Source organism: Scophthalmus maximus, chromosome 7 (genome assembly GCF_022379125.1).
Source record: "Scophthalmus maximus strain ysfricsl-2021 chromosome 7, ASM2237912v1, whole genome shotgun sequence".
NCBI lineage: Eukaryota > Metazoa > Chordata > Actinopteri > Pleuronectiformes > Scophthalmidae > Scophthalmus > Scophthalmus maximus.
The window spans coordinates 16,170,229-16,242,317 of record NC_061521.1 but is presented as its reverse complement, the minus strand read 5'-3'; the positions used below and the strand labels follow the sequence as shown (position 1 = coordinate 16,242,317).

The 72,089-nt window shown below is 43.2% G+C and overlaps 1 protein-coding gene across 1 annotated transcript; it reads right to left on the bottom strand.

The window, feature by feature from the left end:
* Positions 1-17,455: 17,455 nt before the first annotated feature.
* On the bottom strand, positions 17,456-47,125 carry sema3d (sema domain, immunoglobulin domain (Ig), short basic domain, secreted, (semaphorin) 3D). The gene is made up of 18 exons (XM_047333369.1): positions 46,851-47,125; positions 38,700-38,957; positions 34,432-34,592; positions 32,396-32,458; positions 32,157-32,276; positions 31,954-32,047; positions 31,240-31,368; positions 29,139-29,275; positions 27,182-27,296; positions 26,845-26,914; positions 26,603-26,747; positions 26,032-26,254; positions 25,673-25,761; positions 25,470-25,511; positions 24,363-24,520; positions 23,002-23,066; positions 22,688-22,827; positions 17,456-18,482 (listed from the first exon to the last, which is right to left on the bottom strand). Exons 2-18 carry the CDS (start codon positions 38,905-38,907, stop codon positions 18,027-18,029), a joined length of 2,415 nt encoding a protein of 804 aa, XP_047189325.1. The 5' UTR covers positions 38,908-38,957; positions 46,851-47,125; the 3' UTR covers positions 17,456-18,026.
* Positions 47,126-72,089: the final 24,964 nt, after the last annotated feature.

Sequence of the window (72,089 nt, the reverse complement as noted above, 5' to 3'; positions counted from 1 at the left end):
TTGATCATTGGTTGATCATTTCTTAATTTATTCTCAACAACCTGAAGATTAGATTGCATGCTGAGAACTATGACAGGCAGATTATTATCTGACGTGGTAGATCGCTGGCAAATTCCTGTATAGAGTCTATCCTCCCAACAAGTCTACCCAGACATATCAAAGGCCTGGTCAAGCTTTAGCATATCAAATAGCCAGGATGGAGAGAGGGTACGTCCTGTAGTTGACTAAAGTGAGTGGAACCATCTGCAGGGCATTACAGCTTCAGTATGCAGCCCTTGTCTTCAGCTGTATGAAAATACACATGGTCTCTCTAAATTGACCTGCCCAGGTCTGACTATTTATTATTCCAACCTGAGACGGAAATGTTTGGTAACTGGACCTGCACTGGACTGACGGCTGTGTAGCTGACTGTAGAAGATGAGGAGCTTTAGATAGGCGTGTCCAGGAACATGCTAGCAATTATGGATCCCTCGAAAACGGTGCATTCTGAGCCCTGAGCAGGGATTCAGACGGAAAACAGCCCTGTGGTGTCGGGGGCATGTTGCTTCAGCTACTGGTAAGAGGTGAAACGTGACCCGAGAAATCCAGTTTGAGAAACACTTCCATGAGTTTGAAGGATTATCAAATGACAAAACACTGCACAGTGTTACAAGTCTGTAAAGGTGTGACAGTAGCACGTATCGCTTGATGCAAAAACATTTGAGATAAACTATAGAATTGTGGTGATAACGTGATCTAAGAAACTCCGGAGAAATTCTGGAGCATCTTTGCGGACATTTGTGATCTCACATACAGCCCCTCCGAAGAAGTTCAGGACAATGTCCGGACTTCGGTGCATGTATTTAAGTGGTGGTACATATTAGGAAAAACTGTATGAGAGAGTGTGTCTTTGATTTGTTATAGTGCTAACAAGGCCATGTCCAAAAGCCTGTCACTTGTTTTGCTCTTCCATCCAGGGACGTTGGAACAGCGTAGGCAAAGCAGGCAATTGCTTGGAGCAACAAACTGACAGGGGGCTCAAATTTTGTGGGAACCTCCTTTAATTCCATGAATGCTATCTATGACTACAAGGACACTTTGGTCAGAAATCCCCAAACGAGGTACCCGGTTCTTCCACAGTGAATAATCTGAGATCACTGGTCCTCCATCATTTTCACCCTTAGGTTTTTCTCTCAACCTTCTTGACCTTTTTTTGTTTCAAGGGTGGCTGGGAAGCAGCTGTTTGTGACACCGCTGACTGGTGTCTGCAAGTGTGTGTTTGTCAGTATCTCAGGGATATGGAAAGTGTGCGAGTGGAAAGTGTCTCCTGGTGCTGTTGTTGTTGTACAAGGGACATTCACAGACAGCTGTAGTCCCTCTCTCTTTCTTTCTCCCTCTGGTGCTATTTTTTAGTTTTTCATTTTACTCCACCGGTTTCCTTTCTCAAGGCGATGTGTCACAGGTGGCCACGGTCTGTGTGTTAATTTACACACACACACACACACACACACACACACACACACACACAGCAGGGGCTCAATATGGTAACCTGGACCAAGAAATAGCAATAAAAACACCACCGTCTCTCCTTTCTGCAGAGAATGTGAGAGAAAGAGAAGGGGAGGGTCATGAACTCAATAAAGATTGAGAATTAAATTGCGTAAACATTTTCTCAGGACAGGAGGCGGGGGGGGGGGGGGTCAGTGGGAATCTTGGGATACACAAACTCATGCTCACCTTTTTTGCCCTTTCATAAATTGTGCAATATTAATGACAAGTAGAGCTATTGTGTTAATGCAAATTTTATAGTTTACCACCATTATTACTAAAGTACTCTATTGCCAGAAACTAAATGTCAACTAAATATTTATTTTGCCGTTATTAACAGCTCGCCCATTAACAGTAAAATGGTCAAAGGAGCATGTGTGAAAGAGTTTAGACGTGCGCGCGCACACACACACACACACACACACACACACACACACACACGAACACACACACACACAGAGGGGACTCATTGCAGGTCACGCTGGCTCCTAGTAGGTCATTTGTCCAGCCTGAGCACCTGGTCAGTGAGAGGAAGTAAGTGGTCAGCTTGTCTCAGAACAATGGCCACAGTGTTCATCCCGCTCAGACGTCTCACACACTCCCAGCCAGAACACAGAAAACACAACACCATGGGAGGCCTCCACCAGTTGCATAGTGCACTGGCCTCTGCGACACTGTCCATACATCCTGTTGCTGTCAGCACTCTCTCTCTCTCTCTCTCTCTCTCTCTCTCTCTCTCTCTCTCTCTCTCTCTCTCTCTCTCTCTCTCTCTCTCTCTCTCTCTCTCTCTCTCTCTCTCTCTCTCTCTCTCTCCTCGCTCTCTGTCTCTCTCTCTAATTCTACCAGTACAAACAAGCCAGAGCAATGACAAACCATTATAATGGGAATAATTAATCTCAATGATCCATCTATGTTCACTTCAGCATATCTTGCACCATGGACGCTGAGATTCAGTGTATATACTGAAGCCTTTTCCTGATGGTATCAATAAAACTACTAACCCACCTGCACCAGATTTGCACCAGATATTTTAGAATGAATACTATATCCCTATAATATAATAATCTCTGTCAACATCACTATTTTCTATTCGCATACTGTAGAATATCATTGTAGCACAATTATTAGGGAACAATATCCAGATGCAGCCTGTGTGTAACTTTCTGCTACGAAAGTAAATCAAAAGGGAGAAATACATTTTTGTGTTTGTGCATACACTCCAAATGGAGGCAAGAATCCCGACAGGGAGTAAAGTGATATGCTACATCAACCGCTATCCCACAAGAACGCTTTTTGGGATTTTTACTTTATCTTGAAGTAGTACTGCTCTAATCTGCCGAACCACAAACTCAAAACAACAGATGTAAGTGAAAAATGGGCAGAGGAGGCGGAGAGGCTGCTCTGAAAACGGGTCATGTTAGCTTTAGAGCATTTGTGTACAGCCCATTCACCTCCGGAGCAGGGCGGGGTTAACATGCTCTATATATAACTGCAGTGAGGGTGCTTTGGTGTGGCAGCTCATCTCCCTGCCATATAACTGACTTCATCTATAGAGACAAAGGAACTGAAGTCTAACCACAGCTCAACTTCAACAGTGACGGGGAGCTCCTCTCACTTTTCAGACTTATTCCAAAATCCTTGTAATGTTCCTTTTTTGTACTCTATAACAAAGTACATAGTCATATAAAACCACGCGGTTTAGATATATGACATTCTCTCTGCTGCGCTTGTCCCAGCACTTCATTGAATGTGCATCATATTTAGTGGAAAATTCATGTCCAAGACACGATATTTTACAGCTGCACTTTTATGTTAAATGGGAACTTCTTTTGCACTGTGCAACATAATATGAAGAAGTAGACATCGAACTTCCAAGATTGAACCACAACCTCAGCTTTCCTGAATGGGGGCAAATGGCAGAGAAGCGGAGGCAGTACTTCAGTCTGGAGCCTTGTCTGTGATTAATGGGTGTGAATGTGACCCTAAACCTAATGGAGGACCTTTGTACACCGGGGGCCCACGTACAGAAACCAGTAAAGCGCACACCTAACCCAAACCCCATTCACACACATACAGAAACTGTCTGAAATAAATAGCTCATGTGTGACATTGCTGAGTGTTTACAGCCTCCATTGGAAAAAATAGAGACCACATTGCTAGAAAATTACTTGCCACTGGTTCGGTGTAGGTTTGGTATTTAGGGATATTTCCTAGATACAGTTTGCTCATCAGAAATATACATACCTACAAAGGGACGTTGTGTGTATATAAATGTCCAATAATCAGACATCTTGTGTTGAACAGCCCATCCAGGAGCAGGAGACACACTGTCTGCAAGACTTACACCATGTCCCACACTACAACCCCTGTCCCTCTTTACCCTTTTACCAATGTCAAATTCTTTTTTTCCCCTATCTTGTATCAATGCATCACTCCTCTCTCCTTTCATCCTGCTAGCTCTCTACCTATCCTTAGTTCTGCCTTATCTCCCTGGCTCTGGGCTCTTGTACTTCTTTCCCCCCCCCCAGGTGCCATCACTCTTTCCCTCCCTCCCACAGGCTGCATGGGCAGTAAAACAGGAACAGGCTCATGGGAGGCCATTAACCACCAGAAACGTGGCATTAGAGTTTTGCTGCAGAGTGAACGACTGCAGACTCTTGCACAACTGCTGAACCAAGTATGGTAGATCAACTTTGCGCAACAAATGGAATTTCTCGTCGTGTAGTTTTGAACTGTGATCAGCCATTGGACAGCACATGTTCATTTATACAACAGTGCTGATTACAGAGACAAAAAATTTATTTTTATTTGCTTGTTGATCACACAACACAGACAAACATTAGGCCTCTCAGTTTAACATTTGCATTTGCAGTTTTAACATTATCACGTGAACAAAAGGAATCAATGAAAACAATGACGAGAAAATAAAACTACCAAAATTACAGTAATTAGATATTGAAAATTGTCGTTGCGCTTTAGTCCTCTATGGTTGTTTGCGCCTGTATCTTGCAGCCACCATTGTGCTTGACACCGTTGAGTGTGGAACTTCTGAATCAGTGTGATTTAAGTCTGTTGCTGGGTTTTTTGGCTTAGATGAAGGAGCTGGGCAGGGCATGGGTGGACAATCATAGCTCCTTAATGTTGGGATCCAGGGCATCCTCCATTACCAAACACCTGGGGAGCAGATTTTTGCAAGACCTTTTTTTTTTTGGGGGGGGGGGGGGGGGGGGGGGTGCAGTGATTGAATTAAGAGCTTTCAAGGATACTGCTGGGTTGTGGCAAAGTTGAGTCTATTGCACAGATTTATTAGATAAAGCTAAGGTAATTGATTAATTTCTTATATCCAGAGAAAACCCAATGATGTGATGAGTGATGAGGAATTTTGGTGAATAAATTCATCACTAAAAAGATGTTGTTGAATCTAAAATGGCAGTGAGGCCCAATCTGAAATGTTTTAGAAAGATCTTTCATTTGGACCTGTAGCACAGAGAAGTCCAGTGTTTGTGACAGGGTGGTCACGAGTGCAGAATTGTTCGGCCCTCACCACGGTCAGGACAGCTGCACCGAGGGCTCAACCAGAACTTGGTCCTCCTGTCCCTTCCCTTGCCGCACACTGACACATTGACAGGATTTTCTACCCTCTGCGAGGCTTTAGTTGGGTGCCGACCCTGCGTGTGGTCTGTAAGGCAATGCCCTTGTTATGAAGTGCTACGTGCTCGAGACGCTTACCTCAGGATATACATGAGAGAGAGAGTCGTCTCGACTGCTGTCCTGATCCAGCCATGTGTACCCACACACGCACGCTCACAACTGCCACCCGATGCCAGGTGGTAAACTGTCTCACTTACCAACACAGGCAGGCGTATTCTCACGTAGCGTGTGACAGGAGTAATACATTTGTCACAGAGAGTATATTAGAGCCACACACATCGTGTCTAATAGGTAGATTGTGTTACCAGGAGCAAGCTATCAAGGGGAGGCTAGAATTATCATGACTGAAAAGAAGACTGACAGTCAACAGCGGTCATATGCAGCCACAATGATTTTAAAATGACAAAATTTGAAATGAACAGTAGTTAAAACATTACTGTCAGCTTCCTGCCCAGTAAAACCATACCAATGGGATTTCAAATACAGTGAATAAACACTGCTTCTCTTTGGATAGTATCAGGGGTTGAGGCCGTCATCAGTAGCATGTCGATTACTGGCAGCCTGCTGAAGCAACCCAATCTGCATGCCACTCAATTAATTGAGTTTTCACTTGTGGGGGAACATGATCTCATACTTAAAGGCCTGCTCTTCAAATTGGTTTCAGCGTTACAGTGCTTAATAAGGATCAAATAGAGATGTCTCATGACACCTGTGTGTGTGTGTGTGTGTGTGTGTGTGTGTGTGTGTGTGTGTGTGTGTGTGTGTGTGTGTGTGTGTGTGTGTGTGTGTGTGTGTGTGTGTGTGTGTGTGTGTGTGTGTGTGTGTGTGTGTGTGTGTGTGTGTGTGACAAAGACCCCTCGACTCCTCCCCAGAGACAGGCTTGACACAGTAGCTAAGAATAGCCCCGGCTGTATTACCACCATTTGGGGGGGGGTGGGAGGGAGTTACTGGGGGGCGGGTGACACGATGCCTTAGAGGAGATGACGAGTAGACACAGGAGCCTTTGTCCTTCATTGGACATCTCTTTTACCTAGCATAGACATATACACATGACCTGACTTATGACCCCTCCAACCTCTCAGAGTCAAACATACACACACACACACACACACACAAATACACCACTGCTGCCACTTCTTAGATGTCAGGCATGCGCGGGTTACAGGGTTTGGAACCTAACCTCTTATTTTTAGACTGGGTAAACAGTGGTCTGTGCTTGAGATGTCCATCATCACTGGGTGTGATGCCATGAATTGTAGGGAGGTGGGTGGAGAAGTTGAAGAGGAGGGGAAGGGGAAGAGCAGGCGGCAGGAGGAGGGAACAGAAGGAGGAGGTGGATAATCATCAGGAAGTAGGATTGCCCGAGTGCTTAGGCACATTCTTGGCTTTAGATTCATGAATACCTAGGGCTACTACCACTGATTAAAGGACATGGATGCAATCTGTAAAACGGTTTGGTTACTGCTGTCATTTCAAAAGGAGCCCAACAGAGCTCTTTTTACTTATTCATCTTAGTTTAGATCAGCCCGAGTTTAAGGACATGTGCATAGACAGGGACATGCACATGTCAAAACAGCATATCAGTTGGTGTTGGACAGCGTGACGTGCGACTCGCATGTCGCGCAGCAGACACACAAACAGTCTTCTCACATGACAGGTGAGAGGTTGTGACCCTGCACTAACAGCTCAATTTCCTTTGCCGTTGAACACAAGCGATTCCTCCAGGATCCCCGAATGGTTAAGAAAGAAAACCCTGAACTCTGAACAAGCTGAGTCCAACGGCTAAATGTATGCGTATGGGTTTGAACGTGTGCCCCTGCTGTCAGTCAGAAAATGGAGAGCTTTATTCAGGCCAGCAAGAGTAACTACTCTAGGGGCGATGCTGCAACAGTATTGGCGATGATGTCCGATAATCACCTATCATTTGAGATAATTGGGTAATAGGGATGATGGGCTTTACTGTGGTCCTCTGAACTCGTCATAACAAACAGGTAGAGACTGCTATATTTATGCCATTAACACCAGCTGTCCAACAGCATAATAGGATGAGCCAGTGATAATTGGCTGCTGGCTGTATTTTTATTTTGGGTTTGAATAAAAAGACAAACAGAGACAGGAAGACAATGACAAAACCAGAATATTGAAAATAAGAGCGAAAAACACTGAGATATATGTATGAAAAAATAAACAAGAGAGTGACTGAGAGATTCTGCCAGGTGAACAGATGTTCAGGGTTGTTCAATATAGGGAGAGAGAGCGAGCACATTACGATGGCAGCCTAACATTAAGGTCTCACTGCCATTATAGATTTAATGACATGCTGGGTGGTGTCCAACTACATTTAACCTGTTCATCTGCATAATAATGCTTCCTTTACAACAGCCACAGGGGAGTAATACATCTCTGTGATCAATCTCCCTCACATATCTCTCTCTCTTGCACTGTTACACACACACAAACACACACACACACACACACACACACACACACACACACACACACGGTCACACACATGGTCACACTGAAGAACAAATAAACATTAGCATACACTTTGCATAAATGAAGCTTGCGGGTAAAAAAAAAGGGCACTGAGGACATTTGTGCATGTAAAATATGATCAAGACAAATTACTAGTTGTTAAAAATTATCATCAATAGTTTGTCTTTTATAGAACATATTAATGTAATGGGCGTTTATCCTTCAACATTACCCCGTACACTATTGCTGCCGAAAATGCATATCGTTTAGATTTTATTGTTGAAAAATGCAAAACTGTACAGAGTGTTAACACTGATCAAATAATACAAGTTTCTATTAATGGGGAAGAAAAGAACAGTAGAATGAGGTTCAAGTTCAGGGTCTTTTAAACTGTCTAGCACTCCACAGTTAGATATGAGACTGCATTGACAGCAATAGTTGAGTCTTCAATCCAGTGAGCAGAGCTGAACAGCTGGAAGGACTGAGACTCGTGAATCTTATAAAATGACACTTTCCACCGAGAATGTTGCACCATTCATCAAGTTGATTGTGACTTTTATTTCATCTCTCCCTCTTTCATTCTCCCTCCCTTTCTCCCTGGGTGAAACACATACACGAGCACACGCAGTCATATGCGTATAGTGAGAAGGAATCCGAGCCACCATAAAATCCATCGCAGGTTGGATGTGACCTCCATGTCTAGTTTGAAATATATTCTCTGCTTATTCTGTCACATATTTCAACTTTAAGCGTGGCTGAAGGAGCCATAAAATGGCATTCAGTGCGGTCATCCGTCACCTGCAGAAGGCTACCGAGCATCCACTGCCCTGATGAGAGCGGTGCCCTTCACGCATGCCAAATCTGGCGGCTGTGTGCCTCTCACTATGCAAGCATTGTGCTGCAAAGTTGTATGGAATTGAAAATACAATAGTTGTGAGAAAGAGGTTGGTGAAAACACACTAACGTGGCACAGGACTCATATAGTTTTAACATTAATTTACAAAGAGGGATGTCATATGTTTTGCAGATCTATGAAGACATCATACTGTTTCATGCCTATGCCAATATGCCATGCAAGTGACATATGGCATAATCCATTTTGATTTGACACACTGAGCATGAGTGCATCTGTGAGTTGGGACACCCTCACCCTGGAAGTCAGGAATGTGGCTGCCATGAAACAACATGACAACCAACATGCACATGGATTTGGGAAAGACATCAAAGACTGCGCCATATGGGCGAAGTTACCAACACCACAGGAAGGAAGAAGGAAGGGAGAACGCAAGAAAGAAAGCAAGCAAGAACGGAAGAAGCTACATCAATATGGAAAAAATAGTCCATTTTACCAGTCTACCATATATAATAATCATAATAGACCACCCTGTGTCTGGTGACGATTAAGGAAAGTAATTAGCCAGCAATGAGAGTAGAAAGAGCTCATTAAGATAAATGCGAGGAGATGGGGGCTTATCACAGTCAAAGAAGCGCAGGCAGCTTCTCCTTTATTGAAAGGACTGAATCATCCATCATGCGAGTCTGTTCAAAAAAAACCTGCAGCGATCACCAGGCCAAGACATCGGTTTTGTGAAAGATGAAGCAACGTATGCGATGTGGAGGCCCGGATGTCATTTTTCATTTCCAGCTGTACACAACAGGCCTTGCGAACTGGACTGTTTTCTCCCCCGATGGCTGGTATTCATTACTGGGGCATATGAATGGCCCCGAATTTGAAAAGGAATTTCACTAAATAGGAGCATGGCTGTTCCATTTGTCGGTGCAACTCAAACTGAGGTTGCCAATACTCTCTGCTTTTGCACTGCTGCACTTGTATCTCACTGGGGATGCCAACTCTGAATCTTGTTAGCAATGGTGAATAGAAATGTGACACGTCAGATGGACGTCTATATATATCTCGGTCTTGCTATGATACTTTTCATGTGGTGTGGTCAGTAGCGCTTAAGGTCACGACAAAGCGGCCCGCTGAGTTTTAATAGTTTCAGTCCTGGATGATTACCCCTGTCACTGCAGCTTTCCATTTTATTGCTTCTTCTGGAATTGTCCAGATTATGCAATGTTGTTGTGAATTTGGCCAAGCATCTGGGGACCTATACTCAAACACCCTTTCGCCCCAATAAAACAACTCTGTTTGGAACTTGTCCACAGTGAAACAGAGAGGAACATTGTACATATTGTTGCAAAAGAACAACTGATTGTTTGCAAAACAACTTGTGTGGACATTGTAAAATGGACGTGACGAACCCAACTAAGCATGCAGAAATGTCTTAACAACTTCGCCTGCGAATGTTTCGAGTAAAAGAAGACCAAGTCTGCCATTGCTTGTTCTTTCAACAGGGACTTCAGCGGCTTCAGATGACACTGCGCTCAACAGTACCGAGTGGAAATCCACAGCGCTGCAGCTGTTACAGTGTCAAACATTTCATCTAAGCTTTTGATCTCACGCTGCTGGCAACACATCGCCGTTCACACCTCTAGAAAAATACTTAAGCGTGAGCGTGCACACACACGGATACACATATACAGTCTTAAAAGCACTCATGGGTCTCCACTTTGCCTTGTTTGTTAATGTGTTGAACAGGAATCTTTCCTTGAGCTAATGAGCCTAAGTCCCCGTTATGTGCGCATGTAACCGTTTAATATGATTTGTTATGATAATATTTCTCCTTTTTTAGAAATGTGAAGATCTCTTCATCTCATTACCACTGTCAGGACAGATAAATGTGGAGGTTTAGCAAATGTTTTTAACTGAGACTGTTGGAAAGGGAAACATCAACAAAGCCCAGACTCATTGAAAGTGATTAACACAATCAATACCATGACTTTCGACACTATGGACAGGTATCCATATGTTTCATTCAACGAAAACCTTTGGATTTAAAACACGTTAAGCCAGCGTTATTATAGGATTATGATACTATAAATATGTAGGTGCACATGGTCAGTATCAATATAATTTTGTATTTCATTTCACTTCAGGTGAACGGAAAATAGACATTTGTACACACTGTATATGTGCGTGCGTGCGTGCGTGCGTGTGTGCGTCTGCGTGTGTGTGCGTGCGTGCGTGCGTGCGTGCGTGCGTGCGTGTGCGTGTGTGTGTATTAATACATATAAAGTATCTATATAATTTATTTGTTTACTTTTGTATTATAACCTCCTTCATAATGAATGTAGAAAGGGAAAAAAAATTATAGTTGGTAACTTATCAACCAGGCAAGTCACAGACACACGCATTCATCTATACACTGCCAGCACAGCTGTCAGGGGCAAATTAGGGTTAAGTGTCTTGCCCAAGGACACTTTGCCACGCGGACTGGAGGAGCCAGGGATCGAACCCTTGACCCTCATGGTAAGTGGATGACCCGCTCCATCTCCCGGGCTACAGCCCCCTACATCAGAGGATGCATTTATGATCCCAGCTCCTCACCTCATTCATAAACACACAGCAAAGTTGCACGCTGCTGCCACATGTCATTGTATCACATAGACATTCATTTTGTGAATGAGTATCTTAAGAAATTGTAATTAAAACATGTAAGAAGTAAATGAAGTACAAGTGGTTAAGAATACAAGTAAACAAAAGCGCTGTGGGGGAGAAAAACACAGAAAAGTCAGTGCTGACAGAGATAATTCTGACAAAAGTGAGGTAGACTGCATCATCCAGGCTAGGTTACATCACCGTGCCCATGTGAGCAAGTGAGTTAGTGACCTCAACAGACACAAAATGCTACTTTTACAACAACAGTTATTGGTTGTGAGTATGGTTTCAAATGGACAAGGCATTATTTTTCTTACCTTGGAGTCAACCAGAGGGAGTCGAGCCTGAAGGCAGCCCCGCAGGGTGTTTGGTTTCAGCTGCCAAATCCTCAGTGGTATGATGTGATGTGGTATGACTGAAGAAGGAGGAGATGCCATCAGGCTGTAGATGGATACTAATCCCATTCAAGTATATAGTAACCTCTCTCTCCTGCACTTCTGCCTGCTCCCGCTCCCGCTCCCTCTCCCTCTCCTCACCCCCCAACATCTGATAGCCCCGACCGCTTGCCAGGTATCTAATTCAGTCTCTAAGCTCAATATGATGAAAATATTTCACTCTTTGTCCCCATCTTATCCTCTACTGTTCTGTGAGTGGGCCCTGCCTCTGTTAGATAGGGGACCAGGAAATAACTTCATCTGCATAAATCACAGTAAATTTGGTTGGTGGGTGAGCTGAGAGATGGGGGGGAGAGATAAATGCTCCCGACGGGTTAATCTGTTTCCTGTTGCTCAACTATCAGGACTACTAACAAAGTGTCCAATGGTGTCAGAAGTAAGGTTAAAAAAAAAAATAGTGATAGAAGGATGGTATTCATTGCAAACATGAATGTCTATAAATAGACTGAAACACTAAGCGCGTCCGCACCTCATTTCCTTACAGCTGATATCCATCACACAAATCGGCGAAATATTTTCCAAATGACATTAGTGTAGTCCATGTGGCCGCAGAGCAAAGCAAGGATAAAGTAAAGATATGTGACCAATTGGAAAAACCGACCGAAAGGCTAAAGGTCAATGAGGTGTGGCATCGAACTGTATTGAAAGCCATATCCATTTCACGGATATCTGCACCGTGCTCGCCCCTGGGCTCTGAGGATGCTGGCAGCAATATGAGACACACACAGACATGCAAATACACACATACGTACAGAACCACATGCAGATAGGAATGTGGTTCTACTCTGGTGCTGCATGCGTACACACCCTAATGCAATCATATTAACGCTGATGCACACATTTAACTCAATATCCCAATACACTAAGTACAAATTAACACAAAAATTTGAAAGTGATGCCTGCAGATCTAGAGTGTGGCTCAGTCTGTATAGGACACATACATGTACATGTACAGCCTTCAATACATGATACATATTTATAAATTTACATGTTCATCTGCCCATATCTATACCAACCCCCTCTTGGAAGCTGAAGGTGATTACCCCGTCATATGTCATCATGTAAATCATAAGTCTATAAAACCTATTATTACAGTAAGTACTACTTTATCACTGCCATTAAAGGGTGTGACTATCACGGGAGTACGATTGCATGATGCAGGTGAAACGATCAGAGCAATGTGATGCTAATTTGTTAGATAAATGTAACCCACAATGTGTGGTGGTGATTGTACGAATAGTTTGACTTGTGTAATGAAGTGAAGATACTTAACTGCCTTTGAAACCAAGCTACTGACCTGTGAACGGATTTAAAAACCTGTCGGCCTCTTTTATACTTTGCATATTCTTAATATTTATGTTCTTTTTGTTACGATTGTTTGAGCATTCTTTATTGTATTTGTTGACAATCAAATGAGATCTGACAGTGACAGGATTTTGCTTTGCCTTTAAAAAAAGGAATCCCCCCCCCCCCGTGACTTAGCTGCACATATATGTACAAGTATGTCTAGTGTAAAAAACTGAAAGCCGATACTTGAATAAATAGACAAAACCTTGACTTTGAGGAACGATTCCTGATTCTCATCCACTCAAAGATCCAGTTAATTCCAACATCAACCTGACAAAATCCTCACGATTATTTTGAGACCGATACATGAAATGACAATTTCGCTTGTAGTTAATCCTCTATATTTTCACACCTCAGTGTGAACCTTGTTGGTCAAAGTTAGGCCACCTAAGCATTACAGTACACCGCAACATAATGCAGGAATGTGTTAATGTATATACGGAGAAATTGCCAAGAATCTGAGTCAGTACAAACATATGCTTTCTTTGATTAGCTGAATTCTTCACATTGAGAACATGCCTGGAAGTTTAGCAAACCCCGAAGCTATTTGAAAGGGATATTTTCAGAAAACATTTGCATGATGTTCTGTAAAATTGAGCTTGAAATTTGAGTGCTTTATTCACATCGAGGCATGTGAACAAGCTGAAAATCCTCCCTGTCCCACAATGTTCTGGAAGATTTCCATGTTTACTCACCTCATTAGCCTTCACGGCTGAAGGTACTCTCTTGTGGGTTTGGATTTCCATAAGACAGGGCAGACCTGGGACAGCCACATGGGTTCTTGCTAATCATGAACTGTAATGAACTTCACTCGTTTTTCTTTTTCACTTTCTCTTACCGCTCATCGGCTTTTACCCCTTCACCAAGAAAACCAAAGCATTTATGACACTCCCATGCCTTAGAAATAATGCTAATTATGTTATAAATTAATTCTAGAAACGTGATCACTGCTATGAGGAGTGGAAGTAACAAAAGTTAACTGATAAAAATGGAGATGATGAAAATGCATGTGAAGTGAAGAATTCAGCGGTTTTAAAATGGGTGTGAAATTGACTGATTCATTGTCAAGCGATTTGATTCATTCAAAGTTGATTTGATTTAACAGTTGTGATATGATGAAAACAGAACCATGTTTCATCATCTTCCAAGTCTTTAGAGTTCATCAGTCACCCTTCACAGGATCCGAGCACTAAATTGCAATTTATCGTTTAAGGAAAGTAGCCTCAAGGGTGGAAGTCACAAAAAATAATTTGGCCTCTCTTCTGCTCTTGTGACCCCTGACCTCTTCCAAAGAAGAACATGGGTGTGATCAAACCTATATGAAAGCGGATATGCACAAGGCCAAATAACACTAAGTATCCAAATAGCAATGATGATCCCATAACTGATGCAGGAGAACCTGCATCCTGTGTCAGAAAGCAGCCCGTTTGTCTGCAGACACACTGTATGTGGCAGGACCTTTATGGACCTTTTGTGGAGAACCTTTTTCTGTATCAAACCACACCACAATGTTTCCCTAACATGAGTGCTTAAAGGGAACCATAAAAAGTATAGTAATGCTTTAGTGTACCCTGCAGGTTGAAAATGTGACGCGCAATGTTTACCCAGTGAGTTTGAAAAAAATGACGCTAAAGGGTCCTGCTCATATCTGACAAGTTGGGAGTGAGAAAGTGTGGGTCATGCTTTCACATCCTGAAGTAAGGAGAGATCACGAACTTCCATAAATTAGGCAGAAGGGAGCACAGGTAGTCATTACTCTAAGAGGAACAACTGTTTCTAGCTCATACACACATACCTCTAGCCTTCCAATACCCCGGGGCTGCCATCAATACCACCCAGCCTGACAGCTCCCATACAACACCTGACTGTCTCCACCCAGGCCCAGAAGTTCACTGTCAACACCTGACAAACACACACATCTGCACAGCTGTGAATGCCCTGTAATATAGGACCAGATACACCTCTGTGGTTTGACATCTCCTTCTCAATCTGCGCTCTTCCTCTCGTCTTGCTGTCATGGCGTTTGATATCTTGATTCTGGCGTGGCGCTGAGGAAGCTCGCTGGGGGACAGCGTTTTTTAGACAACACCGTTGCTCTGAATTCTCGCACCTGGGAGCATTTGCATAAAAAATGACACAGGCATGAATCACAGAATGACGGATTTAGGGCAACAGATATTGCATTCTGTAACGTCATTTGTAAGAACCAGATAACACTGGGCAGTGACACTTGGTAATTGTTTTTTTTAAAGGCATACTTTGAAGTGTAAGTCTCGCTTTAAATGACACCTTTAAATCATGGGAGGTACATATATGTGTCCCAACTAAACTGACCCAGAAGAACATGTTTGTTTTATTTTTGCTAAAAGAAAAGAAAAAACTCACTGAAATGTACGTGCAGCTCACAATTTACAGGCTAATTTCATTGTATGAATAAGGTACTAAGAAAATACTTTATTCCAATATTTACTTTGAATATGTCATAAGGTCCTTGAATAAGGATGAGGTAAAAAATAGGACTATATTTTAGAAATGTTGCTGCTACCAGGCATGTCAGGTTCACAAAGTAGAAACAAAGTGCACAGCTATGGAATTATGTTGTCAAATGTTACCAGAACTAAATTAGGGATTTGGGAATTAAGGAAATAAATCTTTCTAAATAAACCACTTTAAAATAATTTCTAAATCAGAGCTAGCCACTGAAGTCTATCTAGAGTGCACACAGAGTTTTTTTCTTCCAACCTGTGACAAATACTGGGAGGACTCTAGTCCCGTGCACCGTGCCTGATCTTGGTTTGAGTTGTCGGCGTGGGTCACCGGACACGGGCAAGCACTGTCTACAAATGTCTATGTGCAAGTGCTCTTGTCTGTGAGTAAGTACCCTGGGAGGCCACAACAGGAGTCCTCACTCATTACGCCGATCACATCAAGTTAAGCACTTCCTTCCGTAAAAACCCGGTTTCTTTCCTTGAATTCCTGCACAACCCCTGCTGCTTCTGTCTGCCTGTCTATCGCAGCAAGTCATCTTCACTCATACGTTCTTCTCCAGCCAAATGTGAAGGTCAAGATAACTGCGAACACAGTCGTGTACGGAGCCTGACGCACAACTATGTGCACACGAGCCACAAGCCACAAGCTTCTTAGGCGAGACAGTATCAGACAATGGACCTCTTATGCAGGGCAGGACAGTTACTTCAGCGCCCGCATGCAAATAAGAGATTCCTGAAAAAAAAACAAAAAAACAGGTAGAATAATTTGCACAGCATTTCCCCCCAGTCTCATTCTGAAATTTTTGTTTTCTTCCCTCACCTTTGTCTGGAAAATCATTATAGAAGAATGTGTGTTATAAGCAAACATTCAGAAGGCAGAACAGACGAGAGTTTTTGCACAAAGATGATTCAAATGGACAGTTTTTGCTTCTGTGCTTCTCCAACAAATGTATGTTGTTATAATGTACAAGTCTTTGTTTTATGGAAACACTGTTTTAAAGGCCTGTTCTTGTCCCTGATGTCCCTTTGCTGTTTCCTTTTTTTGGGGGGAGATGTTTGCTCTTTGTAGACAACTGCTGAATTAACAATAGACAAGGAGGAAGTATTTGAAATATTTATTGTCTTTGTTACAAGAAACAAAGAGAAATCACTGTGGAGAAACACAAAATGGGAGATGAATGTCGTCTCTATGGTCCATATGTACGTAGTTGAAGGTTCCTGTGAGAGTTAAGGAAACATAATGCCAATCATTTCACTATTGGGTCAGTACGAGTTGTGTGTGTTGATGCAGACCTGTGATACAATGATAGAATCAAAAAATAAAGATGGATAAGGATTTTTTTTTCTTCGTTTTACCTGCAGTACTTAAGCAGCTCGCCCAAAATCAAATTCTGGAGATTAATAAGATATGTCTGTCAAAACAGAGGGGCTCCCATGACCGTGACAATGATCTGTCACCGAAAGATCCTGTGTGTGTGTGTGTGTGTGTGTGTGTGTGTGTGTACAGTATGTATATAGATAGATAGTGTAGATATAGTATCATTCAGGTCAGGCGCATTGGGTTGTGTAACGCTTGCCTTTTACGCAGATGCCACTGATGTTGGTGCCTTTATGGCTACATCAGTTTAGAAACCTGTAGGTTGCTCACATGCTTTCATATGGCTTCTCCTGAAAGATGTTCTCTCTCTCTCTCTCTCACACACACACACACACACACACACACACACACACACACACACACACACACACACACACACACACACACACACACACACACACACACAAAGACTTTCATTAAACACGAGACCAGCTGGTCCTGCATCATTATGACATCTGCATGCAGAGTGTACCGGGACTTGTGCTGCTATATCGGGAGCGCCTCAGCTGAACTAACCCTAAGCGATGTTCGACCCGTCTGCGGTGTGCCTGTGACTGCCTGTGACTGCACCTTTGATAATTTTCTCGCGCATTGCTTTTCATCTCTTCACAGAAATCAAGTACGCAAGAAATCAGAAAACAAGAGCCTCAGCGACAAATTTATTTAAATAATTGAAGGGGGGAAAAAGAGCATTAATGAAAACATCTATTCAACCTACATATTTTAAATGTTTGTACAAAATACGGTATTTCTAAACGTGATTATCATTGTAGTTATACAGATCAGTAATAAGACTACACTGAGCATGCCATATCTCCTGTACATGTTATACAAATATTTACAGTCATTCAACATGAATGCATTGTCATCGCCGTGAGCAAACTTGTGATTTTTGTTTTCATACTACTACTGTTGATATATGAGATATTTTCCTCTGACACGACTGAAAAGTTCTTACATTGTTAACACATGAAGAAATTACATATTCTCAAACTAATACTACTTAAAGTTTGTAGTTCAAATTAATATATTCATTTTGGACTATTTCAGCGGTTCATGCCCCTTCAACTTAGAGTTAGATTTAGTTCGCCCACGGATTGATCTGTCATTGCAATTTTCCAGTTCTGTCATGTTTGCTTCATCACTCAATGAGTGAATATACACAGCTAAATCCTGGATGTGTTTTTATTTTACCTCACCCCTCATTGTTGTGCTGTCCTCACCACCCTGCCTCTTCCTCCCTCTTCCTCCCTCTCCCTGTTGTGTCTCCTGTTCCTGCTCTTCTTCATTTCCTGGATGTGTTTCCATTTGGCGACACCCAAGCCTCGTCCTCGTGCCCTTGGTGGCCTCTTCTCCAACCAGAGTGAATCGCAGTACTCCTCCAGAGAGCCAATGGGAGAGCTCATCACTCTCAGGTAGTCTTTGTACCGCTGACGGGCCTCTCCGCCATGTCGTAGCTCTGCCACGGGGTCTTCGCTGGGCTTGGTCTTCCCGTCCAGTTGGCCATGTGTAACGAGTTGCAGCGTGAGACGGAGGAGAGTGTGGGTGAAGCGAGTGTGCTCTTGAGCTACGCAGATATACACGCCAGCATCCGAGACACGGAGGGAGAGAATCAGGAGGCCTCGATCAGTGTGAACGACACGATCGTCCAACCTGACCTGGAGAAAATGCAAATAAAGAGCGTAAACAGCTTTATCATGAAGAACAAGGTCATACAAATGCATCTGCCTGAGGCTACGATGACCAGATAATAAACATCAAAAGAACTTTTCTTAGTATTCCTTTCTGAATTTAAAAAAGCCTTACAACAAAAAAAAGCAAGAAATGTGTGTCTCTGTGGCCCCAAATAATCAATCAAGCTGGCTGCACATCACAGAACACATGCTTGGTACCTCCCACCCTGTTTACACACATACATTGTCATGCCTGATTTGTACCCAAAGTGCATTACACATGGTAATGACCCCTGAAACAGGAAGCATATTGAATTGGGTGTGGTGAGAGGTCATTATGTGGTGTGGAGAGAAGCTTAGATGTATGATGAGTGCAAGCAGTCAGCAAAGACAAAGAAAGGTGTGTGTGCGCGTGTGCGTGTGTGTGTGTGTGTGTGTGTGTCCTTTTGAGAATTAGTTTGAGTTTTAGACCATTGGAGTGTGGACATATCTCTACACATTGAATGGAAATCGATGCGATCTTTGTGTGTGCGTATGTTATGGTGTAAGGGTGATGTTTATGGTCCTACATGATTCATCAGGTGCATGGCCGCTGTCAGGACCTAAAACAACACAGCTGTGTTCAGAAGACAGTCAGAGAGATTGAGAATGTCTCCAGTGTGTGTGTGTGTGTATGTGTGTGTGTTGAGGCTTCAAAAGCATACTTTGCTCAGCCCTGCTCCAACTGCCCAGAGGTGATAACACAGCTACAGAAAGAGGCCAAGACAAAAACTTGTAGAAAACTATGAATATTTGCGCGTGTGTGTGGTGGTTTCCAGGTCTGACACTGATGATGTGTTGTCCAAGCAGAGGTATGCCCACAGGCCTCAGAATCTCTTTTCACCTTGACCCTTAATCACATCAGACTTCCTGGTTTGTCTCCTATCGCATTCTTGTTTGCTGACACACCTGATGGATCCACCCCCCAAGAAAAAAAAAGTGTATATATATATATATATATATCAGTATTTAGGCGATAACGTGTGTGCATGTGAAGCAGTCTCACCTCTGACATCCACAGGAGAGGCCTCTGTGACTAAACAGCAATGCTAAACATTTATACTCAGCCAGAGTGTGTGTGCGTGCGTGCGTGCGTGCGTGCGCGCTCTGTTTGAAGCGTATTGTACAGATGACTGTGTTTGATTTGTATATGTAAGAGCAAGCATGCATGTGGAGCAAGACAATTTTCTTGATAGAATCACAAGTGTGAATAGGTATTTTTCTATGCTTTTGCATCAGATTCAGAGCTCCCCATGCTTTCCGGAAGGCATCACTTTGTTCTAATGAACACTGCATGAAATTCAGCATCATCCATGCTTTTCTTATTACAAATTTTCTAACGGGCCAGCATTCCGGGCTCCAGGAGGCGAATTCACACACTGTAACAGACACACAAACACATGCTGTGAGAAAGACATAGAAATCTCCTTCGGCTCACATCTTTATGAGCTGATTTTTTACAAGGGGATAAGAGAAGTGTTTGTGTGAATGAGGAGATTTGTTTTGGAGTAGGCTGCAGGTGCTGCTGGCAGCTGGTCGAGGACGCCCTTCCTCAAAACCCATCAGGAGGCAGCAAGTGTGGAGAGAAACATTTAAGGGAAGAGACTTGGAAGTCGTGGAGGCCACTTGGAAAAGTATGAGCAAACAAAGTAGACGGAGTAAGGAGCGTGAAGGCAGCAAGTGAGGAGAGATTAAGGTGGCGCTGATATGGGGGGTTGAAGGACAGGAGTGGAGATGGGATGACAGACAGGAGGAAGCAGTGGGTAGAAAGGCACAGGGAGTCAGAGGTTGAAATGATCACGACTCCTCTGACATCACCTGCTCCAACATCACATGCCCAGCTGTGAGAGCGGGAGGACCACATCTAATGCAGCAAGGAAACGTTAAATCCCCCAGACCAGCAGCAGCAGCAAATGAGTGAACTCAATAAAGTGGCACGTAAATTGCACGTATTCATCTATTCATTTATCCATTCAAGCAAAGTCTGATCTTCTATTAAGCTTCACATTTGAATGTGTTTCCCCTCAAGTCATAATGTTCCATCTGTTTTTCAGTCATTATATGGACACTTCAAACAACACAGCAGCAATTTTTAAGTTGCACATCATGATAAATCTCAACATTGGTCAGTATAACAAACTTTTGCAAAGGGTTTTGCTCTGAGATCTCACCTTAGTCATAATTATTATTGAAAAAATGCATAAGAAAGATAGTGACCAAATAGTGCATTTAGCTGCCGATAAGTCCAAGTGGTAGCTCGCTCCACTTTTACATTGGCAGGCAGAGAGATACAATTTCAGTTGTATAAAACATTATCGACATCACTGAACTTCCCATCGATTCACTAAACGCTGCACATTTTTCCAGCTTCTGTGTCTATCACATGACAATCCTGAGGGAGGAAGACCTCCTGCGTTCACTCCTTCATCACTTTGTCTAGAGGACAATAGGTCACGTTGCATCGCATGCCTATACACACAAACACAGAAAACACCCCATTGTCTTCATTACCCAGGAACACATGGCTGTCCCTAGGGAGCGCTCTGTTATGATTTCCGCTGTAGGGGATCATAAAGAAACACACACATGCATGCACACAGGCACACATGTATCCACACACAGAGCCCCACGAAGCACAGGGCTTTCTGCTGCGCAGGCCTGTAAAGGAACACATGGGTCTTTAGTGGCCCCTGCACCTGTCAATGTGTTTACATTCGCCCCTGAGAGCGAGGACAGCGGACCATTTGTGGGAGTAAATGCGCGCAGTGGGGCGCAGTGGATGACGAGGAGTGAGCGGGCCGAGTGGCAAACAGGCCGCTCACAATGGGCGGAGGAAGGTTTGTGTGTTTGGACAGCGGAGGGAAGGGCACCGAGGTGCTGAGTAAGCAGGTCTAGGTTGTCTGGTTCAGGAGACAAGTGTCATCCTCAATGAGTCCTTTTCCACACCTAAAATATAAACACATTATCTCTCTCTCTCTCTCTCTCCTACAACTTTCTCTGCATACTATCCTGTCTCCCAGCAACACTTTGTAAAGTCATTTTTGATCCTTTGTAATGGCAAGTAGTTAAATAAATGTATTATGTGAATTTGTACCAAATTAAGAACTTGTATCGACTGACAACTCAGCTGTTAGAATTCATCCAGAAGGCCCATTTTCTGCACTCTACTGGTCCACTGCATGTTGAATTTTAAGCTATACGACTATTTTTATCTTTTAGATTTCTATAAAGACATGTGTGTTATAAGCAGAGCCTGACCAGTATGCATTTTTGGGGGCTGATTCCAATATTAGGGAATATTTCCTGCATTTTGTAATCTGTAAAACTCAACTTTTCACATCAGTGCACATCGGCAAACATTAACGCAGAGCCAGACCCGCCTGATTTATGGGTCTGGCTCTAGTAATTAGTTGTTTTCTGTTGCAACACCTCATTTTTCTGCCCAGAACACAATAGACATATTCTCTAGTCTCCCCTGAATAACCTACGGTGGCCAACAAGGAAAAGCAGTTGCATTCCAGCATTAATACTTGGCTACTATTTGAGAAAATGAAAAAAATGTGGATAATGCAGGATAAGAACATCTTCCTTTTTTTCTTTTTTTCCCCCCATATGAGATAGATGATGTCCCATCTCCATCTCCTTGGATGGGTCTGGTTTAAGTCATTCCTCACCTTCCTCAGAAACAGAGGATCTGCAGAAAATTTCAAAAAGCCCTAGACACTCATAAACATCCATAATGACCCTATTCAAGGAACTAGTGAGACCCCGGGTTGCTCCCTTAATAGCTATAATTCCACAACGTCTGTGACTTTTGGGTTTTCAACCCTGCATATACGCTGTGAATGGTCTCGCCATGGTCCAAGCCCGGCTTTTTATCGTCCCTGAGATAAGCAGGAGCTGCAGTGCAGTGATTTGTGGCACAAACAGTGGTTAATGGGCTCAAGCGGATGCTTTGAAGTAGTTGTGTTAGAAACTTTCCCTGTTTTTTGACCTGGTATCACTAAAACGTGACCCCTCGGGTACGCTATACTAAAGAAAAGCAAAAACAAGGCGCACCATGGCGTAAAAGGAAAATAATGTCAGGGGGTGAAAATGATTCGTGCATCGGTGTTTGGGTGGCGTGTGTGTACACGCGTGCACTCACTAACCTCCTCCCTGCGTTCAGATCCAGGTCTCTGTATGTACCACCGGATCTGGGCCTGTTGAGATTTGGGGATGCACTCGAGGAAGGTGGAGTTGCTTTGCACCCCAAAGAGAAGCTTCTCCTCCACTTGTCCCCCACTAAGACCTGAAGAAAACACAACTGTTAATGATCCAAGGGTCTTTTCTGTGGTTTATTAAAAAAAAAGGTATGTCATGCAGGTTTCCACTGAGAGCTGGAGAAGTTTAACATCTATCTGTTGACAAAGACAAAATGGCTTTCTTACGAAGACAGGTATAAGATGAACTAAAGTCCACATACTGTCTTCTGTGTCCCAACACTGACTGGCAGGGTCCCCGTGCTTGATGTCCTGTCTCCTGGCTCGCCTGGAGATTTCATTTAGTTTAATTTAACAAGGTCATCTGTACAGTATTTCGGTTTCATTAAATTATGAATCTAATTGAATATTTAGATATCAAGCAAAAGACAGCCAAAGACAACAAACAACACCGAACAAAGAGGAACCTCTCATACATCTGGGGTATGTTTTTTTTTGGAAGTGGAGATATTTGGAAAAGAAATAGGCTGTGGTGAGCATGTGGAGAATTTGGTTCACTTTTGGCTCTGGCAACAATTTTTCACAACAACCTACAACGTGATTTATATGGTGGCCGAGAGAGAGAGAGCTCATCCCTTTGCAACTCAAGAAAACACATGCAAATCGACAGAACACAAGCAAATTAATCAATTTGACAACACATGCGCTGCAAATACTCACAACACAACCTAGGAGACAAAGTATTTGCAGGTCGTTTGTCTAGATTTTAGATGACCTCTGTTTACTTTTAGCTCTTAGTGGGGTTTTTTTTTACCAATTTCAAGCACATAGTCTAAAGTGCATGATGCGAGTGCCTTTAGGGCATGTCCACATCCACCCTCGCTAGTTACCAGCAGAAAAGGGCAGAAGGGCACAACTATGAACTCCACACACACACAAACATGGGGACGCAGGGCAACAAAGGATTAGTTTAAAGCAGTTTATGAAAGTAGTGTTTTAATTTTCTGTTTTTTTTCTTTTCTTTTATTACTACAAATCGCACAAGATCAAATCAGGATATTCAAAAAAGATTCCCATGGCACAGAGACGTCACTGTGCATCACCTCCTCATACATGATAGAGTGAGTCCATTTAAAAGTTTCTACATTTTGAATTTGCATTATGTGTGCATGTTTTTGTTCAGGTTACAAATGGTTTCAATTTGGTCGTTTTACATTATTGTCCTTATAAGTGATTCTACTCTGTGTGGGGAAAACAGAAATTGGATGATGTGAAGTAATGTGGATAGGCATAGTATAAATATCGTCAAATGTAAAAATTTAGTTTACTAATTCAAGGATTCAGGATTTTTAATGGATATTTTATCATGTTGTGTGTCAGAGTGTGGTCTTGCTGACAATGTCACTGCTGTGAAGGTTCATCTTTTCATTTCAGTAAATAACCTTTTGCGAGTTTCCTGTTCTATCCTGATTTTCATATCATTTTAAAGAGTTTGTTAGAGATGTTGGCATGTCTACCAAAACTCTGATCCTGCTACAGACCCTGAATAAACATATACACTAAAAAAAAATCAATTTTCTTTTAATAAAGGGCAATAGTAAGAAGTGTGACATATATACAGCACCTTTTGGATGCAGGGATGTATCGAGAGCACGTGTGTCCATCCCAGGCACAGTAGGGATCTCGCGCCAGACAGCATTCAGCACAGGCTTGTCCGTACAGGTGACATCTACTGAGTGAAACCTGCGCTAGGCCCTCGCCTGATCCCACGTAGAGCTGTTGCTATAGCAAAGAAAAAGCACACCACACTCCTCCTTAGGAAAGGTAGAAATGTAAGCTTTTCAGAGTTTGCCATTCACATAGTGAAGAGCGCAGCAGGAGATTGTCCGAGTCGGACGCGTTAACAACAGAACATTCAGGCGAGGAAATTTTACTCGGGGGGGTTGGCAGGTAAAGTCAGAACTTAAGTGGATTTGACAGCAGGTTTATTCTGATGAAAAATTAAGCTTTTTGTCGTAAGATTTGTTTGACAGTGACCCCCCCCCCCCCTTATAGATGTTTTCTACATTCTGGAAATTCAGGCAAATGTCCTCAGGTTTCCTACAGTGTAATTCATGTATAACTAGGAGTCAATGCATCATCACAAAAAGACTTTCACTAGTGTCTGACTTTAAATAGACACCTGAAATGAGCAGTTTTTACAAATGGGACTCCAAGACCTCTAACTCATCTGAAGTTAAGGAGATTCCCGAACAGAAATTCCAAACAACAACTGAAAACACGAGCACACACACACACACACACACACTCACACACACACACACACACACACACACACACACACACACACACACACACACACACACACACACACACACACACACACACACACACACACACACACACACACACACACACACACACACACACACACACACACACAGGTCAAAGACTGCTGGAGATTAATGTTGGCTGTGATTGGGGTTGAAGCGTCTACTGACACCCCTGACCCTTAGATAATGAGGAAGAATGGGAGGGAGGGAGGGGACTGCGCTTTAAGGAAATAGTGAATGCTATAGTGAGAGCGCGAAATTGTGTTACAATAATTAGTTGGGGATTACAGTAAAAACAGTATGTCAATGTGCCACATAAGACGTGTGCATGAATGAAGGCAGAGAGCAGAGAAGATATGCAGAAATAGTAAAGAGCTTTGGACGGAATCGGGTCGAACCTGTTTAGAAGATATCTTCATACTGAGGATGGGAGTGGGAACCTGCAAAAGGTTTGACAAACAAATTTTTGATAAGCATATATTGCTGGAGCACTGTCAACGCAAATACAACAAATAAGTTGTTGATTTAAAGCTCAGCAGAAATCCCTCAGTGTTGCAGAGTTTGCGGATTTGTGTGTGTGTAGATGTGTTGTTCAGAAAACCTGGAAGACTTGAAGTTCTTCGAGCACCACTTCCTCTGTTGACCAGTTGTCTTGAGTGATGCTCACCACCTTCAGAACGGAGCCGGCATCTATGACAGGAAGGTGAAAATCAAAAACCATGAGAGCATCAGCAGAACCTGTCTGAGGACAACACATTGTCATCTAGTGCCCTCTGCTGGTGATGTATAGAATTGCAGGAGACAACTGGTGTGTGTGTGTGTGTGTGTGTGTGTGTGTGTGTGTGTGTGTGTGTGTGTGTGTGTGTGTGTGTGTGTGTGTGTGTGTGTGTGTGTGTGTGTGTGTGTGTGTGTGTGTGTGTGTGTGTGTGTGTGTGTGTGTGTGTGTGCGCGCGTCCTAACCTGTTCCCAGGAACATGACCTCATATGGTCCATCCTCTGCTAAAACTCTGTCCACCACAATCTTGGTCAAGGTGTAGTCCACTCGCACACGTGTGAACACAGGCCGTCCAGTCAGAGGGTAGACAGACCGATACATCAGAGGGTGGAATCGAATGAAACTGACCACCTCATCTGGGAAGTCTTTGGTGGTCTTGATCCTTGGATCATATGTCTTGCTGGGACACTGAAGTGCAAAAAAATACAAGTTCATGTAAAACTAAGTTTCAACTGACAGCTCTCTTCACTGATTTATAGTTTCACATCCCCCTCTAGTGGTCAAATAGAAAACTGTAAGAGGCAAAGCAAATCTGGTACATCTGTGACATGTACACCACCACCACCACCACCCAGCCCCCTCGCCCATTTCCCCCTTGAATCAAATGAGGCCATCTTTAGCATCTTGTGATTAGCAAGAAAGGCTGATTTTCATTATCTAATATCTAATAAGAGGTGGGAAAAGAAATCTGCAGCTGTATACGTGATCAAGTATGAGAATTCTATGTGTCGCCCAGCCCCTTAGTGGGCAACGCACCGTTCCAGGACGTGGGTATGGTATCCTGCCCTCGTATTCGACCCATCGGTGGTCAGGCCCCTCCTTGTGAGCATACGGTCCGTTAAACGCGGCCCTTATGTCCGCCATGCTGTACACGCACACTGCTGAGCCGCGGAAAATGGAGCTGGAAAGGGAGTCGAAGCAAGAGACTATTAAAAGATGAAAAGAGAAGGAGAGGGCACGCGCAGTATTGATGATGATGTGATGATTACTGAACTCACCTGGAGGTGGTGAAGACTGCGTACACTACGGGGTTTTTGTCATCTCTGGTAGGGAGCAGAAATATGTCCTCTTCAAAACAGAGAGGGAGGCGACACAGGTCATTTTGATTTCATTACCATTTTCTGCACAGAAAAGACAGCTACATTTCCATCTCTATTTTTATGTACAGGGAGCAGCTACAACTATGGCTTCTGAAAAGGCTTCACTGCTGGTACATTTGGAAATTCATTACCTTTGTTTGTTTTTTTAAAACATTCACTCTGAACATAGTTTCTGGAGTATAAAACGCAGTTCGTTGGCCTAGATTCCTCACATGCTGCTCCCTAGGTCACTTACGGAGCTCGTCAAAGTGTGTGTCCACTCCGTCTGGTCCAGGGATAGAACACACAAGACGGGCCTTGAGGAAGGTGGTCCATTTATTGGTCAGACTCCTCAGGCCACCCACATCATTCTGAAACACAACCAAACGCAGAGCAGCTAAAACCACAGTCAGCGTAGTGCGGCCGGCCAACGTGGCCCAAAGACAACTGCAGTCAAAGAGATACACTTTGTACTCAACCACAGTCTGACTGTAATCTCTCTAATGGTCTTACGCACAGAACGGCAGCCGGACTCGGGGTTTCCTGCGCTAATTAGGAAAATAAACAGGTGAACTACTGCTCGTTTCACTTGCACAAAGGAGTCCTTCTTGTGAGTGTAATGACACTCAGGTGCAACTGAACAGAGAGGAGAAACAAAGAGAGAGGAGAAAGCGTAGAATGAGAAGAGAAACAAATGAAAGTGCAGCACATGTGAAGTGCAAAACACAAGGAAGTGCAAAAAATCAAGAAGAGGCAGCAGGTCAAGGGTGCAGATTTTATCTTAGCATGTGAAATACTGTTTGGAACAGCCACCTTTGACCGAGCGATGTTAAGAGCGTTCAAGTGCACCTCTTTCAAATGCATGAAAAAACTTGAGAGAACCTCCCTATTAAACCTGGTCGGGGCTCCAACTAAGTGGTATAGAAAAAGGCCGTTGTGTTTCAACACACTCAAAAACACACGTTTGTTTAAGACCAAAAAAAGAAAGAAAATGTAAAATGTAAGCACTTAATGAGGATTTCACAATGGTGATAATCTTCAAAGAGGATTGGAGTGAGGTGCCCTCAACTTTTACATGCAGGGGAGAAAAAAAAAACCCTGCACTTATGGATAATGAAAGAAAAGAACAAATACAAAGACCCAGAGAGAGGGATCCCCGAGACGGGAAAGAAAAGGAGAGGTCTTGTAATCCAGAGGAATCTCCTTCCAGTCTGCCTTACAGCTTACTCTCAAGTCATAAATACGCTGGAGGCTTTTCTGAGAATGTAGCAATAGACCTCCGAATACAAATAGCAAACTGCTGCTGGAGCTGGTCCCATTTTTAATGACTACTGGCACACGCTGTGGCAGACGATGGTTCCCAATCATGAATCTGACCGGCCTCTGTCCTCAGTCAGCTGTGCAGTGTCCTTCCAAGCTTACAGTTGTTTTGACAAGCTGTCAAATAGAACATAATGGGCACTGAAAAACGATATGCTCCTCTAATGCCCTGGAGCATCTAACAACCGCAACAGAGAGCTTTATTGCTTAATTTCCTCAGTTTAGACATGAATTTGAAGTTTGTGCAAACCGTGCACATTAAATTTCTATGAAGCCAAAATATGTCTCCGGGATGACAACATAGTAAACACTTGTCACCGCTTCATCCTTTCGGGTAGCAAACGCTGACAATGAAGTGGTGCAGAGATCTTTCAGCTGCAAATCGATTTCAGGGACAATCTAGGCAGCAGCGCTTTGGACGCCGCGGAGCACAAAGGGGTTTAAAAACATGATTTACTGCCCCTGACAGCAGCAGCCGACGACTCTTTCGGACGAACAGAAAAGAAGAATTTATCAGCGAGATCTGCTCCTACGGGACGTAGAACACGTCTACGAGCCGACTAAGAGATCCTTCAGTCAGACCGCAGTGGAGTTATGACTACCACACGCACTGTAAGAGATCATGTTTTTATACTCTCCCTTCTAGTCCCACTACATCTCACCCTTCTCTAAACTCTAGCACTATCTTCCAAGCACAGATTTCTCTCATAATCAACTGATCCATGTTCAGTATCTTGGTTGGGACTTTGTCTTTTCCATCTCTCTCTCTCTCTCTCTCTCTCTCTCTCTCTCTCTCTCTCTCTTCCCCGCCAACTTTCCACCCGCGGCCTCACGTCACCGCCGTGCCTCTGAGTGCCTCCCGCTTTCCTCACCTTCCTTCAGTAATATCTCACCTTGCACACACGAGCCACTCGGGTCAGGATGCTCTTGTCGTTGCCCTCCCACGACACCTCGCGGAAGAAAAAGTAAATCTTATCATCATCGGGGTTGTAGGTGTCCGCAATGGGATGAGCAGATATAAACCTGCCCTCTGAAGACGCAGAGAGGGGAAAAAAAAAAGAGAGGGGAGATTGTTAAACATGTCTTTTGCCACGCTACGCACACATGATGTGGCACTAACACAACACTTAGCGTCTGTTTATTTATAGTCTCGCTGTCGAAGGGCAGCGGGATCTGATTTATTACACTTTATATTTACTACGCTAAACGTGGGGCAGCCCATGAATCCTCAACTTGTTGTACAGTTTGCGACATGGACTAATAAACTGATAACCAGGATATTAAGGTTACTTTAAAAGTGGCGCTGTTTACTTTTCTATGATTTTCAGCAGCCGTATGGCAAAGAGATCGTCCTTTGGATGGAACACCCACGCTCAAACATTCACCCTAATCACATGTCCACATTGTTTTAAACAGATCCTTTCATTAAACACAGAACCACAATGCAAATACTTTATTTCAAGTAGAATGCCTGCATTGGCAACCTAATTTAAAGACGTATTGATTGATTACCATTGGTTATAACCTTACTTGAACAGTTCAATTGAACAGACATAGCAGATATAATAACATCATTTAGAGTTTCCAGTTGAATGAAAGAGCATATTCGCTCTTATTCTTTTTTGCTCGACACCAACTGCAGAAAGACAAACATGCTCCACTCTGCTCACCAGCTAGTTGGTAACTTCTGTGTGTCGTTTGGTGATGTTAATGTAGCGTGTAGTTGGGTTTATACAACAGATGCCTACTGTGGCAAGAAGCAGGGTGGATTAGAATGGTTTACATGGAACCAAATCAGTAAAGTTGCAAAACCAAGATCTAAGACTTAAGTGGTATGACATAGTATCGTATTTTATAAGATGACCATACGTTAAATCTTAATCTGAAAAGCGTTGATACGTTTTGCTGTCGAACAAATAATAAATAAATGTAGTGAAGAAAATAGAACAGTATTTGCCTCCGACATGTAGTAAAGCAGAAGTAAGTTTCAATGTTTTCAATAACGTCAAAGGTTTCTAGACTGATTGTATACAACTTCACAAATGCCAAGTATTAATATGTTGTGAATAAATATTATTCACATTATGATTTTTTTTTTGTTTTTAAGATAGTTTCAGAACAAGGACATTAAAAAGTGACATCATGTAGTTAATAGTAGTGGGGGGTAAAGGAGACAACAGCATGTTGACGTCAGTGTCCTGATTCAGGGGGAACTAGTCCAAAGTCTTGGAGTGTTGCAGTAACATTACATCAACATGAGCTCAACCCCGAGGAGCCGAGCCAAACAGAAGAGGGTGATTTTCCCCAGCGGAGCAGCTTAATGTACGACTCCTAGCACACTCGACAGGAGATCATTGTTAGTCATGCACCACTGGAAAGAGATCCACAGATTCACAGGAACAGGAACGATGTGCTCTCTCTCTATCTGCACGTCCGGCTCCAACACATGCTGTGTACAGTACACAGAGAGAAGGAAGGAGACGTACTTCCTCCAAACATCTCTGGCTGTGTGGTTGTGAAATGTGGAGACCAAGTGTAAGGATTTAGATCCTGGTGAAAAATGTTGCTACACGGCAGCAACCCATCAGTTGCTGCAGCCCACTCGTGTGTGTGTGTGTGTGTGTGTGTGTGTGTGTGTGTGTGTGTGTGTGTGTGTGTGTGTGTGTGTGTGTGTGTGTGTGTGTGTGTGTGTGTGTGTGTGTGTGTGTGTGTGTGTGTGTGTGTGTGTGTGTGTGTGTGTGTGTGTGTGTGTGTGTGTGTGTGTGTGGCTATGCCATAGTGTGACTAAGTCCTTGAACTCTGTGGCACACTGTAAATTCCCCTCTAGGTGTGGTCCGTGTTCAGCTATGGCATTCGTATAAAGGTCCCAGCTAGATGAATACGTGTGTTGTTTCCTCTGTGCAGGAATGCCAATAACCATCCGAAAGGCACAGAGAGGCTCTGTGCATCAGTGGAGAGGCTGGAAGTTTGAAGGAAAAGCAATAACATGAGTACCATTGATCCAGTAGTCTTCGGAGATGTCTGTGCGTATGTAGTGCTGGTCAGGTGGAGGGCCGAGGGAGCGTGTGAACGTCGTGTCCTTGCCCAGGAAGTCCGAAGATGTGCCCGCATACAGGTACTGATCTGGACCAAGCACACAGACAGGTCGACCCAAATATTTCAGAAAACATGAACTGTACGTATGTGATTAAATGTACAGCATACAACTGTAATTGAGACTTGATATTTGGATTGTTTAACCATGAACTTCATTTGAAATAAATGAAAAGAAAACACAAAAGGAACCAAATATGTAGAGCTTAAAACGTTGTTTTTTTTTACGTAAAATGTAAACATAATGTACTTCTTTCTACCTAGTTTTTTTTTCTGTAAAATAATAGTTTTCATTTCAGCAAACATAAATTCCAACACTTATATAGGGCTCATATCGGCAGACCGAGGACAGTTTCCAGAAAAAAAAAAACAAACATAGAGAGAGTCAAGGTTCGAAAAAACCAACTTTCTTTAGAACTCTCTGCCAAGTTACTGTGTTGCTGCCTGAAAAATGTCCGCTTGCCACTTTGTTAGCAAAATAATTTGGAGTCAAAATTCTGGGAAACATCCCCTTCCCGGGGATGTGGTGCTGTGCATTAGTAAAATCCTGGTGCTCGACAGATAAGGCAGGCAGGGGACTGCCACGGTGCACAATTGTGTGCTGGCTCGTTTTACCTGTGAGGACTGAGGTGAATGGCTGCAATGGATCAAAAGGACACTTCAACCTGCCAGACTCCACTGTACTGGACAGCAGCTGGAACACACCATCCTGAGAGGAAAGGGAAAGTAGTATTACATTTTCAAACATTTCAAATCCAATCCTGAACTCCTGCAAAAGCGATTCTGACTAAGTAGACTCACTTAAGTGTACACTTTACCTCTCTGCGCCCAGTGATTTCAATGAAAGCACAGTTTGGGTGGAAGGCTCCGGTCCCGCAGGCGTAGACGTGTGTTCGATTGTAGTTGTGGAGCACCCTGACAAAGTTTGCACACTCCAGCTGGATGAGCGGGGACGGAAAAAAAGAGCAGCGGCGAATTATGACGGAAGGCCCTGTTGAACAGGTACAGTATATTTCGTATCGCAACGCACAGTGGTGAGCCGATTTTGTGCACTTACGTTCGCATTTTTGCCAGCCAGTTTGCACATTTCCACTCTGTCCCGGGGAGCAGGCCAGTGGAACTAATGACAGATGGATGAAAAGAAAAAAATATTTCACGTCTCATTGTGTTGCCTCCAACCTCAGATCTACGATTTATGTGCAACTTTTATTCAAGATTTTAATGCTTGAGCTTTTAAATATACAGAGTCCTAGGAAACTGATTTACAGACTATTGCAGTGACTTCTCAAAGTAATTGAAAATATAATACATATTCCTCCTGTTATTGGATATCTACATTGGCCATTGCTTTTGCATTTTAGGGTAGAATATAAGGTTTCATAGTTCACTGTACTACTAAGTAACCCCCACCCCCCAAAAAAACAAAGATCCCTCTTTTTTTGGTTTGTTTTGCGATTCTGCTTTATAATTTGTTCAATTTAGCTTTTTTATACATTCATCTTTAAACAATGACCAACACCTCTGGGTGCTGGTACGAGAGTGCAATGGACGTTTAAGATCCAGTGTCCCTTCAATATACCCCGGCATGTTCACACGTGTGTTATAACAGGCTTATGTGCTTTGACCCTAAATCCTACCAAGTAGCGCTATCGCCAAACATGTTCATGGCTCGACAGACCTTTGATACGCATGCAGACACGCCGGTCGAAAATATGAATATATCTCATGATTCCAAATCATTGCATGCCGCTGAGGAATTCAAACAGAAAACCAGTGTGAAGTTTTGACTGAGTGCAGTGTGCAGGGCCTCTGTAAGGCCTTACACAAGTTTTGAAACCCAGTGTATAAAATAATCTGTGGCCGAGTTTTACCATCTACAGTAATTTAAGATGGTCACCAAGGATCTGGAGAGGTCAGTTGAATCCGGTATGGAGATGGTATCAGTTGAAGCAGACGGTATATTTTCGCTACAGGAAGAACAAACCACGGGTCAATGGGTCGTCCTTTCACATCTTTCGGTCGCTCTGTGCTACGTCACACGTTTGATGCTCTGGCTGGTTCACCGTCTGCTTTACGACTGTTGATAATGGCCCCCTGGAAAAAATAGTGAGGGGTTCCAGTCCCGGTCACAAATGCAAATTGTTTCCGCCAATGCCAGGATAGCTGTCTCCTGATAATCCAGGTAGATGCTTGCTCGTTGTTAGTGCCCTTTTTCTGGGTATTGCCACTCCTTTAGCTAATAAACTGCATGTTCGAATTTCCAGGTCACACTCACTGTGAGGGGCTGGTCCCAGAAGTCAGAGAATTAAGGGTTTTGTTTCGGTGCCTATCTCCCATCAGTATCAATTACTTGAGAGGCAACCAAAAGGCAACACTCTGAGAGCACGACTAAGAGTTATAACAAATAGATAACGATCAAATAAACACACTGCCGTCCCCATCTTGTCATCAACCTCAGCTGCATAAACACACACTCACATCTACAAACATTAACATATGGCATCCGTCCGAGTGTGTTTGTGTAAATGTGCAAGTGCGAGCGTGCGTGCGCCAGAAATGTGTACACGCTCTGTGTGTGCGGTTGTGTCTGTGTTTGCGCGCGCCCTCCGACATGATGACCCTGAACCTCACCAGACACTTCCAGTCCGCGACTGACTGAAAGGTGAGCTCTTCTCTAGAACAATATACGGCTGAGAGCATTCCGACCGTGATGGGAAAATAATACCTCACATCGCCCCACTTAATCGCAAGGCAGGTATAAGTGTCATGAGCTCAGGCTAAAGTACTGTCTCCATAATAATGAACTGTTCACAGTGAATAACAGAGGTTATCAGGATGTCTCGGGTGACTCCAAGCATGATTTTGCATGTCTGGGGATTGGGTCAGCGTGCGGAGGAGATCTCCTGCTCAGACTTGACTTCCTTCCAGGACTGTCCTTTAGCAGAGGGTGTGGAGACTCTCAAAACTTATTTAAATTACCTCTCAAGTATAGCGAATGACCTGAAAAGCCACAGAAACTAGTTTCATTCTATACCCTTCCATATATAATCTGGACATTCCCTATTCTGTCTGTCCTTCTCCAGCATCACGTACCTTTCTGGGGGCTCTGGCCAGATTGTCAGGGTCGAGCAGATAGATGTGATCCCTGGCTCCGAACAGAAGGCGACCCCTCTCCTCATCCAACAGCAGCGAGTGGGAGTGGAGGCCATCGGAAGGGCCCAAAAACAGAGACACGCTGCCAGTTTGCAGCAGTTCTGGCCCAGAGAGAGAGAGAGACAGACATACAGACAGAGAGATTAATAAAATCGCATTACGGACTATGCTCATCCAACTAACTTCAATGTATAATGCGTCATCCAGCATTGAAAAAAAACAAACATATTTCAACAAGATTACACTGTCAAGCTTAAGTTATTCTCTGCACCAAAAATTCCAAAGAAAAGTACGGGGGTTACCTGTCAAAAAACATATTAAAAACATGTCTTGACTTGATTCGGCGCTGCCTAATCCTCTGGGGTTCAACACCTTATAGCCACACACACTGACAGAGAAGAGGCACAGTAGCAAAGACTTCAACAACACATTGCTTCAGCCGTGGATATTTTTAAAAGGTACATCATTAATCATGACGATATCGCTCAGATGGAGGTTTATTTATTTCATCTGCCTCATTTGCAAATGACTATACGAGCCTGGGGACATGTCTGTCGTGGGCAATTTGACGACAGATCACGGTGACAGCAGCTGTAATACCTGTTGCTCACAGTTTGCAGTTTTATAACGGCCACACTTGAAAATATATTGCATCAAAATAGTTAAATATTATGTATTTCGGCAGTGTTCCGTTAGTATTGGTTGGTACGTTGGGCTCCTGGCTTCCAAAGCCCACCAAGAGACTTTTCTGGGAGCTGAAAAACTATATTCTCAGCTCAGCACTGCGACCTTGATCTCCCTGATCTGAGGAAATCTCTTCTATCAGCGGGCTCTTTTCATTGCGCCAGTATAGCAACATGCCTTGAATAAACACCGGCTCAATGCGGGGGGAGTCCTGTGGGAGTCACTCTGAAAGGATTGACATTGCGATTAGCCTCTTGGTGTGAAGGACTGAAGAGGTTACCAGCCTCCAATATTTGAACATCTCGGACCCCTCCACACCACGGCATCATGCTTAGACCTCCTAATACCTCCTCCTATACACGGGCTCACACTCACACACAGCACCCCCACATGCTCCTATCTTTCACCCCTACACACACACCATGCCAAAGCAGCAACAGACTAAACCTCACAGAGAGATTAGGCCAGCTAGCCTTTGGCTAATCTGTTCTATAAACACAATTCACTATGGGTCCATAGAAGCCGCCTTCTATGCCGCGGCTGCTGTTCAGCGTATAGTGCTCCGTGCCCCTTCCTCCAAATAAGAGCCCTCAGTCCCATCAGCGGCTCTCCATTTAGCTCCTCCACGGGAGTTTGTATTACGGAAACCGAGCGGGCTGGGTTTTTCTAGACACACAAATGTGCGGACCCAGTTTCCAGGAGATTGGCGTTCACGCATGACGAGCGCAGGCGATTGCCCAAGTCCACTCGCTCGCCGTGAATCTTCCTGAGATTTTCCGGCTGTATTGTCACCATTGGCTCACTCTGGCCTTTTTTCAGAAATTTTACACGGGGGGGGGGGGGGGGGGCTGGCAGGAAAAGTTCTGGAAAAAATGTCTGGAGCAACATTTGCGTCCTCACATACAGCCCCACCGGAAAAGTTCACGAAAATATGCACGCTTCAGTGCATGTCTGAAAGCAAATTTAGGCTTTTCTGATAAACTACGCTCTATAATAGTATATATACTATTACTATATATATATATTTGTGTGTATATATACATATATATATACATACATATATACACATATATATGTATATATACATATACTGTATATTTCTGTAATATACTGTATTCTTTATCATGAACATTGTTGCCTTTTGTCTGATAATATGAATCGAGAGCATGACACAGGAAACACACATTGCTGTGATTATGCTCCACATGAATCGGCCATATGCACTGGGACAAGAGTCACATAGCTTCGGCATGACTTGGCACAGTGTTCATTAGTAGTAACGTACTGATCATTGTTGCTTCTTTTAAGCTAGCTGAAATGAGGCCACAGTTTTCATGCTGCATGATCACAGCCTCAGACGGCCACTAATATGCAGTGTAGGACGTTCCGCCCGTGGTTTCAGAAAACAGAGGGTAACGTCAAAGCCAGAATTATATGATAGGTCAAGAAGTAATCTTGATAAGAAGCTAATACATGTGAGCTCATGAACAGCCAGATTTAATTCACTGTTGGGATTTGCTGTTATTAATCTTTTTTTTTGTTGCTTGGTTAGTTATTGAGTTAAAACTGTCAAAAAAAGTAAATGATGATAAATATGCTTTTGTACTCTACTGTATAAACTGCTGCATATTTGTGTTAATCCATCCTCTCGGTCGCACATTAATAACAACAGTTTGAGTTAACATCGTATTTAAGATATTTGAATCATGACCAGATTTGACTTTTCGTTTGGCAGAGGGCCACGTTGTCTATGCTGTGGCTCTGGATGAAACTTGAACTTAAGCCTCAAGATTTGTTTTTCAGACTTAGGGACAGATGAGTTACTCAAGTTTAGAGATGAGCGCAGTAGTTTGGAGGTGTTCACTCAAACAGGGATGATTTAACTTTGATCGTTTCACCCTTCAATCACTGAAGCTGTGCTTTCACGGGGCGGGGGCGGAGGGGCGGGGGGGCGGGGGGGATGTTTGAAGAGTGATCACTGCTGGGTGCTGTTGCCTTCGAGCAGTGTGCACTGATGAGATGTTGACAAGCTGTGTGCATGATGTGTGCGCTGGGTGATTCTGCTTTTGATAGATTCCTCTTTGCTTCGGTCATTCTGACTTTGAGAGCCATACATGGACATTGTTCTACTGTTGTTACTCTGAGGTCCAAAGGAAACTGCTGGTGTTTCTCTTGAATGAACCGTGAAGTTTGGTCAGCCGTGCTCAAAGTCGAGACGGAGAAACAAAGCACACATTCTGACAGAATATGAAAAAAAACCCCAGCCGTCTGAAATGTCCTGGCCCAAGAAAATCCAATTGTATATGAAAGAATGAGCTCCGTTTCATCGACTGGTTGGTTTGGAACATACATGAAATAAAACAAATTGTGGCGCTAAACACCAGACTACTGTAACTGCTGCATAAACACTGTCCCGAGCAATCATTATTCCTGCAGCTACTTACGTATATTTACTTTGGACACTCAGGCCATACATGTGTATCTATTTCCAGCCATACTGGTTTAGAACGCCTCTGACCAGTTTGGAAGTTGAAGTTTACTTTTAGGTCACAGTGGGGATTTAGTTTTATGGAGCAAGACTGAAGTTCATTTGTGTGGTTGTGTGCAGTCGATACTTAGCATGAGAGATGGAGACTTTGAAGTAAAGTTTGCACCTAAGTCTGGGGTGAATTTCAAGGGGAGCAATAATTTAGCTTTCCCTTGGTGGCACAAAACAAACAGACTCAGATGAAGCAAAACTAAACACTTGGACACACTGCACATTGCCGAGACCGGCTAATATACACAGAGCAGATTGAACGACACTGTCCCATGCACCAGGAGCATCAAGATGATTTGTAGTTCCTGCATGTGACTTAGACTTATAGGACTGGACAGCAATAAAAGTGTATTTTATAAAAAACAAACATTGTGTCATTACAATTATAAATATTCAAAATATAAATCTGACTGCAGGATTTATGTTGATGGAAGGATTAAGAGACTGTGTTAGTGTTTCACCAGGAAGGTCGCCAGAACACATTTTTGTGCTCACAAAAATGACAAAACAGGGAATTACGATGTGGGCTAATGGATCGGTAAGTGGATGTTAAATCTCTCATTATACTTAAACAGTGTGACTTAGTGTGAAACTCTGTCTTTTCACTTTTCTTCTTGGCTGTGTGCACAAAATCACAAGAGAGAGAGAGAGAAAGGCAGGAGCAAAATGTTACCTAGAAATATAGACAAAGCTAAACATGGCCTAGGAGGATGCACACTGATTGAGCCAAACGCTAATCCAAAAACCATTTGAAAAAGACGAAAACGCAAGTGAATCAAAGGCGTGATTGAGGGTCATTTAACTTGTTCGGTGCTTTAACTTCAGCTGAGCACAAGTGCAATGATGAGGCGAGTTTGCATGAGACAAAATATGCGAAATGACCTAAACTTAACCAAAGTTAATTACAAAGTAAAACAATACCAACGCATTTAAGTAAAAGTTACAATAAAATAAACAGATGAATCGACAGTATTTCAGTTCTTACCTCTCTGGCTGAGTTTGACCCTGGGGACACTCTGTTTGACGCCTGCTCCAAAAGGGAGGGTGGCCAAAAGCATCAGTCCCACTAATGGAACCCCAGGATGGGATAGTACCTTAGTCCTCTTCCCTTGGCCGTCATAATCACTGCCAGGCACGGAGAACAGAGCCCGGACTTGATTCAGACTCTGACTGCCAGGGTTGTCTTTCTTCATCGTGTGTGGAGTGGTCTCGCTCCGTTGTCCCTCTGTCCTTCTCTGCAGCCCTGGAGGGAAACGGGTGTGAAGAGTCAAGCCAGGGAGGAGCAATCATAAGTTTGTGTGTGTGTGTGCGTGTGCGTGTGTGTGTGCGTGTGTGTGCGTGTGCGTGTGTGTGTGTGTGTGTGTGTGTGTGTGTGCGTGTTTCATTCACGCAGGATACGTACACATGTTTCTGTCGTGACTATTCATCTGCTTCACCATGGAGCCCTACAGGCATGTCCCCTCTCTTTACCCGTCCCACATCAGCTGTTGCCCGTCACTGGCTTACCTTTTGTGTCGCCTTTAAAGCTGTTTGCCCGAAACAAAGGTCAAGCCAACAAAGCCGCCACATTCTGCTATCTTTCACCCTGCCGTGTCCCTTTCAGTTGCTCCCTCTCCACCATCTCATGGATAGCTCATTAATTTCTTTACCTGAATGATACTTGCCAATAGTTTGAGCATTGGCCGATGACCCTGTCAGCACCTCTTTTATGTGCTGTAAAAAAAAATGGTCCATGTCCTATGTAGGACTTCACAGTGCATTAAAGAGGCATGAAGAAAAGACATAAATTCAAACTGTGAAAAGTGAGCTGTATGATTGAGCCGTCATGGGAACACTCCCTGGCCTTTCTGTCGCTAATAAGCAAGGAGAACTTGAGCGATGTGCAGTAACTGAACACAGAATGAAGAAGTAACACTCTAGTACAAACTGGACTATTCTTTTGTTTATGTTCTGAAAGGAATTAGGAACATTTAAGCAGTGGAAACTGTCTCAATCTTACCCGACAAATAATCCCCGTGATTGAACAGTTGTCCATTTAAATACACTTGTGGTTTGGATTTAATGTGTAAGGTGTTACTCTTTCAGATGCTGATGTTCAATAACCTTGCACATATAGTATGTCCATAGCCTTCAAAGAGGTATTGTTGGAGAGCTAAGTTTGCAGGGAGGACTTTCCTTGTTTTTTGGCAAAGGTTCATCAGTGTTTGTAGTTAAATCAGTGTTTTCAAAGATGATTGAAATTATTTAAATCAAGATACTATGACAAGGGATCTATTTATATGCCTTTAAATTACTTGCTTAATTCATTAATTTAGGTAATTTCCTGATTTGGGTGCAAATCATTACAGTTAAGTGCATATGAGTAGTATATTTGTGCCACCACGCAAAAGTGATGCATCATACATAGATACTATGTTACTTGGCCTGCATCTGTGCACTTCCCACAGCCATATAGCAAATAATTAACCAGACAATTAAGGATGAAATCAAAAGAATGCCTCCCCCCTCAGACCTTATTGCTAAATCTCCCTCATTACTCTCCTTCCACCCACATTTCAGATAACACGCGTCATTTTGACTTGTGACAACAAAAACAATGTCCACCTAAATGAATAGATCCACTGTGGCAAACACGCTCACATTTCTCAAACACTAAAACCGAGCATGATGCTTCCACTTGGAAGATTTCGACACACAGGCTGGAGAAGACACAATCACCCTTTGGGCAAAATATGATCCATGCAGTGCCCAGTTAGTTATAAAAAGTCCCATTCTGAGCACATACATTCATTTACGCCTACGCACTCAGATCTGCATTCCATGATAATATGTACAATGGCATGCTGGCAGATAGCTACAAGCGTTAAAAGTATTCCATTTCATCCATCATTTCACTTTATTTATTTGTCCTGTCCAGTTTTGTCGTCTGGAGTTTTAAACTTGAGCTCATTGCGGAGGATCGGGGCAGAGTGGCAGCCGTCCAAGAGCCCCGTGGCTTTAAACTGGAGAGGATTAGACGCTGATAAACAGACTGCTGTTTATCTAAGATGACAAATTGAGGCACCTTCACACCTTCAGGGTTAGAAATACAGATATAGAGTGTGTGTGTGACGGATGGGCCATCAGCGAGGAGAGTGAGACAGTGAGAAGGCCTCAATCTGTGCAGTCTTTGCACACTTTGTCAGCGACAGTGATAGTGCTGGAGGTGGGGCTCGTCCTCCCAACAGTATCCTCGGGGGAGCAGTGACGCAATTTCACCAACCATTCAAGTAATGTATCTCTATTCGGCGCTTGAGTGCCCACATCTATCAGCAGTACAGGCCTGTTGGCATCTCTCGAGGAGAACGGCCCCCAAACAAAGGAGAAAGCTCATGTGTTGAAAGGGGAGCAAAAAAAAAAAACAGTTTTCTTGAGGTAAGGATGACAGGACATCGACACACACTACAGCATGGAAAGATGTAGTATATGCCGCCGGTCAGTTATACTGCAGAATAAAGCCCCTTTCACACTGGCCAAAAAACCTGTTTAAACCCGCTCACACCCGGCATTTTCTGCAGTTTGCAAACGTTTAATCGGCATTCAGCCCCGGGTCCAATGACTCTGCAATAGACCTGGGTAATGATCGTCTTCACATCCGATCGGCATCGATGTGAATGTCACACCCGGGTGAACACGCTAATTTGCGCGATGACGGAGGCAACAAAGGTAAATGCGATGAGTTTGTATACTTTGAAAGAGTGACAAAAGTACAACATACAAGGTAACGTTGGCCACCGTCTCACTGGCTTCCATACTGTCCTTCTACTTTGTTTTATGGCGCGCGCCGCTCTTTACCGCCACCTATGTGAACAGAAAAATCCTGAAAATGCCCGGACCTAATTTTCCGGCTGTGGCTCAGGAGGTAGAGCTGGTCGTCCACTAGCCTGAGGGTCGGCGGTTCAATCCCTGCTTCCCCCCAGTCCTCATGCCCATGTGTCCTAGGGCAAGACCCTTAACCCTAAATTGTCTCTGACGGCTCTTCCGCCAGTGTATGAATGTGACAGAAAAAGCGCTGTAAACAGCAGCGCCGTATGAATAGGTGAATATGACTATGAGTGGTCAATAAGACTAGAAAAGCGCTATATAAATACAGTCCATTTACCATTTCATGTCTGAAAAATGTCTGAAAACATTTTACTGTAATAGAGATGAAAAGCGAGAGAGAGAGGTGAGGAGAAATAGCTTGTGCCATGTAGGTTAAGCTAATACCCCTGTTTCCTGCCCACGGCGAGAGGTCCCTGTTGTCTTTGGCAGCATGGCCGGCACACGGTGCAGGGGGTTGTGGAAAACAATTCTGATAGCGGTGGTGACAGATTTAAAGCTAGCAGTCAGTATGGTGATGCTCATGCCCGACATACAGTACAGCATCTGGTCTGAGTCATATCCTTTTTTTTGCGGTGTGGCCCCAACATCAAACCAATAGTGTCTATGTGCCGTGATGCGACTATTCACCAGCAGCCATCAGACAACAGCGGTGCAAAATCAAGAAATTGGGGATGCGATGTAAAGAATGTAAAGTAGCAGAACTTTATAAAGTATTCCCATTAGACGCTGTCACGAAGAAGGAGCAGATGGGGAAAGAGTGCTCTGGCCGTAGGCATTTTCACACTGAGACCACCCCCAGTGAGGCATTTAGCAACACCCAGGTGCCCTGTAGAGTACACTATTATCAACCCCCCCATCTCCACGGGACAGAGTGCATTAGCACAGCTATTTGTCTTTATTCCCTGACCACAGGCACTGACCTGGCACAACAATATAGGTAATTGTTACTAGCTCTCGAGACATTTGTTGTTTTTTTTGGCAACAGTCAATCATCTTCTTTTCTTTCTTTTTTTTGCCTTGCATTTAAGCAAGCATGTAACTCCCCCGTGAGTCTGTGTAAGTTCATGTCTCGGAGGGAAAATACAGGACTTCCACCAGGCCACACTGTTTGTGTTTTCACTGAACACAAACTATAAAACAGACACAAGGAGCATTAAATGTTAAAGTTGTTCTTTTAGCTATAACTCCAGTTATACATGTCAGTAAAGACATTAACACAACACAGTTCAAGTACAGACAAGCGCCACTTTTACTCTTTATGTCTTGGGTATTAGACACTGTATATATTTAAGGGGACATTGTTTCACTAACTATGAAACAAGCTTTATGTTTTTTAGAAACAAAGTAAAATAGCGCTATCAGATCTATGCCCAAATGCAACTAGTAAAAATTCGTATCAATCACATTAATCTGAAGGGTGTAACATCTTCGAACTCCTGTCTAAACTATTTCCCCTTAACAATGTTAACACACACTTGGTGTTTCACGGTGTGCCAAGAATTAACTGTTGCCAGAGGACAAGTAAATATGAAACATGTGATTGTTGCGGCAATGTAAGATTATACTGGATTGAGATCAAAAACCTCAACCTACATACTACAGTATAGGCTCCTTGGCAACTTTTATTGTATCTTTTACTAATGTTTCCGTAATTTGTTAGCTCAAGTCGTAAAGTAAACATCAGGGCGGCAATCTGCGTTTCATTTTAAGATTTAAACCAAAAACATTTACCACACCTTATCTGAGTGGAACACTTATCCTTCAGCACAGCATGCTCATCTCTTGGGGAAATTACATATCGCTGCAAAAAGTGAGTGCAAAATCTCCCCTTACATGAAAAAAATTCCATCATCCAAACATGGTGACCGGGGCAAAGATGGGCTTTGAAGTTTAAAATGCTGCCGTAAATTATTCCTCAATAATAAATGACTGCAAAGGACGACAGGTTAGGTAAGGACATTTAATACCTCTCCATGGACTAGAACGGGGATCATTTGATCCCTTTCCATTAGCACAGTCTGTATTTCCTGCAGCCGTTTACCTCCTAATAAATCTTACAAACAGATATCCACATGCAGCCTGATTACAGAATGCCCCTCTCACACGGTGGAGTCCCGACAGTTAACTCCGCTGCCCGGGGAAAAGAGTTTACGTTAGGGTTTTTCAGAGCAAATCCTTCAGGCCCCGGTTTGGAATTATAAACGAATCAAGTACATTCACAACACTACATTAAACATAACAGATTTAACATGAAATATCACACTTTGCTCACAACCTGTAAGCATGAAATCAGTGAACGGTTATGCCCAGACCAGAGGACATTCCAGCGGAATTCCTTCCGTTTTGGAAATCAAGAGTTTGTCTGTAGGGAACAACCAAAGGAGATGGATAAAATTCCAGCCCTGAGGTCGTGTCTGTCCACATGTTGTCCCTCCCTGAGCTGTTATCTGAAAACAGTGGTAAGAGAATACTCTGCACAACTGCCGGTATGGTAACCAAACACACCACAGCCAGATAATAGTGCTTATGCTGCTTTTGTTATAAAGACCTCGCTTTACGGTAATGTTGCAGCTTAATTCACCAATCGTTGCAGAACAGACGACAGATCCCACAGCTCCTCAGATCAGACATGTGCAATTGAGACAGTGCCAGCTCATGTCTACTGTCACACTGAGGGTGAATGGAAGGGTGGGAGAGCGGTGGGCGGGAGGTGATACTGGATCTGTGGTTTAACTCTTCTCTATAGAGAACATGGAAATGGGGGGGGACATGGTGGAAACAAAGTCAAGAGGCTGTTCAAAACAAAGAGCAAACCATGTAACCAAGACAACGCCATAAACATGAATGTGCCAATTGGTTTGTTGATAAGGAAAACATGTACGTGTATGTGTGTGTGTAAGCTAATACCAACCTGGAGTAGGCAGATGTGTGCAATAGGGCATAGTGACGGACAGTTGAAAGTGCTTACACTTGTCTCCTGATGGCCCGAGGATACAAGGTTACACCCATGTATGCTATGCAACAACCCTTCTCAAGTGCATTACTGTCTCCTACAAATGTGGGGAAGTGAATCTATTGTTCTTTCTCAATCCTGGGAAGGCTTTGGTTGCGCGGCTGTCTCCGCACCAGCCCAGATACAGTTCACTGCAGACGAGGGAAACACAAAGGCCGCGGAGCTGCAGGGCAGGCGAACTCAGCCAGGCCGTCTGTCTGCAGGTCATTGGCACCTAGATGCTGTAGACTCTCTAAACGCACTAACATCGCCACTGCGGTAAAGGTGCCCTACAGCAGCTGTCTCTCTGTCTTCACTGAAGAATTCTGGAAACGTGACCTTATAAGGCTAGGCTGCTGTGCAGCACAAGTATGTTTCAATAACAGTCTTGAATCCAAACCTGTTCAGTTTAGAGAATGCACTCTTTCGGCTTTTGTTTTTCATCACCGTCCAGGAAAAAGCCCCTGCACGAAACAGCATAACGCCGTCACAGGCCGCAGGAATGGTGCCGCGGGCCATTCAAAACACAGCTGAGTATTGATGCTGTGATTTTTATTTAGTTTTTACAGCAATGTTTGATCACTCCAGGCACGCCGCCACGGAACAGGGGTGGATGTAAGTACACAAGGCTGTATTGTTTTAAACGTTTTGATATATTTCACAAAAGAAGCCACATAAGCCAACCACAGCCTTTCATTTCAGCTGCTTTCAGACGTGCAATGAAGTCCGGATATTTTCCGGAACTATTCCTGCCAGGCGCTCAGTAAAATGTATCCATCAACTTTGCTTTTGGTCAGGATAATGAGCCCATATGAGAAAACCGCAGAAAAATGGCACTCTGGACCAAATTTTCCAGACATTTTCCGGAGTTCATGTGTGAAAACAGACAGACTGTCACACAATAACTTCTTATCAAATCCACTCTCCCAATCATACAAGAGCTCTCACAAAAATCATATTGGTGTTCTGTTTCTGCCATGAAGTGCGTTGTCACCTTGCAAGTCCCTTCACAGTCCTCAGAGGTCACAAGCGGACATTACCCGACTGATTTTAGCAGCAGTCCTCAGTCAGCCCCAGCCCCATAAACCTGTAACTGCCTGTGTACACATCAGTCTGTATTTATTTGGCCCGGTAGACAGCCTCTCTCTGGCGTAACGGCTCGACAGTGTTTAAAAGACAAAATCAGACAAGATTATTTTGAGTTGTCTTTCTTGTGCCCGAAGCAGAAATCTTTTACTCACGTCAGCCAAGCTGATCGGAAGGCCTGAATCACTGCCAGAGAAATCAATATACACATACAACTGTATTCTCTCCCCCTTCTCTGCCTTTCTCTGACAGTTCCTTTGCCTCTCTCACAACAGCCCGCTCGACAAAAAAGCTCTTGTAGGGAGTTAGATAATCTTTATAAGGGCAGCAAGTAAAGAGTGGGTGCTTGAGATCGTAAAATAAACAGACAGGAGAAGGACGGCTAAATAACTATACACGACTATCCCACATGACTGTTTTTTTATTCCCTTTCTGCTAGACAATAAACAACAGCGACACAGTGTAAACACATTCGATCAGCTCCATATGTAAAGGAAGCCTGTTCACAATATATTCAATATACGCAGAATATTTTAAGTGCACCTGGTCACATTCAATTTGGGGGGATACATTAACATCCTGCTCAAACACCGTCTCAAGAGTTACTCCCTGAGCGCAACCCAAATATTCTGCCACTCAACCAGCTCCTAGTATGTGACTGGACCGCCACAGAGCTCCGTGTGGTACAGAGAATGAAATATTGATGCATTACTTTGAAGCCGAGAAGCCAAATGCATTATTCCATCTTCCACGCGACTGTTCACAAAATTAATAAAATCATTAATGCTCTCAGGTGAACAGCCTTAATTACCAAGAATGGTGATTCTGGAGAGTAAAGAGGATTAGATGCCCCTCCTAGGTTCATGAACTGATCCTACACCTTACACATTGTATGATGTGAAAAGGTTTTTGTCATCATGCTTCAAAGTATAGTTGAGATACATATAGAAAAATGTTGTCGAAAATATGAGATATTAAGATTTAGGCTGAGGAGGTATAAACATGCTTACAGAAAAGAAACGTGTATGAATGTCTACAAAGACAGAAAGTTCAATATACAAACTCTAATGTGTAAAATAACATCATGTCACGTGAAGTTAAACGACATTGAGTCAAATGAAATGCAAACCTGCACTAATAGAAGATCTTCAATCAACTTAACTTAAATGATCAACCCCTGTTTCCTCATCTTACCTGCGCTCTCAACTTCTTTCTCGCCTCGCGCGCAACACGTGCCCGCGCAGTGAGCGGCAGTGTCGCTCTTCTTCGTCAGTGAATTACAAAAAGCAACAGAGAAAAGCGACTTAAACTGAAATGACGCGCGCGCGACGTCGTCCTGTGCGCGAGCAGAGTGGATGGACAAACTGGAAACTTCCCCCCCAGATATATCCACCCCGCGTAATTGTTCTGAACCGCACACCAGCGCTCTCCTCCAACTCCTGGAGCAGTGCGCGCGTCTCTCTCTCTCTCTCTCTCTCTCTCTGTCTGTGTGTGTGTGTGTGTGTCTGTGTGTGTGTGTGTGTGTTTTGGCTGGATCCTGTGGCCGTGCTCGCCCCGGGATAGACAGACAGTACACTCCCAATTACGCCGCGGCTCCTGGAGGGGTGGGGCCCCTCAGCATGTGTCTCAATACCAGCCAGGACTCCAGTTCAGACCTTCACTGGACACTTTCACAGACTCAGGTCTACGGAAAGTTTATTCAACCCCCTGTGCTTCAGAAGCAGAGTGAAAGTAGATGGGTAGGTACAGTATATAGACTATTACAGTACTATGTACTACAGTTAAAAACCCTAACACCCTAACCCTATGAATACTAGTCGAGATACTCTGCAGGCCCTCTCTGGAAGCTACATGTCTTCAATCATGCAAACACAACCTTGCACCCCAAAATTTGACCTTATTAATAGCTTATAACTGATCTACAAAGCATCAGTTAATGATCTTGTTTTTTTGAAACCAGAAGTGTAGATGCAGGTGGCGGGGCCTGACTGTGAGCTTGTCCCCTGCACCTCCACCTACACCTTGGACGGTACTCGCTGTCAATTACACAGTATCCACACCCCAATGCATGCTGTGGTTTATCGTCTATTTTAGTCTAAATGGGACCATAACCTACAAAATGAACATCATGCTGTATTGAAGAAGACATAAAACTAGAGATTGAGACCATAAACTCCTCAGGAAATTTACTGACGTTATATCTCACTATAAAAAAGTGAGAAGGAGAGTGACTTCTTTTTCCAACCAGTGGAGTCGCCCTCTAGTGGTCATTCAAGAGAAAACAGGTTTTAGGCGCGTCAGCATTGGCTTCAATTTACGGACCTGGTTACTACGTCCATTTTGATACAGTCTATGTTAAAGCCTAAAGGAGGCCAAATTAGAAAAGTGGTACCAAAATATGAGAGATGTGAATTTGATCAAATGAGCTCACTGGATAATCCAGTGTGCTCATTTTACCACATACTGTACATGGTAAGAATATTAGATGACTGGCTTTAGAGATTAATAAGGGCCTTTTATGACTTATTTACCAGTGAATGGGTGTTGCTCATATGGATTTGATCAGGAAAATGTGTGTCATGCCTGGTGAGAGGAAAGAACCGCCAGCTGTATTTGGGTTCAGGCAGCAGATTCCGCCACGGGCTGGGTTGTTTGCGGCGTGTCTTCTAGACAGGAGCGTGCAGTCTCTATCCCCTGGCTGCTTTTGAAGTAAACATGGCTTTCTTTGGCTCTCTCCTCCATGTACACACAGATATGCGCCAGTTGAAATCCACCCTTTTTTTTCGCAGAAGTTGTGGAAGGGTCAGAGCCAAGTGCACACAGAGGTCACATTCATTTAAGATGAGAACTGAGAGGTTGGACCCAGAAAAAAAAAATGCAATCTGTTCCTCTGGGGGAAAAAAGAGAAGAAAAAAAAGGGATGTGTTTTCTATGGCACTTTGTTGGTAATTAACCTTTTCCTACTCCAGCTCTGGTTGTGTATCTTAGCAGATCTGACTGGGTTCTGGTTACCTAAGGTGATTAAGTTATAGGTTAACAGGTTAAAATAGTGTCATCCCTCTCTGCTGGCAGATTCAGTGTCAGGGTGGGCACATCCTCAGGACAACTTCCTCACACGCGCGCACACACGCACAATAAACCCATTAGTGATGAGCAGCACCGATGACGTAAACTGTGCAAAACACTTCCATCCCTGCCCATTCTCCTGAGAGCTGTGCTGAGTGCGTTTATTACTGTGAGGGCCAAATTTCCACTCGTATAATAATATACATTTTTGTCACAGTGGCTGTCGGGCATGTGAGTGCACATTTCACAAGCTTCAGACACATATCAAACATTTAGACAATGGGGTTTTTTTGTACATGGATGATAATAAATGAGAGAGACACATGGGAAACAAAGTTGCCCTGTTGGATTCATACTAGGGACTTTGAAGTTCACAGTCTGCTACCCATAGGCCACAGCCGCACCCCAAAATATTTAGTAGCCCCGCTGCAGAATCGGAACATTTTGGACATTGCCAACTCCCTGTCACAGTATCAAAGAAAGTGATGGCGACAGCCGTGTACGTCGCTACCATCAGAGCATTGTCTTCTTTATGTTGCAAAAACTGAGAAACTGTTTATAGTGGATATAGTTCAAGAGACCTTTGGCAATGTTCCCAGCACAGCTGCCAAATTATCTAAAACTCAGGAGCAAAGACCAATGGCAGCACAGCAAGTGGTCTATCCGTCCAATTAGGGGCAGGATCAGTTCATCGACGTCTGACAGATGGACAGAATTGTTGATCCTCCTTATGATGACATTTGTCTCACGCAAAATCCCACTAAGCCTTGACATTCAAAGTGAAAAGGAAAAATGAAAACTGTGGTAAGGCAATTGTTATATGTTTTGGTGTCATTTTAATTTTTGGGTCACAAAATGCAATTTTAGTAAATTTCAGATCTATACGTAGATACCATGTCAATGTACAATATATGTGTTAGTGTAGACACACAAACATGTATCCACACAAATGTGGATTGTGTTTTTCCCGCCGTAAACCCTGTTTTATGTTCTTTTTCCATCTCTAACCCTTGATATATGGAGTGTGAGTGATTTGAGGGGATCTGCCAACACAAGACACGATAAAGAAAAGCAAAGAATAGCCCCCTAATCCCCAGTCATTTCTACAGTGTTGTTATCCAGTTGATCCTCCATTAAGGAGGATCAACCGTTCACTCTGGATGAGGTGGAAATCTTTAGAATATACCATCTTGGATAGTGCTGTCACTCTCTCTCCAAAATTTTTGAGGGCATTATTAGAATGTAAACAGGGGAAGACCCCGGACATTGGAGGAGCAGGAACATGTTATCTGAAGTCACCGAGGCGCAAATTTCTGTTTAAGGATGTAAAATCTTTTCTCACTCCAAAGGATTAACTCTTAACGAATTGAAAACACTTTCAATGGTACATTATGTGCTTAGAATATAAATGGTTGATATATCACGTGTTAATGTTTTGTCTATGTTCAACTGTCTCCGCTTCCTAAAGTTTTACTAATGCATTTGGCAGTTGGTACAATACTGGAGGTAAGTTATGGTTTCGAGTAGACTGAAATTCTTATAAACTTTGACTTGAAATATTCCATTAGCAGGCTTGTGGTCTGCTGTTGTTTAGAGAAGGAAACTACTTTTTCTTACATGTTTGCGTTGCTCGTGTGGGAGAGGAGGCTTGTGCACAGTCACACACATGGTGGACGCAGGGCAATCTGAGAGCAATTTTTAACAGTAATCATGATGATCTGCAATGAGAGGGCAGTCAGCCAGGACTGGTCACCCAGGGAGCCCCTATTTACTTGGAACACACACACACACACACACACACACACACACACACACACACACACACACACACACACACACACACACACACACACACACACACACACACGCAGGCCTTCGAGCTTTAGTGCCAATAGACTTGAACTGATTAACCAATCTTGATTACTTGAGCTGCCACCAGGCTAGTAGTGCTCTAAAAACAGCTGGAGCCCAGCTTATTGTCAATTATTGTTACTTATTGATGATTAGGGGATAAGGCTCATTCATTAGATCCCAACAAGACATGTCAACAAGCAGGACCTCCCCAGAAAATTCCATCATTCAATATGCTGTGATGGCTGTTGTGTGTTGTGATCCATCTTTTTTTTACTTCATTGTTTATTGTCTTAGTAGTTGATTGCTTTTAGACTGACTCAAATGCTGTAATATCAATCATATACCGCCTCATTGTCTGAACAGACCTAAAAGATAGACATATACATACACACTCATATATTTTCTACCTCCACGTCTTCTTCCATGATTCCCGGAGAGGCAACAATAAAACTCTTTAATGTACCGTGAAAGTGATGGTCGATATACGACCAACATCTAAACAGTTGTCCGCATACTTCCAGGTTATGGCTGTGTTGGAATGACATTAACGGTGCTGTATATATATCACGTGGCTGTTTTTCACATTATGGGTGTCACCTGGTAACTTATAGATGCAGCTATAATTGCCATTCTGCAGTGTAAGACAGAAGACTGCACAGCTTGGTTTTACAGGTGTTCTGCTGAACCACTCACGGTCTCTGTTTGTGTGAAAGAACATTTTTAAAGGATTTACCTCAGAAATGTTAAACACCACCTGGACTACATCACTACATACCTTAATTGCCTACATGTGAATAATTTCAAACTGACATAACATATAAATAGATGTAGATTTTCTGAAAATCGAATATGAACTACTTTTTATCACATAAGCTGCTTTCACAGCTCCCCAAGTAAAATTTCTGAGCCCATGTGAGACTGTAGCAGGAAAATCTCCGGAAGATTCATGGCAAGCGTGTGGGCACTCTACCCAGGCGCCACCCCTCGCCTGAATGTTCCGTAGATTTTCCTGCATGAACGCGTCTGTCTAGGACAATCTCTGGCTGCATTCTACATATGTGATCGCCAAGTCCGTAAAAAGTCCAGATAATTTCCCCGACGTTTTCCAGAGTATGAAAACAGCTTTAGTGTAAAAAGGCACATTTCCATCCAGTGCTGTGAATGTGTCCACTTACCCACGACGTCTTTGCTTATTTTATTCCTTCAACTCCCTATAAACAGTTTTTACATCTCAGTGGTTTTGTAACTTCCAAACTAATATTGGTTTATTTCCGGCGTGAAAAGCATAATCTGTAAAGCCAACCTATTGAGTGTTCTCTCTCTCGCTTTCTTCTCCTCTAACACACACACACTGTGACCCAAAGAAAACACCACCAGACTGCATTTCCTTGACTAAGTGGGAGGAAAACAATATCACTATCACACAGTCTAAACAATAAACCCACAGCCCAATTAAATGAATTTTAACACACACACACACACACACTTCAACACTTGCATTTCGAAATTGACAAGGCTATATTGTCCAAGGTAAACAGTAAACATGTACGCTCATTAGACTGCAACTGCAGAAGAGGAAGGAAAAAAAACCACGGCCAGTGTGGTAGACAGTGAGGTTGCTTTTTAAAATTGTGTTTATTTATGTTCTGAGTTTGTTAGTGATTGGTAAGTGACTGCGCGTGGGATTATTTATTTATTCTCCACAGGAACATGCAGCTTTGTGGTGTGCTGAGCGACAACGTGGGAGTGGAGTGACCTGAAAGTGGAAACAGGTGGGATAACTGCTGGGAGAAGAGAAGGATGGAGAGCAGCTGAGACACCAAGAGGTATGATACTGTGGGAAAATAAAAAATAAAGTAGGAATCAAAAGAAAAATAATAAGAAGAATTTTTTTTCTTTAATCGCTCCTTTTGAGACATGCTCAAAGAGAAAGATGACTTCCTGTTGAATGGAGTCATGAATAAATCTGAATCCGAAAATAGGTAAAGTTGTTGGAAAGCACACACATAAAAGAAAACACCTTGTGACTGATTCTCTGGATTTTTCTCTTCTGTCTGATAATTTGCCATCTCCAGCAGGTGAACAAGTATATATTCCACTGTGAACAGCTAAAACAACATGTTGAAATGATTCTGTATTGGAATTTTATTCTGTGCAGGTCATAACCAAAGGAAACCATAAATATATCACATTTGAAAGTGCCAAATGTTTCCAAGTGAAAAACTGCCAATATCAGCATCACTTTCTCTCAAGCATTTTATCTCTTCTGTGCAGGAGAGAGGAGGAAAGAACCGATCATGAAGGAGGGAGTGGCTGTCCCAGGAAATGGATGGCTGTTATCTTGCCATGACTTGTAAAAGTGAGTGTTATTTTAAGGGGAATCATCTGCAGAGGTTGGTGCAACCTGAATTCATACTCACAGATTAACTTGAGCATCATATTTTACAGAGAAGGATAGTTGACATTTTTTTAAATACATCTAACACACTATCACTTCATCCTGTCAAAATAAGTAATTTCCTTTATTTTTCATGAAATGAAATAATAAAATTCGGTAAGGCATCCAGAGCAAATAGTTGAACTGGAATCTGTGTGAGAACTTGATAGACCTTCACATTCCTCTCAAGTGAAATAAACATCTGTGGACCCACTCTGACTGGCCAATAGCTAGGAGCCAATAGGAGGAGCTGACAAAAAGAGAAACTGATAGAAGGATGAAGTGCAAATCAAACCTTAAAGCATTTAAGTGAATAAGTACTTATTCACAGAAATAGAACATATTATCCATAACTATGTGTTTATATATGTATAATCACCTGCAGAGAACCGATGTTTTTTCGTCAACTTTGAATGAGTTAAATATAGTCACATGTGGTGGACCCGACCTCCGTGTGAGTCGCCATGTTTGCTACGCCGTGTTGAATACCGTTGTTGCACAAAACGGTCCAGAATATGTCTCATTTCAGTGCTGCCGGAAACCGGAAGTTGAATCAGCGGTGCGCCACCATAAAGTGTCCCTGTCAGTTGCTCAGCTGGTTGCGGTTTGCAACTTTGCCACCAGATGCCCACAGAAAATTACAAAAATTACACTCTGGGGCTTTAAGGGAGGAAGCTGACATGTCGCCCCAGATGGTCTGTGAGTCTTTGAGCAAGACACATTTGACAACATCCTCCCTGTAGTTTGTGTGTATATGTGTGTCTGTCTGATACAGCACAGCTGGGCACTGTACTGTTGAATCAGGGAGTCCTCTCCCCTCCTCCTCGCTCAGCTGTTCTCCCTGTTGATCCCATCATCTTTTAAGTGTTTAAGATGATGCTAATAAATTTAAACTGCCGTATCTCTTTACTTCTCACTCCTTCTATGAGGTAGGAATTATAAAAAATATTTTTTTAGAAAGTGTGTGTTTTGTGTGATATAGCCTATCTCAGTATAAATCACACAAATCAGAATTCAATGTGAGGATACGTCGCAAAAGAGAACCCACACAACGCTCTCAGTCAACACAGCTGACACCATTACATTAGTCTCCGGTCACGGAGGGGTTTCGACTTGTGTTGTCGGTATGGTGGGTCAGATGTTGGCAGCAACTGACCGAAAGAGGAAGTTGAGACAGGAGGCATGTGCACTCAACTTCCCATCAGAGGGCTTAATTGTTGTGTGCCAGCGGGGACGCTATTTCTTTTCCTTTTTTTTTGGTCATTCTCTCTCTTATCCGTCTTCCCACTTTCCATCTCCACATTGTTTACATGTGATTCTCATCTAGATAGAGAAAGCCCGAGGGGAGCGGGGGGACTGCAGATAGAGACATTGCGATGCCTGTGGCCCAGCTCGGCTGAATTTCCTGCTGGGTTCTCACAGCTTATCAAACATCACAGTTCGCCCAGTCAGGGGAGGAGAGGAGCAGAGGGGGGCGGGGGTTCTCGTCCCCTGAAGCCGTCCTGCATTCACAAACACTGAGGCTACATCCACACTAACACGTTTTCGTTTTAAAACATGCATTTTGTTTCTAAAGCCCCTTTCACACTGGCCAAAAAACCCGTTTAAACCCGCAAACACCCGGCGTTTTCTGCAGTGTGAAAACATTTAATTGGCATTCAGCCCCGGGTCAAATGACTCTGCAATAGACCCAGGTAATTATCGGCTTCACCTCCGATCGGCATTGGTGTGAACGTCACACCCGGGTGAACCCCGCTACTTTGCGCGATGACGGAGGCAACGAGGGCTCGACTCCCCCGTCGGTAACTGCTGTCACCTCACCAGCTGTAGGAAAGAGACCTCTCATGTAGCTAGCTCGCTGAGCCTAGCTTTGGCTCATTGGTGGTAACAACAGACACAATGCAGATCATCAATGAGGGTCAGAACGGGGCACTTTATTTCAACCCTTCGGTGGACACACACGGCCTCATCAGGCGGTCTCTCGTTACACAGTGGCCACAAACTGTCGGTAACATGGATGATGTGCGGAGCAGCGACAACCTTCTTCTTCTCTCATACACACACACACACACACTTCAAACCCCATACGGCCGCCTGCTTAAAGGGCCGGGCTCGGCTCGTAACACTGCGCACTCTTTGAAAGAGTGACAGGGACAAGTACAAGATCTAAGGTAGCGTTGACCACCGGCTCACTGGCGACCATGCTTTCTGTTGTTTACGACACTGTTCTTCTTCTTTGTTTTACGGCGCGCACCGCTCTCTACCGCCATCTATGGCCGCCAACTGTCACGACACGATCATCAGACCCTCGGTCTGCTCGCAGTGTGAAAGTGGCCAATTGCAGATTAAACCCGTGTCGACCCGCATTTAAAAAAGCCGGGTCTACACGGTAATTTTGGTGTGAAAGAGGTATTAGTTACAGAAAGTACTACAAAAGAGAAAACATCAATGGTGAAAAGTAAGAGCAGTGATTTATTTTCTTGGAATGACGACAGGGGGAGCTAGTACTTAATGTTTACGATGTTTTGCATTCACTGCTGGTAGTCGAGCTGTGACTACCAAGAACCAACCAGGAAGCGTATATGGGTGACCGCGTCATTTAAAAAAAAAAAAGACTCCATTCTTGGCCGTCCACAATACAACATCGCCCCGGAGTTTTCAGACTAAAACGAGACAAGTGTGATATGTCTTTTAAAATGAAAACAGTAAAGTGAATGTGGCTTGAGACAGGTCGTCATTAAAGTCCAGTGAGCAAATGCTTATAGCAAAAAGAGAAAAAAAATAGTAAAATATAATCACAGCTCATTGTTAACCAAACCTAAAAAGGCAATAGTTCATGGAAAAGAACATGTATATACTTAATATCGTTTCCTGATATTCAAATCATCAGTGTATGTTTACAGTTAGACATTTTGTATTGTGAGTTGGGCTGCAGTGGGAGTATGTGTTTCAGCATGTCAGCTCTCCGCATTCCCTAAATGAATCATTTTGAATCACCGCTGCATCCTGTGCTGGCTTCAGCTTGTAATTGTGGTCACTCAAGCATTAAAAAGCAAGAAAGAAGTGAACAAGAAAAGAGAAAGAGACAGACAGAGGAGGAAAAGCACAAAATAGAAAGGGAGATGGATTACGATAACTTACCGACCCTTACACAAATTCGGTAAATATTCACGGTTGGAGACAATCAGCCAATGACCGCTCTCTCTCTCTGCTCTTATATAAATTTCCATGTTATTTCATTTCTTAATCCTCTCAAACAAATACCCCAAAGTACTTGATTCATTTAACATGATCAAGAACCAAAGGTCCTCTGTTCCTGTTCACCTGGACGTTGACAACATACCACAGTAAAAGTCTGACAATTAGATCAATGTAGGGATGGCGCACGGACTCTGCTGTTATTCCTAATCTTCTTTACCGCACCGCTGACTCCTCCTTTCAGGCAGTTATTATGAGGCATGTACTTCTGCACATATTCATTATGGCAATGGAATGCGTTTACACAACTTTCATTGGGTCTCAGAGGAAAATGCTTACGATAATGTGTGAGCCAGTGAAGCGTGACTTCCAATCATGAAAGTCTTCGTCAGGTGTGTTTTTAATCTACCGCATCACTTTGGGGAACCCTCAGCGCTGATGTCTGGTGCTGGCGGGGCCTGTTGTGAGCCATAAATCACTCTATTACTGTGTTCCCAACAATTGAAAACAATTAAGAGCAGTTACGCAGCCAATTACCAACACATCCTGGTTATTGTGGAACCCGAGTATCATTACGGAGTGCAATGATAATATGGTCCCAATTCATGCTGAGGTGATTGCGTCAGTCACTTATTTCCCTATAAACCTAAAATGTAAGCGACCAATTTCGACTAATTGGAAACAATTCACAGCAGTTAGGAGTTTCAATAAAAGTAAGGCCACTCGTAGAGCAGTTTCTGTAGGGGCCCGCGATGGAGGCGAAGTGCCGAGCACAAGGGCGCAAAACTCCAGGGTCACGACCGAAATGGGAGACATGAATGATTACAGGTTTGTGCGTATGCGTGTATCTGTAAGGTCTTGTGTGGCACCTGACAGTCTGAACAGGCCAGACTGAGCCATTAAAACACCTTCGACTCCATTAGGACCATAATGGGCGCTGTGTCAGGCTGCTGGGCACTGCACTCTGGCTGCTACCATACAGCTCAATCCTTCACTGGAGAGGAAATGAGGAGTGATCGGCACAATGACTCATTATGGCGTGCACGTGGCACTTGGACAAGCCAGGTATATATGGTCCGAGTGGCGGCGAGGTTTCCATCTACTGCGGGGCTTATTAACATGCAGGCTGTTGGTGCTGAAACGGGAAGCAACTTGTAGCCTCTGCGTGCATTTTGTGTGTGCGTGCTTGGCTGCGTATGGGACCGATAAAAGACGCAGACCAGTGTTTCAAGTATGGAATTTCACTCCCTGGCACCGTTCTCCCCGCTTCTCCATGTTTGCACGCCGCCCACTTGTACACTGTCACAGGCTGGTAACACCTAATTGTGTCATGCAACAATAATCTCTAATGGCTGACTGCATGAATACAGAGGAAGCACTGTGTCAAAGTACACACCAAATATGTGGTGTGAACGAACCTAAACAGCTGAACCCTCACCACTGCTAACATGCTACCTGAGATATGGAATCAAACTGACTTGTCGCTTGGTTGTATAATCATACTATTATAATCCTGGTGTGCGGATCAATTTCTTTGCTGTAGGTTAAGTGATTGTGTCTGTGGCACTAAGCTGCCTTTCTTTGACACTCATAACAAGGGCACTGGGTAATAAACTGGGAGTAGGTGGAAAAGGGCGTGAAGCAGTGATAAAGTTTGGAAAATGAAAGTCTTTATCTGCTTTTCATCTGCAGCAATGGTCATTAGCTGAGCTTGTGCTAGCTTGCAGTAAATTCTTTCACCTTTCAAATCACAGGGTCATTCCCTTGAATCACTAGAGGGAGCCAGTTATAAATCTAAAGGGTTTTATATTTCCCCTCAAGGGATAGCTCATTAGATTTGGAGCGAGCAGTGCAACTGAAACCAATACCATATGGTTGTTAAGGGAAGAAACTCAATTAGCAAGTTAACAGGGTCATATGAGGGCATTAGGTTTCACTAGAGATACAGACAGACCGAAAAGATGAAGCAACATATGATGGTGGATCAAAACATGAGGGGGAAAAATCCATGTATGTTTATTTGAATGAATAAAGACAAGAGAATATACATGTTCTCACTTTAATGATATTCATAAATATGATAAGTGGGAGACCAAGGAGTAAGGCTCTCTTACTCATATTCAAATGATCAGCAGATTAAGATTGAGGAACAGTTTGACATTTTGGGAAATACAAATATTTGCTCTCTTGACAATAAGATTGACCACAATCAGACGTCTGTCTGAGCACTGGGAACAAAGGAAAACAATGAAGTCCACCAATTAACATCTATAACCACCATCTCTGGATTCAACAAGTAAAATATAATGTGTTAAGTAACGTCCCTTAGAACTGCATAGAGGTGGATTTGTTTTTGACCTCTTTTCATCGTTTCACCCTGCTTCCAGGCTTTATGGAAACCTTCCCTAATCATCTCTGGACTCCAGCTTTGTATTCAGCATAGAAATATGAGAGAGGTATTGATTTTTTTTTCCCACAGCAGGAAAGCAAATTGGGGAATGACTTTTCCATTATATTGCTCCAAGTTTGCTTAAGAATGTTTGAAACAACTAAACTAAAGATCTCTAAATTCTTGTTAACTTTTTCCCCCGCAAGGCAAATGATTGCCACTTCAAGCCAAACCATCATTGCTCTGGCCTCAACCCAGACCTTAACCTTAAACCCCAACAAAGAAGTGGTGTTTTTTCCTCCAGCCCCCTCACCCGCTCAGCCAGACCACCTGGGAACCTGTCTCTATAGTCTCTGGTCTAACCTCTACCTGTTTGACAACCCCAGCATGAATCATGACCTCATTCTGGTGAGTTAATCACTAAAAAAAAAACTAAAAAAAACAGCGATCCTCTCAGGAAGCAAGACTTAACAATCAGGAAGTTCAGATAGAGGGATAGCCCGAGGCTGGTAATCAATCATGAGGTGTCTGGCGTGGGGTCACCTTTACGTGCCTGTGTTTGTGTTTAAAGCGTTCATTGTTTCCAACATATTGTAGTATGGACCGAGGTAATATCCGAATTTGCGATTTGCCACTACCTAAGATATGACCTTGTCCAACCTTTGTGAAATAACAAAGATATTAGTGTTGCCCCGGTAACCACTAGCTCCATTATGGCTTCACTGAAGCTCGGACACATCCTCACAGGAGGCTTCATTATGACTTGCAAGCAGAAACAGAAAAAAAATACTTTGATGAAAAGCATGTTTTCAGTCGCCCTCCTTGTTGAGACTGTGGTTGTGAGACGACCTTCATTGCTGTGGTTTGTGAAGTATGAAAACTTCTCTTCAAGCTTATTACCTGGGACTATTGAATGAGTGGTGATGTTCTGACTGACAGATAGACACACTAAGAGCGCTCATGTTCTCCCCGCTTCGCAGATGAAATTGTGATGACATGCTTGATGTTTTACCTATCTAGAAATCTCTTAGGGAAGAACAGGAGACCACAGGTTGTCAGGCTGTGTTGCTAGTTAGTATTGAAATAGATTAATTCCCTCTGCTGACTTACTGCAAGATCAGATTTTGGCTACACAGCAGCAATACATCACATTATTATGGAATGTATTTCCCTTGATTAGCTTCCTGCTTTCTTTTGTGCACTCAGAAACATGCCGATGCATGCTCTCATTCACATCTCACATGCGAGGAAAACATTTTCTTTTAGGGGACAGCTCTGGAAGTTATTATAATATTCATGTTAAGTCGTATGCAGCTTGACACACCACACCTGTTCCACTGAGACATTGGTTGAATGGAAGAAAAAGGCAGTTCTGGAAATGCATACTCTCCTGCTGTTTATAACTTTTCTCTCAAGTACCCAGTCTCCCAGTTTGCCCCGCTCTCCAGCTCCCTAAGCCGTTTTTGCCAGTTCCCGCTAATGGATATAGCTGGAAGCTGTGGTTAATGGGCCGTATCATTGTATGGGACACATCCTCCTTTCATCATACCTCTTTTCTGTACCGCAACTGTGTGTAAATTGCATTTTTTTAGTGTGATAGAATCCAAATCATAGAACAGATGTTTTCCATAGCATCTCCATTACTGTCAGATCTTGTACGTGGAGGAAGTGAAGAGCAGGCTGTCAACTCACCCGTCCAAAATACAGTGAATTTGAAAAATGGTAGATACTCTCCCTTTCCATTCACAGATAGGTTTAATCGTCTGAACGTATCTAACTCAAGTGCAGTATCATGCTGTGCAACAATGTCCCATACAGTATACTGCATTAACAGATAATTTGTGCTGTACAAGCTTGTTTCTACCACATAAGATACATCTTACACCCACAATTTGTTTGAGACATTTATTTGGTTTCTTGGCAAAAGTAAGATGCGAAGGAAACAACACCTTTACGGCTCACTTGTAAATACTATGTTGTATACCATTTGTTTATTCCATACATAAACCAACCAAACATCACGTTGTGGTATCAGGCCAAGTGCTGTGACATCCTAACATGTTAGTAGTTAGTACGGTGTATGTATTTTATAACTTTCGGACAGAGCCGGTGAACAGTCTTTATGTAAAGCTTGGATAATCCACTGCTCTGTCCTCATGCCAATTCATATGCAGATATACATCTACCTCTTACCAAGTTACGATAAAAGAAAATGAAGAATATTAAAACAACAACATGTTATATAAATTCCCATGGAATTCAGTGATGGCATTTTTTGACAATTTTGCAATTCTTCCAAATTTTTGAAGGAAATTAAAATGAATTTCTGCAAGTTTGAACCTGCAACATATATATGTATATGTAAATATATACATTTACCATTTGTGGCAGGACAGATGTAAATACAGAGAAGCAGCTCAGAAGAGGAGTGTTTTAGTTTACAACTGCAATGTGAAACTGAGACTGAGTGAAACAAGCTGCAACTCCTTACCAGCATGTGTTAGCTCCACCTTTGCAGCTGCAGCTCGGCACATCCTCGTGCACCGCGCTGCTACAGTCTCCTTTTTGTGAAAGCTTTGAGGACATCAAAGACAGGCTTGCTTTTTGTCTGTGCATTATAAACGTTGAACCACTTGGCTATCTAACTGTGTATGGTCAATGTCCACACATTACATCCATTCTGCATAGTTAACACTGAGCCAAAAGAAGTAAAATATTGGTTGTATCCAGAATAGGTTTTGTAACATTGTCTTCTTGTTAAAAGCTAAAAGCATAGCCATCAGGTGGAGTTGTTCAAATCTGGATGTGTAAAAAAAAAAGTAGTGATAGTTGAATAATAACTATTGCTGCATTGGAAGATTGAGAGGGCTGGACATGCCAAGGATTATAGATCTCTTTTGTGTTCAAGCTGTCTTTGCGCCGTCTAAGCTGCACCCCTGCTGACTTTAGCTGCTGCGATTCTATAGACTCTGTCAATGAATGTCAGTGTTGTAAACCTATTTTCATAGGCTCACTCTCCTCTTTGATCCAGTCAATTTTATTATTAGCTTTTAAAGGAAATGGTATGTTGACTGCTTATCCCAAAGAGCTGACACGTCCCTGCGGGGTTTGGGAGTGACTGGGAGGAATGAAAGGACAGATGGAGCCGGAGAGAACTAAGACCTCTGATGTGTGGTTAGCGATAGAGCTTCTGGTTCTCGTTGTTTGATGTCTGTGAGCTGTCCGGAGCCTGACAGGTCAAACAGTGAAACACCTGGAACACTGTAAATTAGATATTTCATCAAAAGGGTACTTCAAAGTCATACTCAAAAAAGCCCACATACTACATCCCAGATTTCGGAGGAAGATTTGTCTCCATACATCAAGTCATATTGTTTTTATTATTAGCACTGATGGCCTTATTCAAAAGAGATGGTGCAATAAACTGGATGACTGACTCTTATTAAATTTAGCGGGACATTAGAAACACTCTGTCTAGACTCAACCTTTCTCATCCTGAGGTGGAAAAAAAGCTGTGGAGCATTTAACTCTTTATAAACACGTACATGAATCAAAGAAATTATAATAATAGGTCACAGATGTTGATTATCCACACTGTTTATGACAATACTATTTAGGTTATCAGACCACTCTCACTTTTTCTTTTATATTTCCACAATAAAAACTCGACAATCATGCTTTTGTTTGGCGTTGGCGGAGGTCGGCGCTCGACTGAGTGCCATTGTATTCGTGTGTATCGTACTTGTTGTTTTTGATCATTTATATGAGTTCACCCTTTATTTTTCATAATTGAAACGCACGACTTTAAGGAAAACACAGTAGAAGTCATGCTGCGGTGTTGTTTTTACTTCCAGACGTTTACTTCATTATAAAGGGTTCCTGCTTTTAATCTAAAAAAAACCCTCATTGATGTTGATCTTTTAAGAGAATTCCAAGTGTGCACACTGCAGCACTGTAAAAGAGCTGCTTTTGTGCAAGTCATAAACAGTGTCTTTGCAAAGCTTCACTGACAGTAAAACAGTGGGACTCTGTATAGTGCGCGCGCACAAACACGCACGCACACACACACACACCTATATATGCACACATAGACATATAGATTTTCTAAGACTCCCCTGATGATGCCCTAATTAAGCTCTACCACATGGAAGCCATTGAGTGTGAAATTGAAACCAGAGACGGGGACATCATTATAACGTCAGTGCTCTAACTTGAGAGTTCGGCGTAGGATCACATTGTCCTCGTGCAGGCAGTCAGCTCCAAATCAAGATCTCGCACACTTGTGAAGAGATTAATCAGTATTTTCTTTGGCTGAGAGTTGATGCTGAAAGATGTGGCTCAAAGAAACATCACTGTATATATTGATGTCTTAGAAACAGGGATGTTTAGGACCTTTCTGTAACGTAGCTGTTACAGAACTCATTTTTGGCAAATCACTATGTGATGCTTCAACAAAGAGGCAATTGCCCCTGTAATGTTCCAAACAGTGCAGCTTCAAGTTCAAGTGCGCGGTATAAATGAACAAAAAGCAGCTGTTGCTGAGCCCGAGTGGCAGTGGAAAGAAAAGGGGGGCATGAAATTAATTAGACAAATAATTAAAGTCAAGAAGAAGACTGAAGAGGGGTTTTCTAATGAGCTCTTTGACAAAATCAGGAGAGGGATTACCAGGCATGGCAGTGAGAAGCAAAAATAAACAGAGCAGGGGAGTGTGTCTCGTGGAGTTCAAAAGACCCAGAAGGTCATATCTCAAAATGATGCAGCGTGTCAGCGCCCTGTGGACAACGCACACAAACAAAAACAAATCCTCCGTTCTTCCCCATTAAGCCCAGGCCTACAAGCTTATTGTCTGTGATGAAATACTAATACTGTACTATTATTGAGCTGTACCAAATCTACATAATAACCATATACAGTAGAGAAAGGATTATACATAATAAATGAATTCTGTCATCCTTTCCATTTCCCTTTCTATTGTGTTCCCACTAATCTGTTGTTAATCTAAGGCTCTTTGCTTTGGAGAGATGTCGCTCCTTGTAGCCTTTCCCATCCTTACCCCTCACTCCAATGCCCATGCAGGTTACATGTGGGGGGGGGGGGGGGGGGGTCAGAGGAATGGTTGAAGCTCCAGGGGTCAGACCCTCTCTTGGATTTTGGTCTTCAAAGAGTACCCAAGAGAACCACAACTTTTTGCCTCCTTAGCCGTCCTTCCCCTCGTTTGTCTCCATGCCCCTCTGCTGACAGCGGACCTGCTGCACTGCTCACACTGTCAGCTGTGTGATCCTCTGCGCAGAAGTTGCCGTGCTGTACGTTCACATCTCCGCACCTCGGACCCAGCGTTTGCCAGATGCTACCTTTTTATCTGACCTGAGTTCACACTGTCATCACTTGTTGCCTAGGTGCCAAAACTCTTACCACTCCCGCTCTACCTTGTAGGATTAAACCGCGGGGAGGGACTGGAGAGAGCCTGTGTTGTCTGTTGGGATTCATGAGACCTCTGAGGCTGGGGCTTTGATATACTGATCTGTCATCTCTTTCTGTCTTCATCTATTCCCCTTGTCTGTCTGTTCCCTGCAGTTGTTGACGTGCCTCCTAATGTGTATTTAACGTCTCTTCTGCCCTGTCACCACATAGTTAGGATGATGTCTGCCCTGCAGTTCGGCAGGACACGCTGGGGTTTTGATGGCGGCGGAACAACTGCTGCATACGCTCCACTGGGGCCTGCTGGCTCTGTGTCTGTCTGCCTTTTTATCCCTCCATCCATCCTGTCCCTCCATCCCACCACCCCTCCTCTCCTGAGGTTTATGTCTCCTCATCCCCCCCCCCCCTTTGTCACAGCGTGTCCTGTCATTGCTCACAGTGGCTATCCGATGACAGGAGAGTGCAGAGGACAGGGAAAAAAATGTTTATGTGCATGTGTTCACTCAGCATCTTCTCACATCGTAATCAGCAGTGTAGCCGCCGACAACAGGGAGCAAATCACATTAAGATAATTGGGAAACACTTCATGTCGGACAGCTGGAGCTGCGCAGGATTGATTAAATAAATTTGATGTCACGCGGGAAAATCAGCCTTCCCAGAGCTCTGTGTGTGTTCGTGTGTGTAGTGTTGCACACATGCAGCGATAAAAGACACAAGAGAGGAAGAAACAAGGGTTTAGTGACTTGCCAAAAATAAAGTAAGAGTCCAACCTGAAATACTTCACAGCAGAGAGAAATTGCTGTGCACCCTTTGGGAGCGGGAAGCCTGAGGAATAAGGCATGAGTGCTTGGCATGAGCTCAGGTTTCCCTCCAGATACTCAAAAACATACGCCTCACATTTCTCCAGAGTGACCACTAGATGTCCTTATTATCTATGTGTTAAATTTCCCTTTGAATGCTCTTTGCTGACATGCTTGGATCGTACTGATAAAAGTCGCTGAAGTTGCTGCACAGCATTGGGCCTACAATGTTTGTTTGTGCGTGTTTTTTTTTTTTAAAACATCCCCCTGAATATGTAGGTCAATTGTCAAAATCTAAATAGTTTTTAATGGGTGCAAAGCAGCTGATGAATGTAACATGTCTACAAACTCTCCGCATGCAAGACGTGAGGAATTTGTTGAAGGGATAAAAGTCATAAATGCGCAACTTGTGCCTGCGAGGTTCATATTTCATAAGGTCACCTCAACTCTTCCTTACACAGAGGGAATATTGGCTTGAACTAAGAGTATGCAAATGAGCAGCAAGTAATCAAAGTTACAGCTGAACTGTTTAAGAGTTCATTGAACTGGAATAAAAAGATGTGGAGGAAATTGCTTCAGTTTGTCATCGCTGTGGCAAATTAGGCAAGGACTGGATAAATGGATTAGCGTGCTTGGTGGGTGTGTGTTGGAGGAAGAACGAGAGTGTGTGCATGTGTCAAGTGGTTACGTGTGCACGTGTGTGAGCTCACTTTGTGTTATCTGTACACACAAATGCATGTTTTTTTTTTGCATCTGCCTAGGGATGAAATACCAGGATACACAACATTGCTTCCATCTTTTTAATGGCATACATCCTACTCCTCCCTGTGTTGTCATGGTGATGTGTCCCTTCCCAACCTTTTTTTAGATAGGTATGCAGGGTTTGTTCCTCCTTTGCAATCTGACACACATACAGCAGAAGCTACCTTGAGAATATACCGTATTATAGACTCGTCATATACAGCTTGCAGTGTTGTGGACCAAAATTCCAAACTCACTTACGTTCAATTTATGAGGACAAGCTAAACTTATACCTATGGGCTTATGATAGACCTGATGTTAAACCGGAACAGACCTTGAAGGGATTTGAGTTTTGAAATAACCTTTCCCTTTGATTCATTTTGAGTAATTTAAGGGGTTCCTCAATCTAATTTCTTTTAATTCAAACTGTCCCTGGACAGTGCAGAACTATAGCCAGCCATAAGTAAACGATTAGGAGGCGAAATAAGGACTTCAAACACCAAAGGGATCTTATTTAGATTTATTCAATGAGAGGATAAGGGAGAAAGGAGAGGTGTGGATAGACGGGCTTGACTGTCTTATCTGCAGCCCGTGGATACATCCGCTTTTCACACCTTCTGCTCTGTCTGCTACCCACGCAAACACGCTAACTCACACAAAGAGGCACACAGAAGCACTCTCCTGCACTTGAAAACACAGTGGATAATAGAAACATTGCAGGATGATTAATTATCACATGTATTGGAGATTATTTAGCCCAGTAAATAAAACACAGTTACCCGAGCAATAAGTTGTCATCAGAATCCTCCTGTTCTGCCGTGGCTACATAAGCATAACACTGATTTGCACATTACAAGCGCAGACAAAAGAAAAAATATCAGTATTAGCAAATGCAAAATTTAACTGTAGCCTGTTTTTCTATTTTCCATTTTTACCATTGTGTGCAGCTTAACAAAACCTTTGTTCCACACAAACACAGGCAGACACACTCAGCACAACCCCTTAACACGTTATTATCAAGGCAGACAAAACAAACCATTTTCCTGTACGAGTGGTTTCCTATTACATTTGAACAGCAAGCAAATTGGGGTGAGGAGACTGTTGCTGATGAGAAGTGTGTGTCTGGGTGCCAGGTGCAGTGGAGAGCTCTTTTTGCATATCAGAGAAGTGCTATTATGAGTAGAGCCATGCATACTCTGTGTTAGTGGGTGTAATGACCACATTAAGGTCGACTAAATGAGGGCTTACTCTACACACACACGCATGCACACATATAAACATGGACACGCTCATGCAGGTAGACAGTGGCATTCACATGAAACCAGACTGAAACGCAGACTCAAATACTCAGTTGTCCACTGTATGCACTGAGTGACGGGCCATCAGTAATGGAGCAGACCGCAGGAGTAAAAGCAACAGCGATGAGGCCGCATCTCCATAAAACCTGTTCGCTCCTCGCAGCCCCCATGCATATTCAGACAGGTCGACTGAAGCTGTGCCACATCGTTAGCAAATGAAAAGTAGTTTAGCATGAGAATGAGCCCAGGGGTCACCGGGAAAAGAGGTGCACAGAGACCGAACAAATTCCAGTCGGCCTGTAATTGCCTCAAGAGGAGTAGGGAGGCGGGAGACGACGCGGCAAAGAGGAGCATTTATTTCATTTATTTTATGAAGTATCACATTTACAGCGTTGCCTGTATCTGGATCTATGTTTGTGAGGAACATCTGTTTGCATAATAGGGGCATTGTTATTAGACTGGACCATCTGATATTGAAATCACAGTGGCGTTGGTTAGCAGGGTTTCATATCCAGGTGGGGTGATGCATCTGCATCAGCGAGGGTTACAAGCTCTGATTTGACACAATGCCACACACACACACACACACACAAAAAAATTGGATTTGTTTTTGGTGGAGATTGCACGCCAGCTATTCTTTGCAAAACTTTAGAGAAAATATCCTGACAACAGTAACTTGGGGAGCAGCTGGCATCCCCGTTGTTGGCAGAGATTCATTAAGACTGGTTTGACATGTTCTGCGAGTTTTCCACATCCGTCCCACAGCGCAGTGCATCCACAACGTCTCTGCGTTACACTTGTTGACTGTGACATGCTTCCTTTCGACAAAGTTCGGTGTAATCCGCTCGTCTGTGGTTTTCAGATCACGTCCGCCGAAAGACGGGGAGAATCTTAAAGTTTGGTGAAGTTTAGGCAGCTGAGACCCCTTAGATGAAGGCCGGGGAAAGTGCAGGGTGATGCTAAATGATAGAAACTTAATCAGACAGGACCTGCAGCTAAATTGCAATGTTTACATCCTGACCTCTGGCTACATAGGCTCAACACTGTTGTGAACAATTTATTCAAAGATTTCATACCTTACCGCACGTGTGTTCCCTAGTAATTCTAGCAATATCCTCGTTCAAAAGGCAGCCCTTTAAGGTGCCAGCGAAACTACAAAAGCATTTTGTATTAACCTCATCTGCCAGCAACGTGCTGTTTCTGTTAAAGCAATCGTTTTGGGAGATGTGCTTAATCACTTTCTTCCTGAGATTTAAACAAGACAATCAATGCCACTCACATATCTCTATCTCTAGAGCCAATAGACAGTTCAGTTTCAATAGAAAGGGGAAACAGCTGCCTTTGCTCTGTGTAAAGTGTATATAAATCTGCCTACCAGCAACCTCAGAGGTCACCCCCTTCTTTCCAAATCTGTCGGTCTGTTGATGTTGATTTGCACATGGTATTTATCCGCGTTCTACCTTGAGATAAAGAAATCTCTGATCTTTTAAAATATAAATGGGTGGACAATGATGTATTCAGTGTTGCTCTTTGGGGCAGGTCTGGAAGCTTCTTGGTGAAAGGACATTTACGGGTCCCTGCCGCTGGAGGCTCAGAGGGCTCCACTGTCTTGCTCTTTTTAAACTCACTAGTGCGCAAAATATTGGTTTGCTGGCAAGATGACGTTGAGTCCAGCTGTTCAGTTTGCTGTTGGCCAGGTAGTGCGGAGCAGAAACCGGACGAGGATTGATCAGCAATAAAGATCAACACCAGTCTGAACCAATTTACACAACCTTAGAGAACCTGGCATGCTTCACTGCTCACCTCCCTCCTCTTTCACTCACGTTCTTTGTCTTTCTCTGTCCTCTCTCCCTCCCTCTCTCTCTCTCTCTCTCCCCCTCATTCTTTTTTATGTGTAATCTCTGTGGCCCAAGTTGTCCACGGAGCAGAAAGTCATTAAGTGTTGGAGAGGCGACAGTGCAGCGATGGTTCAGCCTGAGAGAACACCGTCTCCCCGAGCAGGCCTGACCACGGCTGCACACGGATTAGCTCATTACAGCTTGTACACTTACTCTCTCTGTGCAAAGGGAGAGAGGGAGTCCAGAGGGCAGCCAGGTGATGTTCTAAATGAGACCTTTTTATTTGCAAATCAGTTTCATTCTTTTAAATTTTTTTCTATTTTCTTTTCTTGCCCTTTTTTTGTTGTTGTTGCTTGGACTTCTTTGTTGAGGCATCAATGCAGGGACTCCAGTAATCCTCAGAGAGTGCTGCTCCATGTCCCCATCACTTACAACTCATGTACCCACACACACACACACACACACACACACACACACACACGTACACACGTACACACACACACACACACACACACACACACAAAATTCAAACAACAACCCCAGAGGTGAATTTACGAGAACATTTCCCCAAATCCCCTCAAACTCTACCCTGTCACATTTTATTGATTATACATACCAGCACTTTTGCATGCTGGGGGCCATCGCAGTTGACGTGCAGAGTTTCGCGTGTGTGTGTATACCTCATTAGGCACACAGCAGAGGATAGTAGCCTGGCCAATTACACAAAAATCCTTTTCTTCCCTTTCTCTCTCTCTCTCTCTCTCCTTCCTCAACATCTCCAAATAAACACGACCATTTGCATATTGCTTAATGGTTTGCAAATCATCCGACCCCCCCAATTTGGGCTTAATTGAGGTAATGTGTCATATTGTCAGCTGATCTAAGCAGGATAATCCTTTTTGATGTCATTTTTAAACATTTAGCCTTTTCCCTAACCGTTTGTGTACACTCGTAACGTGGGCTGGTGTAGGTGAAGGTTATGGCCGGAGATGGTGGCGATAGCTCCGGTTAGCTGAAGGACTCGGCAGGCAACAGGTGAGATCCTTCCTTGCTGTACTTTTTTACAAAAACATTGACCATACCATGCCAAGTCTTCACGGCACTGTCTCTCTGTTATACATGCACGGAAGTACGCCGTCCTACACCAACACACTGCAAATAAAAATAAGGTGAGAGCGGATGTGTGTACCTCTTCTTCAGGTCTAACACTACCGTAAAACAAAAAGAGGCACCACTTAGTGGCGCTATACATTCAACAAAACTCGACTGTTGCACATTGTGCAAATGGTCTTTGAAGCAAAGGCGTGTCCAGTACACGCCGTCATCTTACAGTCCCTTGCAAGCCCTATCATTCAGACTGTGTGATGATGTGTGTTTCCAATACGGCAGATTCACCCTGTCACCCATGGACACACATGCATGAAGAAAATGTGTTACGCCCTGTGTAGCAAAAAATGTGGGATCAGTGTCCCTCACTGAATACAGGTTAAGACATGTATAGCTGTAAACTAATTGGCAAAAACAAGTGGTGCTACTCTGCTCTAGAGGATCTAGTGTTGATAGTGGGAAACAGAGCAACTGGGAGAAGCACCAGTGTCACACTACAACCTCTGGTGTGTGTGAGTGTGTGTGAGTGTGTGAGAGTGTGTGTGTGTGTGTGAGTGTGTGAGTGTGTGGTGAGATGACCAATGGAGACCCTGAGAGAGCAGGTTCCCATGACCCATATAGTCCAATAGGAGGTCTCTTCAACTTGTAAAGACACGACTCTGCCAGTGAGAACACACACACACACACACACACACGCACACACACACACACACTTGACACACAATTTGACCACACACACAGACAGTCCAATCTGATCTCAGGCTAATTTAGCAAACACCATCCTTTCTATCTCTGCTCCCTTTTCATGCTGCTCCTGAAGATTTCATCTGTCCAAGAGAGAGCACTGCACAAATCCCCCCCCCCCCCCCCCCCACACACACACACACGAAAAAACAATACAGTGATTCATCAAGCATGAAACAACAAAAGGCAGTACCCCACCAAGACTGTAATACGGATCAAATGCAAACAAGTGTCTGACATGATCATCCGCCATATCCTCAACAAGCTGCGAAATAAAGTTCAGAGAAACTTTATGGAGACCCGCTACACATCTGGACGGCAGAATCTTTGACAGAGAAGCTCTGTCACATCTGAAATCTTCTGAGGTTATCATCTGAAATGATGTGAATATTTATGAGCTGAGAGGAATGAGACAGTCATATCTAAAATATGAATTTCCTAATCAGAGCTAATAAATATTTGACTTGGGGAGTCTATTGAGCAGATTAATAGATATTCAGGGCTAAATTATTAATCGGAAACAGGCCATACAGTATGGTCCCCCATTAGGACTCAAGTCATCTTTGTCACTCACAGATGAAAGTTGAAGTGTGATAATGTCCTTTAGGTGTTTTTACATGTGTCACAAAACAAAATCATGGGATGCTCTTGAATTATCTCTTTATACTACAACCCACCAAGGCTTCTAAGGGTTTTACAACATGTTAAGATGATTGGACAAATAAACCATCCGCACTCTAGCCCAGTATTGTCTAGGCACCCATCCCCCATCTCTGGTCAGCAGACAAATGAAGAAAATACATAACAGAACACATGAGATAACCACGATTAAATTCATCAGGCATTTTAAAAATGTGAATCCCTAATTCAACATCTTTATATTAACGATGGTCCAATGGCTATGTGTAAGTGTTCATTTCAACAAACACACACTCACAACACACAGTTATGAGAATCGTGCCTATTCCAACACAAGTTGCTCAACTTCCTTTTTATATATTCTATATGTGGTTTCCAAGTCCATTTATCGTCCATTAAAACACCATATATATTGACACCATATATTCACAATCACCATATGCCCTTTCTTACTGGCTATTATTGAAACAGACACCGAGCATGAAACCAATCTATCTGACTATTAAAAGCAACTATCAATATTTGGAACATAAACCCAAAAGGGAAGGAAGAAGTGAACATGTACCATGTTGTTGTTCTTTCTTCAGTTTGGGGACTGATCAGTAGATCCATGAATAGAAATGACAATGAAAATGACAGTGATCAATTTACTGCATTCAAAATCCTTGACAAAATCACAAGGGTTTCGCAAATGTTCTTGTTTTTCAAATGCAATCATTTACATTTGATTTTTTTTTCTATGGCTAAAACAAGTTCACTCCAGCTACTCCATAACTTTAAACCTTATATTTTAACAGCCTTTTATGAGCAGCGAGGAAAGAGAGGCTTGGTGAGAAGAAAATAGGAAAAAGTAGTTAGGAAAACCAAGAAGGCAAAAGAAAGGTACCCAATCTCTTCGGCTCTA

Excerpts from the sequence above, each read along its gene's own strand:
- sema3d (XM_047333369.1), bottom strand. The coding sequence starts at position 38,907 with ATGAAGAAAGACAACCCTGGCAGTCAGAGTCTGAATCAAGTCCGGGCT. Across the intron at positions 32,277-32,395 it reads TGGCTGGCAAAAATGCGAAC|CTGGAGTGTGCAAACTTTGT; the intron begins GTAAGTGCACAA and ends CCGCTCATCCAG. Across the intron at positions 27,297-29,138 it reads GAGTGGCTCGTGTGTGCAAG|AATGATGTGGGTGGCCTGAG; the intron begins GTGAGATATTAC and ends GTTGTGTTTCAG.